We start from the raw sequence: 71,806 nt of genomic DNA on the forward strand, positions 1-71,806 counted from the left end.
ATAAGGGAAATGGTTAGGAAAAAAACTTAAAAGGAGCAGCTGCAAAAGTCTAGGCATGGGCATTGTTTAAAACTACTTTCTTGGAAGCTCAGACCAGATGTATGCCATGCATTAGAAAAGGTGGAAGTAAGGCTTATTGACTACCGGCATGGTTAAAAGGTGAGGTGAGAGAGACAGGCTACCATAGCTAAAAGAATATATTTCTCTCAGATAATAGAAGTAATAGGGGGCACTCCATGAAGTTAGCAAGTAGCTCATTTAAAATAAATCAAAGAAAATTCTTTTTCATCCAGTGCATAGTTAATCTCTTGATTTCATTGCCAGAGGATGTGGTTAAAGAAGTTAGTGTAAGTTCCTAGAGGAAACTCCATAAACTGCTATTAATCGATAAGGAATACTAGCTTGAGAACTATTTAATGGTTGGGTACTTATTTTATTTATTTATTTATAATTTTTTATATACCGAATTTTTCATGCAAACATATCAAACTGGTTTACAGTAGATAAATATTCATTTAATAATATTTGCATTTCCAAAAGGAAATGGAAATAAATACATGGTTTCATAATATAATTAAATAGACAAATACTAATTAGCATAGTAAACTAATTGTTAAAGTTTGTTATTAGAGAGACAGGATAGTGAGTACAGAGATAATAAATTTAAAAGTATACATTACCTTGATATATGTCCAGTATTCATAAAACATTAATTTAATAGCTCTTGGAGGCTTGTTTGAAAAGCCAGGTTTTGATGCCCTTTTTAAATAATTTGATGTCGGGTTACAATCGTAGTTCTTTTGGTTATAGAGTTCCATAGTTGGGGCCCAGCAATAGAAATGGCTCTATCTCTGACACCATTTAGATGGGCAATTTTAGGGGAAGGAATGGGTAACATTCCTGTACCTGTTGATCTAGTATTTCTTGAGGGAGTATGGAAATTAAGGGGAGATGTTAGCCATTCAATTTTGTCATTGTATAGCGTTTTATGTTGGGCCCTGAATTTAAGAGCCAGCCAGTGAAGGATTATATGATCTGATCGTCTGGATCCTGTCAGAAGTCTGGCTGCTGAGTTCTGCAGGAGTTGCAATGGTCTTGTTGTGTTTGTTGGGATAAATACAGGGAATTTCTAAGGATCGATGGACAGACTACATGGGCTATACAGTCTTTCTATGTCATGTTTCTATGCTTCTAGGAATTACTAAAGGAATAGAGAAAAAACAGAGAATATCATAATGTAGATCAAAAAGATCTACTCTGGCTCCCCGTAGAAAAAAGAATAGAATACAAAACACTATCAATAATACACAACTCAATTCACCACAATGCCTACGATTGCCTCAAATCCCTAATTCAAATTTACCACAGTCAATGCAACACAAGATCAACCAATAAAGCATGACTAGAAATACCACCAGTCAATACAGCCAAACTACCACTAGAAAAAGAGCCTTCTCAATAGCCAGACCTCACCTCTGGAACACCCTACCTTCCAGTCTCAGACTTCAAAGCAATACCAAACTGTTAAAAAAACTGCTCAAAACCTGGCTCTTCAAACAAGCATACAAAGATGGGATTGGATAAACCAACAAATATGACAACCCCCAGCAGTCCCACCCCCCCCCCCCCTGCTCTTCCCACCATAATTCCCCCTCTTTACACAAATCCCCTCCCACCCCTTTACCCTACCCAAACACTCTTTTCTTCACCTCTAGAATATCCTACAACTTAGTACCCCCTCCGAACAACATACTATATGATGATTTTAGCATCCTTTTTTACAAACTATTGTATCAGTATATTGCTCCTTAATAAGATATTTATCCCAAGTTCTTATGTTAATCCATGTTTAAGTTGTTCCTCTGAATTTATTGTATTTCTTTGTTATAATTGTGAGCCTGTTGAAGTTGCTCTGCAGAATTTAATGTATTTCGTTGTTAAAAATGTAAACTGGAGTGAAGGCCATCACCAATACTTCGGTATATAAAAGCTTATTAATAAATAAAAAATAAATAATGCCTCTGTATTGCTCCTCATCTTGAGTGTTGTGTGCAGTTCTGGTCACCACATCTCAAGAAAGATATAGCAGAATTAAAAAAGGTACGAGAAGGGTGACCAAGATGATAAAGGGGATGGAACAATTCCCCTATGAGGAAAGAATGAAGAGACCTGGAGAAGAGACAGATGAGGGGAAATATGACAGACATCTATAAAATAACGAGTGAAATGGAACAAGTAAACGTTAATCAGTTGTTTACTGTTTCAAAGAGTACAAAGACTAGGGGACATATAATGAAGTTTCTAAGTGAATAATTTAAAACTAATATTCCAAGCCACAAGAGGCAACCATATATCTGACACTTTCCAATCTGATACAGGGGTCCCTCAAGGCTCAGCCCTCCCAGCAACACTATTCAATATTTACATGCTCCTACTGTGTAAATTACTGACAAATCTAGGAATAACTTTCTTCTTGTATGCTGACGACTTACAGGTTTACATCCTACTCTTCAGATCATTTGAAAACACAACTTCGATATTCTCTACTTATATAAAAGAAATACAACTGTTGCACTGGAGGTGCACTTGTTGCACTTGGTCTGGTGCAGGATTGGTACGGCCCTCTGGTCGGACCCAGAGAGTGCCTGCCACCAGGGGGCGGAGCACACAAGGAAACAGAGGCTAGCTGGTGCTTCACCAATAACAGTCTGGGGTTTACACAGGTTGAGCCCTTGGGTACCCGGACCGCCTGGACTTAGGTGGGCCTCTGGTAGTCTCCCGGAGAGGTAGTGGAGGGGTGTGCCCATCACGAGCAAAGGTGCGTGGCTGATGCAGAATGGATGGACTAGACCCGAACTGGAAGCTCCGGAGACTTCAGGGAGGTAACAGTTCAGGAAGGTTCTCCAGGCGAGTCAGGCAGCGCCTGTGGGTCTAGTCGAGTGGAAGCTGCGATTGGTTTCCAAGGAGGTTGGTCTAATGGTCACAGGCCAGAAGAGAGTGTCCGAATGAAGCACAAGGGTCAGAGCCATAGTATCAGTGCAGGAGAAGTCAGCCAAAGCAAGGGTTAATACCAGAGTCAGTCCGAGCGTAGTCAAAGGCTAGCGAGGGTCAGTTCCAGGCAGCAGACAAGACAGTGGTCAGGCAGGCAGTGGTCACGTTCCAGGCGGCAGGGAAGAGAATGGTCAGGCAGGCAGTGGTCCGTTTCGGGTGGCAGACAGAAGAATGGTCAGGCAGGCAATGGTCAGTTCCGGGCAGCAGATAGAAGAATGGTCAGGCAGGCAGAGGTCAGTACCAGAGGTCAGTCCGAAGAGGTACTACCTGAGAAGGACACAGGAATACAAGGAGCCACTGGGAACAGAAAGACACTGGAACACGGAGATGCTGGAACAAGGAGATACTGGAACACACGGAGGCAAACTATCACACCAATGGTGTCGACCCGACGCAATGCTCGGTGGAGATCCTGCCGGACCAAGACTCCAGCCTTCGCGGAAGGAGCCAATGGGCGGAATGGTACTCCGGAAATGGACGGCCAGGGTCGAGATCCGGGGCGAGCATTCTTCAGGCAGGGATGGAACAACCCGATTCTAAGGCAGGGATTAGGGGTTTGAGCCCTGCCTTATATACAGGGCTCCGGTGATGTCATCAGGTCGTGCCTTCCTCAGGTTTCCCACGCTACTCCCTTTAAAAGTAAGCATGTCGGCCGCGCGTGCGCGCGCGCCTAAGGGCAGGGCCAAGCCGCCGAAGATGCGGAGCCCCAATGGGAGCTCCGCTGCGAGGCCTGCAGGGAAGATGACACTGAGGGAAGCCGTGTTGAGTGACAGGGACACCGGGGGTTGGCCGTATTCAGGCCAGTGCTTGTGGAGGGCAGTGCGAGGTGAGCAGGCCTGGTTGCGGTACCCAAGCAGCCGGGATGCACAACAACAACATAAACTATCGCAACTTAAACTGACATTAAACCCTAAAAAGACTAAATCATTTGGCTGAGTAGAAACTCATCAACGGTTAAACCACCTACCCTTGACCTGGGTAGATAGATGTGAACCTTACAATGAAAATGCACATCAATAAATTAATCAAGACACTTAAAACCACAACTATTACAAAATGCTGCAGCAAGACTATTATTAGGATCTAGGAAATATGATCACATTACTCTCTCTCTGATATCACTACATTGGTTACCAGTACAAGTCAGAATCTACTGTAAAGTATTATGATAATATTCAACATCATCCACTCCAATAAGACCGGATTATTAAGAGTGACTCTACAACCTTATAGTCCACAGCGAACATTAAGATCTCAAAATAAAGGACTATTGTCTGTTCCCAAAATACAGTGCACACAACTGAAGCAAATAAGAGATCGAGTGTTCTCAATAGCGGGTCCAAAGCTTTGGAATTCTATGCCCAAGACATATTTTTCCAGATAGAGATTTAAACGTGAACTAAAAACATGGCTATTCAAAAACGCATATAATTTAACTTAAAACTTGAGAATATACAAAACCACAAAAATAAGAAGGGCAAAAATAATAATGGAATCATAAAGAATAAATCAAATGAGAATGCAAGATTCTCAAAACAACTCCCTAAGACGTGAAAAATATAATTTTCTTAGCATCCAGCCAGATGAATCCAGAACAAGTGAGTAAGGCACCCCCACCAGCGGACGGAGTTGGAGCAAGCTGACGTCACTGTACATATACCCCTGCAGTGACCTCAGCCCACCAGTATTCTCCATCTCCAGCAGATGGTGGACGTGATTTCCCCACTGGGGATTGCTTCAATTTTAAGAAGGAGAATTACAGAAGAAAATTACCGCCTCACTTTCCTGCGTGATAAAAAATTGGTTCCTTCCCCAGTTGAGAATTCCTGAGGTGATTTCCGTGGTCCCTCAGAGGTGTGCCTCAATGTGGCCTTAGCTGCTTGAGCAGCTGAAAGGCAGTGGATGCTGGAAGCCGAGTACGGCAGTGATGGCAAATGCCCTCTCCCCCCGACAGCTGGAGACCATCTCTGTGCTCAGCCAGGTAAGGCTGAGCTCAGGTAAGTTTTAAAATATAGAGACAGCGGGAGATTTTTACTTCAGGGCTTCCTCCTCCCTCCTGTCTCCGTGTTCAGTGCACCGTTCCGACGTTCGTCCCGCTCTGTGGGAGGTCGAGGGATGTAGGCAGCCTTACGGGTTGAGCAGACTATCTAGGCTAGGCCCCACTCCGAGGCTTTTGCTGCATGTTGTACGGTAGACTGCTTTTTGCGCGCTTTTTTAGGTGCCCTCTACAGGCTTGACTGTTCTGCGTGTGCATCTCACTGTGCATCCTTTTGTGCGCCCAATTTTTTTAGCACACAATAAAATCTTATCCTTTGGGCGCCCACATCAAGCGCTGTATGCTTATGTCAATGCACTTCTATTCACTTATTTTTTTGTGCGCCTTCCTGTTGGCCACCTGGGTGAGCGCCTAGGTATGCGCACAAAATATTGACCTCATAACTAATTGAGCACCTAATTAAGCACCCAGGTGGGTGCACTTCTCTATTGGACGCATATCTGTTTTTGAGCACCTACTTAAGTGCCTGATAAAGTATCTATTTAAAAAAACAAAAACAAAAAACTACTAGATGCATGCCTCTGGCCGCCACTAAGCGCCCTGTCGGCTATTATGGCCCCTGTGTTTAAGAAGCCTAAGCACCTCTCTCTTTGCACTGCTTGTCATATTTGGGCATCTCAGCCAGGAGTGCCCGCTGAATTGTGCCAGTGCTGTTTGGAGGCCCAAGGTGACTTGTCTTCCTCTTATTTTGCTAAGCCTGGTTCTTCCCAGCCCTGAAGTGGGTCTGGGTAAAGATGTCTCAGTTGTGGTGCCTGAATTTGGACCTCCCCTACCTGGCTCCTCATTGGGGATGGTAGCTCAGTTGATATTCCTCAACTACCTCCCGATCTGGATGTTTCTACTTTTTTCTTGGATAGAATTTTTCCAGGGGTTACAATCTTTTCTTCAGGCGCAGTCTTTTGTCCCATGCTCCTGGGGCAGAAGCGCAGGTGAGACCCTCGCCTGGAACTTCGGTTCCACACCGGAGTAACCCCCGGGCAACAGCGACTCCTATGGCTGGTGATCTGGAAGGCACAGATGATGACGCTGATCCTGGCTCTTTTAAGGATGGGGAAATCCCCCCTGGCTTGGAACCGTATAAAACTATGTTACGTTTCTTTCACAGAGATGAGCTGCCAGCCTTGATTTCCCAGACCTTGACTATGTTTGGAGTTCTTGGGGCTGATCCTGTTTCTGAGTTGAAAAGAAATTCTATTATGGTCTTCTTGCATAAAGCCTCTTATTTGTTCCCTGTGTTGGAGGCCATTCAAGAATTGATTGATCTTGAGTGGGGCGCCTCAGAGACTAATCTCAAAGGTGGTCAGATTTTGGAAGGCCTCTACCCTCTGGTCCCGGTGGTGAGAGAGTGCTTACGTTTTCTGAAGGTAGATGCACTGGTGTGTGCGGTCTCCCACCGGACCACTATTCCCACAGAAGGAGGAGTGGCCTTGAAGGATGCTCATGATAGAAAGGTTGAGGCTATCCTCAAGCAGGTGTTGGAAGCAGTAGCAATGAGCTTACAGATCGCTTCTTCTTGTTCCTTGGTGGCTCACTCTTGTTTGCTTCTCTCCCAGGAGGTTGATGACTCGGGGGTAAATTCCATGGCACTTTTGGAACCAGCCGCCGCCTTCTTGGCCGATGCGGGCTGTGATTTGGTCTGCACTTTAGCCAGAGGGGTGGCTTCAATAATGACGGCCAGACACCAATTATGGTTGAGAAATTGGTCGGCTGATGTGACCTCCAAGGCTAACCTCACCAAGTTGCCCTTTATCGGCTCGCTTTTATTTGGGAGCGAGTTGGAGAAACTGGCCAGTAAATGGGGTGAATCTCCCATTTCTTGTTTGCCGGAGGATAAGTAGCAGTCACAGTGCTCCTTTACTGTGAGGGGTTGTGCTAGAGGATCCAGGCGTTTTCGGCCCTGTAGAGGAGTGACTTATCAGAGGACTTGGCCCTTTGGTAGGTCTCAGTTCTTTCGTCCCTGACAGCCCAGACGAGGTGCAGTCTCTGGTGATGGAACCTCCCGACCCTCCCAATGAAGGTTTGCTGACCCATCCCCGGGAATAAGTTAGGGGGTCGTCTCTCTCTCTTTTATCAGAGGTGGGTCAAAATTACGTCGGATCAGTGGGTCCTGGAGGTGATAATAGAGATCGATATGCGAAGGAGTTTAACCGTATTCCCCGGGACATGTTCATGGCGTCTCCCTGCCACTCTCTTCAGAAGAAGCAGGCAGTGGAAAGTAAGTTAACAAGACTCTTCAGTCTGAGGGCTGTGGTTCCAGTACCTGCGTCTCAAGAAAATATGGGCCGATATTCCATTTATTTCATTGTGCCAAAGAAGGAAGGCTCCTGTCATCACATCCTGGACCTCAAAAGCATCAACCGTCATCTATGAGTGAAGCATTTTTGCATGGCAACATTGCATTTGGTAATAATGGCTGTGCAGTCAGGGGAGTTCCTGACCTCCTTGGATATGTCCGAGGCATATCCTCACATTCCCATCCGACTAGAGCATCAGCGCTTTCTGCGGTTCGCAGTGTGGGGTCACCACTTTCAGTTTCGGGCACCGTATGGCCACCACTTCCAGGACCTTCTCCAAGGTTATGTTGGTAGTTGTGGCAGCATTGAGAAAGGATGGCATCCTGGTGCACCTGTATTTGGACAACTGGCTGATTCGCACCAAGTCACTGGAAGAGAGCCACCTGGTCACTCGCAAGGTGATTTCCCTGTTGTGAGAGCTCGCCTGGGTGGTGAATCTAGCCAAAAGCAGTCTTCAGCCTTCTCAGTCACTGGATTACCTGGGAGTTTGATTCGACATGCAGCAGGGCAAGGTCTTCCTACCGGAAGCTTGCATTCTGAAGTTGCTAGCTCAAGTCCGTCTGTTGTTGAACACTCTGCGCCCTACTGTATGGTCTTACCTGCAAGTTCTTGGCTTGATGGCAGTGGCCTTGGAAGTGGTGTCATGAGCGAGGGCACATATGTGTCCTCTTCAGCACTCCCTGCTATCTCAGTGGAATCCGCAGTCTCAGGACTATTCGATTCGGCTCCACCTACCAATGGGGAGGTATCCTCCCAACTGCATTGGTGGTTGCAGGTGGATCATCTACGGAAGGAAGTGTCCCTGTCCCCTCCAGATTGGATGTAAGTCTCTGAGGTTGGGGAGCTCACTGTCAGGAACTGATGGCATAAGGGTGTTGGAGTGCAGGAGAGTCTCTCTGGAACATCAATCGACTGGAAGCCAGGACTGTCCGGTTGGCATGTTTGCAGTTCGGCGACAGGCTACAAGGTCAGTCAGTTTGCATAATATTGGACAATGCAAGGACCGTAGCTTACATCAATCGGCAGGGAGGTACTAAGAGCCAACAAGTGTCAATGGAAATAGATCATCTTATGGAATAGGCAGAGGAGCATCTCCAGATGATCTCAGCCTCGCACATTGCAGGCAAAGACAATGCAAGAGCAGACTTTCTCAGCAGAGAAAGTCTAGACTCAGGAGAGCATTGGGGTAACTTCCTTGATGCGGTGGTTACTACTCTTAACCAAAAAGCCTGATAACCAATGAGAGCATGAGGGTAACTTGCTTGATGCAGCGGTTACTACCCTTAACCAAAATGCCTGATACTACACTTCTGATGCAACTCCAACATTGCTCTCTGCTTCAATGGCAGAGGGGGAAAGGAGATTGGACTTAAACAGTAACCAACAAGAGCCCTGACCTTGGCGGACTGAGTAACTGATAAGTATGGGAAACTGATAACTATGAGAGCTTGCTGGGCAGACAGGATGGGCCATAAGATCCTTTTATGCCATCAGTTCTGTTTCTATGAGAGTGGGCATTGTCAGATGAGGCATTATAACTGATTTGGGATTGCTGGGGTCTCCTGTTCCTGGATCTGTTGGCAACTCTGCACAACCACGTTCCACAATTCTTTCAGCCGCCGAAGGGATATGAAATTATTGGGCATTGATGCCCTAGTGCAGGAGTGGCTGGAAGACAAGTTGCTGGATGTCTTTCCTCCTTAGCCCATATTGGGCAGATTGATTCGCAGGATCGAACTCTACAGGGGGATGGTGCTCTTGGTCACTCCAGATTGGCCCAGGAAACTGTGGTATGCAGATCTGCAGAGGCTCCTGGTGGATTCGCCTCTTCGACTTCCAGTGCACAGGAACCTGTTGCAGCAGGGTCCTGTCCTTCACAAAGATCCGATTAAATTTTGTGTTATGGTTTGGCCCTTGAAAGGGCTCACTTGCTGAAATGTGGATATTCTGCCGCAGTGATTTCCAGCTTGCTAAGAGCTAGTAAGTTCTCCCCTTCTTTGGCTTACGTGTGAGTTTGGAGGGTGTTTGAGGCCTGGTGTGCAGATCGAGGTGCTCTTCCCTCCTTTGTCAAGATTCCACCTATTTTGGAATTTTTGCAGGATAGTTTGAACAAAGGCTTGGCTCTTAATTCCTAGAAGGTACAAATAATGGCTCTCGCCTGTTTCAGGGCTCAGGTACAGGTGAATCCTTGTCGGCTCACCTTGATGTGGCCTGTTTTTTCTGAAAGGAGTGAAACATCCTCGTCCTCCTTTGCAGATTCCGATGCCCCTATGGAGTCTTAATTTGGTCTTGGATTTTTTGGCAGGCCCCATGTTTAGACCTCTGCATACGCTGTCCTTGCAGTTGCTGACCTTGAAGATGGCGTTCCTTGTGGCAATTTGCTCAGCCCGTAGGGTCTCAGAATTGCAGGCTTTGTCTTGCCGGGAGCCTTTTCTCCAAGTGACTCCAAGAGCAGTACAGCTGCATACTATTCCTTCCTTTTTACCGAAGGTAGTCTGAGTTTACTTGAATCAGACCATCTCCCTGCTATCTCTGGATAAAGAAAGAGTCGCAGAGGAATATCGTCTGTTGCGACCCTTGGATGTCAAGAGACATATTGTCTGGTATCTGAAGGTTACTGAACTTTTGCGGAAGACATGGTGGTACTAGAAAGGGAGAGCCAGCCTCGCGGGCTACTTCAGCTCGCTGGATTAAGGAGGTAGTCATGGCTGCATACATGGATGGTGGGAAGCCATTACCTAGTCAGATTCGGGCTCATCCCACTAGGGCTCAGGCAGTGTTATGAGTGGAAGTTAGATTTCTGTCTCCCGATGACAATTGCCGAGCTGTGACGTGGTCTTCCTTACACACCTTTTCCAGCTATTATCGCCTGGATGTTCAGGCCCGAGAGAACGAGGCCTTTGCGCGTGCGGTTTTGTCTGGACTACGGGCAGTCTCCCACCCTATTAGGGAGTAGCTTGGGTACATCCCACTTGTTCTGGATTCATCTGCCTGGATGCTAAGAAATGAGAAATTACTACTTACCTGATAACTTCCTTTTCTTTAGGACAGTCAGATAAATCCAGCCTCCCTTTCTTGGCTGCCATGTGGTTGAATTTTGTGTATCCTGTGTGCCTACATGTTACAGGGATTACGGGTAAGCGTTACTCCAGTCCCTAGACTAGTGTTACTATGTTCTTATCGGAGCTCAGTGTTGCCTGTTGGCCAAATATTGACAAGGTTAATTGTTTTTAATCAAGTTTTTTGCTAGTCTGTCCACATTTGCTTTTGAAGAGAATACTGGCAGGCTGATGACACTGCAGGGGTTTATATATACCGTTACATGTACTAAAAGGCAAACTATTTTAGATTCCAGTTAGGAACATTATATATAAAGTTTTTTTTTAGTGCCTTAGTAAAGAAAATGTGTGCTGAACTTCAGCACACATCTTTTACATGCATCATAATAAATCAACCTCTAAGTTTGTATCTGAAGCAATAGCAAGTGAAGTAACCTACCCAACATCAAACAGAGAATCGTCAGGATATGAAGAGTGGTTTTACTGGTTAGCCTGCTGCTCCTCTAGGCCGACCCCAAGTCCTTACCAAATACAGAATAAATGACCACAACTTAGAAACACAACTCTGCATATATAAACTGAATCCTTCTTTGCTCTGCTGTCCACTCCAGGCTCACCCCTCCACTCCTTCTCCCTGCAGCTGCCCGGGAAGAGAGGAGCTGGAGTAGGAAGCAGAGGGCTGTTCTCTGAGATTCAGGACATGGGGTAATAAAGTTATCAGGACAGCCCTGTGTGTCCCTGCAATGGGCCCGTTACAGTGCAGGATTAGGGCAGCTGCCCCATAGGAAAAAAGCACAGCAGCTCTGAGGGAGAGAGGTGTGCATGTGTGAAAGAGTTGGAGAGAGATGATGTGAGGAGGAGGGATGTTTGTGAGGAAGAGGAAGGGAGGGGTAGAAGGGAAGAGAATGATAAACACTGGACCATGAGACAGGATAAAGAGAAAGAAAAGTAAAAAGAAAAGAGATGATAGAATAGAAAAGAAATGGGACTTGGGAATGAGATCAGCAAGAGAAGAAAGGGGCAGCAGGATGAAAACATCTGGAAGAAAGCCTGAGAGAACAGAGGAGGAAGAGAAGGAAACAGAAATCAGAGGAAGAGGAAATGTAGAAACATGGAAAAAGGAGTAAATAGGAAAAGATGGAAAATTAAAATAAGGATAAAGAAAACCCCTGCAAAACTGAGGAGGGATCAGGATGAAGTAACAAGGAAGAATCACAAAAGAAGAACAGAAGGGGAATAAAGAGGAAAAGATAGAAAGCTTTGGAAGTATTTTAGTGTAAAATGCGATGTTACGTTCCAGGGGAAAGTGGCAGAGCAGGATTCCCAGGCAGTGGTGGTCTCAGGGTTATTCAAGCCCTGGGCAAAAGAGTTATTTGGAGACCCTGAGAGGTTTAATTTGAAGATCTATAGCCAAGTCAGACATTTTCAATTTCACTCTGCCCTCTCCATGAAACTGCAATGAAACTTGTATTGTGGAGTTTTTAAAATTATCTTTGGATCAATTAGCTAAATAATTGAGTGTTAAAATGCAAATAGAGCCATCTCCTTGCACAAACTTCACACGAAGGCAAACTTTTGGGGGTCTCCTAGAGTGTGAGGTCTCGGGCAGTCACCTGGTTTGCCACTGCTGGTGCTGAGGTTAGTAATCACTGTACAGGATGACAAGTGTTCTGCTTACTTCTCACTCTCGAGCCTGTGCTTAGAATATTTGATTCAGATTTCCTGTGTTTATGGTAATGTATTGTACACATGAGGTGGTAATCTGTGATTTTTTTCATTAGGTCAGTGATTACACCTCTGCTAACTGTATCACTCCTGGAGAAACTGGAGTCTTTATAGGATGTAATACATCATTTCTGTGGGTCCTTTAAAAGGTGTCTTAACAATAAGGACATTTATAATATCTAACATCTTTTAGGAAAATGGATTCTGGGATTAAATAAGCTGCACATATTTAAGCTTTATTTATGGGATGAATACCTCACATCTCCTTTAATGCACATTCAAATGTCCCATATATAGATATCAGGGAGAAGGTGCTTGTCAAATTTTTTTTATTACAAGGACAGGATTGGGAGGCAGTACAGCTAGTGCACCAGTATGAGATGCCATAGGCCAGGGGTGGCCAACTTCAGTCCTCAAGAACCACAAACAGGTCTGATTTTCAGGATATCCTCAATGAAAATGCCTGACATAGATATGTATACAATGGAGGCAGTGCATGCAAATCTATCTCATGCATATTCATTGTGGATACCCTGAAAACCAAGCCTATTTGTTGCTCCTGAGGACAGGAGGTGGCCACATCCACCCTATGCAAAACTTCAGTCATGCGTCCCCATTCAGTCCCAAAAGAATTCCTTTTTCTCTATCCCTCCCCCCCCCCCCCGCCCCCGCCAAACTCCTGGACTGTTCCATCTGCTCCCACAACTACAAGTGAGATTTTGAAAGCAAAGCCAGCAGTGCCAGTGCTGCTGTGAAACCAAAAGTGAAGCCAGCTGACGGTGCCACTGAAAGTTGCTGCTGTGAGAGACAGCCATCCAGCAGGAGATAGAAGAGATAAGAAGCATGCTCTCGCTGCTACAGCAAGACTCAAGCCCCAGTCGATGCCAGCCTGGTCCAGTCCTAATGCTGCTGCCCTAATCATTGTGGAGCTCAAGGCAGCTATCTAGTCTATCCTTGTGGAGGTTTAAGATGCCTTGCTCTGAAAATTTCCCCCCTAAAAATTGCTCCCCCTTGGCAGCTGTAAAGGGGGGGAAGTGGAGTAATGAGAGACTACGCAATAGGGGCTTGGAAGGCCAGCCATGGGGGAGGAGGGAATAAAAAATAATTATTGGCTGCAGGGGAAGTGGCAAGTAAATGTCATGCTGCTATTTTATTGAATGGTGCTGTAATTATCGAGTTACTATGTTAGGTTAGTGTACTTTTTAAGAGTATAATTTATTTGTCTTTTCAATACATGTTGCACTGCTTTTACAACTTGATAATTTTTAATTTCTTTATGCATAGTTTCTTTGGCATACCTATACCTTCTACAGACTGAGAGGAGGGGAGAGGGAAGGGAAGGGGCTTCCCTCCCCACCCCCATCTCACTTGCAAAAATCATGCACCCACATTGTTGCCAGATTTTGGCTATTTCACACCCAGCTGGCCTATTTCTTTTCCGGTTCCGCAGGAAAACGTTTTTGTGCGAGCTCGTTTAGTTTGGGGCTGGGCGTTTGACAGTCTGGCGGCCCTTTTTCTGGCTGGTACTTTTCTTTTTTGCTGCAGGCAGCCCAGCCTGCCAGCAGTCGCAGAATGATGACTCATCGGCAACAACAGCCAATCAGAGGCGGCAGGGCAGCAGAAGGGGCGGTGTTTACAGGGCAGCGAAGGCGGAAGAGGAAGACGCATGCAGTTAGGTAGATCTCGAGCTCTTCCATTTACCGCGCTCATAACCAAGCAATTTGCTTTTCTTAACCAGGAATAAGCGGTTGCGGTGAAGCTCAGCCCCGGAGGGTAAGCGGTGCCTGTTCTCTTCCCGGTGTCCCTGTGACATTTTCTAGCAGAAGCAGCAGCGCTGAGTGTGAGGAGCTCCAGGCAGGGGGCTCTGCACAGGGAGCAGGGGAGGGAAAGCAAAGCGGGCTCAGGTCGCAGCATCCGACCTTATGAGCTGTTCCGATTGCTGCATTTTATTTTCACCTCGCGTTTGGTTTTCAGAAACTTGAGCATTAAGATTTAGGGGGTTCACAATTTTACCCAGAAAAAATCCCCAAGAGACCAGGTGACTCGAGTAGGAGCTATGTGACCCTCCCTATTGCCCGCTGCTGCCCGGTACAGGAGGGCGCTAACTCTCCAGATTCTCTTTTTCTCTCGTCCTCAGCCCGACCTGTCTCTGCTGATTGTCTCGAAGAGAAAGGGAAAGCCTAAAACTCTCCCGTCTCCCACGGATGGTCCTGCTGAACCGATGGATGGTTTTGCTGGTTCTGGGACTTCAGTGTTGGGATCCAGACCTGCCAAGGTACAGCGGTCCCAGTCTGTAGTGCAGACGCCTCGACCGGAGCAGCCCAGGAAGGATATGAAGATGGCATCGAGGGTTCTGCCTTCTCCAGAGCCAGACCCCTCCTTAGTGAAGTCTCTGGCTGAACCCCCGAGATCAGAAGAAGGTGCTGGTGCGGCTGGGTTGCCCGTCCCAGATCCCCTGCAGCCCAGAACTTTGGGCTTTTTGTGGATGGTCCTGCTGCGGCTGGACGTGACGATTACCAGCAAGTTGGAAAGGATTCAAGGTGAAATCTCTTCGCTGGAGCTCCGGTTAATAATACAGGAGAAGAAAATATCTGCCAATGCTAAACGGCTGGACATGCTGGAGAACAAGGTATGCAAAAATGATTTGTGAGTAAATTTCATAAGTTCAGGATAATGTTTCATTTAGAAGGGCAATTAAGAAGTTAGAAAATGTTGCCAAAAGAAAAAAAATTTAGAATTATCAACTTTCCCAAGGGTGATTTATATTTCACCAGGGGAAATAATTAATACTTATTTGGGGGAGACTTTGTAAACATCTAAGGAATCTTTTTCCTTTAACCACATTTTTTTCTAAAGAAAATTACATTTAAAAAGATCTGGCTCTTGTTGCTAATCCACAAATTTCAAGAAACAAGAAATTTAACCCAAAACCTAATGTTATATAAATTGGTGATTTTTTTGTCATCTTTTTCTCTCCCATTCCCCTGGCCCCTGCCAGCCTCTCCTCCTTTTGTGAAGTCACAGTGGAGGAAAAGGCCCATCTTCTCTCCTCCTCCTCCTCCTCCAAACTTACTTCTTGTTACTTTGACCCCACTTCCACTCGGCTCTTAAGCTCTATTTCTTCTTCAGATCTTCCTTCCATCTATCACATCCTCAGTCTCTCACCTTCCACTGCTGCCTTCAAACATGTTGAGATCACATTGCTTCTCAAAAAACCCCATACTGGACCTTAACTTTCCTGCCAGCTATTGGCCCCATCTCCTTCCTTCCTTTCAAATTACTTGTACGTGCTCTTTACGGACACTTTCTTGACTTTCATCTCAAGCCATTCTCAATCCACTCCAGTCTGGTTTTTGTCCTTTACATTCCCCAGAAACAGCTCCTGCCAAAGTCTCCAAGGACCTGTTCATGGCTAAACCCAAAGGCCTTCCCTCAGTCCTTATCCTCCTTGATCTGTCTCCTGCTCTGACTCTGTTGATCACAATCTCCTCCTTGATGCTCTGTCCTCACTGGGATTTCAGGACTCCATCCTGCCTTGGTTCTCTTCTTACCTCTCTCATTGCATGATTAATGTGTCTTCTGCTGGATCCTCCTTGACTGCCATCCCTCTATCTCTTGGTGCGCCTCAGGCGCTCTGACCTAGGCCCTCTTCTCTCTACATACTAATTCCCTTGGTGCTAAGATCCTATCTAGTTTGGATTATTGCAACTTACTGTATGTGAAATTCCCTGCCAACATATTTTGACTACAAATACTGCAAAACTCTGCACACATCTTATTTCTAGACAGGGCAGATGTGATCCCATCACCCTTCTTCTGATAAAGTAACACTGCCTTCTTGTTGTCTGGAGGATTCAGTCTAATATTGCGCTATTAGTGCACAGTTTGCTTCAAAGTGTCTTATTGCCAATGTGTGTATGTATATCAGCAGGGCCGTACTTTGAAGTCCTCACAGAGAGGTTTACTGTATATTTCCTCGGTGTGCTGTGTAAGGCTGGCTTCATGAGCGCACCTTTTCCTGTGGTAGGTCCAACCTTTTGGAACTCTCTATTGTTTCATTGTCGTCTTTCTGTACCAATGACTTTAAGAAGCTGTTAAAAACTTATTTGTTTGAGTTGGCTTTTATGGCGGCGTATCTGAGGCAGAATTTTGGACAGGCTGGTTACAACCTTTTGGCTCTTCTATATTGTTTGTGCTATTCTTATGAATGTTTTTTTTATTATAGAAACTGCTCAGGGTGGTGAATGGGCAGTATAGAAGAACTTTTACATAAATACACAAACTTCATAGAAACACGATTGCAGAAAAAGACCGTATGCCTATCTAGTCTGCCCATCCACCCAAATAAGTGAGCTTTACAATTCCCATCACTCCCTTGGAGATCCTCTGTGTTTATCCCACTGTTACCCGTTCACGGCGGCAGGTCCGGGCTTCCGTTCGGCAGCGCAGCATGGCAGGTTCTGTCGGCGGCAAGACGCGCCAACTTTCAGCGCTCCCAAGCTCCGCCCCCTCTCGGACGTGTTGCCGGCAAGACCGGAGGTTCCTGCATTTGCGCGGGAACGCATGAAGATTTAAACCCCTGAGCCCAGCACAGAGTTGCCTCAGCTACAGGCTTGCTGGTGCTCCCTCTACGTTTCTTTGTTTTCCTTGTTGTTGCTGATCTTGGACTGCTTTGGATTACTCTGCCTGCTGCCTGCCTCGACCCCAGACAGGATTCTGACTCTGCTACCTGCTCCCTGCCCTCCTTGGATTACTTATTGTTTGCCTTCCTGCCTGCCACGACCCTGGTTTGGATATAGGACTCCCTTTGCCTTCCTGCCTGCCACGACCCCCGGATTGAACATTGGACTCTCTTTGCCTGCTGCCTGCCTCGACCCCCGGATTGAACATTGGACGCTGTTTGATGGCTGCCTGTTGCAGTCGCGGAGTGGCTTTGGATGTTCTCGGCCGGTTATCAGCTGATACACCGAGTTAAGGTAAGAACATAACATGCCATACTGGGTCAGACCAAGGGTCCATCAAGCCCAGCATCCTGTTTCCAACAGTGGCCAATCCAGGCCCCACCACCCTAATCCCACAGATGTCTGGGCTCCTCCTAATTGCTTCTGTAAAGAGTTGCATCATAAGCATGAATAATACAGGCAATAGAGGGCAGCTCTGTCAGGTTCCCCTCTCCAACCGAAAGCTTTCAGAGCAACTGCCATTGAGTTTTCTTCAAGCATTTGCAGTGTCATAAAGTTTCTCAATCCAACCGAGAAATTGGGTCCTAAGCCTACTTTTCACAAGACACCAAACAAGAAATCCCAATGGACCCTTTCAAATGCCTTCTCTCCAGGCTGCGCATTGTAAGTTTAAAACTCACCGTACATATCTGAAGTCCTCCTTCCTGGAATAATCCCTGTTTGATCCTTGTGCACTAAAGAGGGTGCTATCTTGGCTAACAACTCGGCCAAGAGCTTTGCTAAAATCGTCATTGATTGCTGTCCCGAAGACTCTGCTCCCGGTGCATGCAGCTTACTTCAGGTCGGGCCCTGAAGTAAGTAATAAAACCAAAAAAAGAATAGGTAGGGTTTAGGGGGTGGAGAGGGGAAGGAAGGCTGGGGGGGGGGGGGGGGGGGGGGGAGTAGGGAAGTTCCCTCCCAATCCGCTCCTTAATTGGGGCGGACTGGGAGGGAACTGGGGAAGGCCCGAATGCATCGCCGCACGGAGGTTGCATAATTTCTCCCCCATGCACGACTTTCAGATTTTATAACGTGCTTGTACCGGCCACTGGAGGATATCTTATTAGTGAGTACAAAAGGTCACCTAACCTGTGCTAAATTTTTGCGAAGATTGATGCATATCCCTCAGGAACATACACTTCTCTCTATTTATTATAATAAATGGTCGACTTTGGCCTACATTTCAGCTGACAATCCAGGAATTTCAATCTTGTTGCTTGTGCATAGCCAAAAATAACAGAAAATGTTCTCTTACGAGAGACTCAGTTCAAATTTCTGCATCAGTATTACATACACCCAGACAAGGCTTTACAGAGTTAAGTTCTGTGACTTTTCAAGCTGCAGGAAATGCGGATGGGCTAATGGGGATTTACATTCCTAGCTTCTGGACTTGCCCCGAGATACAGGCCTTTTGGACACAAGTATGCTCCGACGTGAATGTTTTACTTTGCTGAGTCTGGTTGGGTTCTTTTCTGCTCTACCTAGTTCTGTCTCTCTTGAATGATGATCATTCGTAGATAAGGTTGCCTTGTTGGCAAAGACGGCTACATTATCGATCTGGGTGGGGGAGGATACGCCATCCTTCACGTTTTGGAAAAATAAGATGTCCAAACTGCTTACCTTTTGAAACCATGACTGCCGAATCCATAACTTGACTCCAAAACGGAGTATCACTTTAAAATCTGGCAGGAATACTTTGATTCTCTTTTGCCTCTCATCAGAAATATGAAGAATATGATTGATCAGATACACAATATTAGGAAGGAAAAATACCCAGACGCCTCTGCTGTACTGTGGCCTGTCAGAGGTGAATGAACTCTGAGTGCCTTTCTGAGCATGACTTGCAGAATGTCCCTGAGATAGACCTACTGGCACCAACAAGAGAGGCCTATTCAATGGCAACATTTACTTCATAATACAAGGAAACTTGGTTCGTATGAAACCAGGATGCAAGCTTTTGTCTTACAAATGCATATCTCAACGGACAGGAGCCAGGTGAAAAGATTCTTCTTTTAAAGTTACAGTTTTAATTAAGTCCTGGCTCCAGAAAACGGAATTCATGCTGAGCTTCCTATTCAGGCCAGAGACTTGCGATTTGTTTACACAACAAAGAATATCAAGAGAAGAACAGAAGAACAGAGTGCATCAAAGCCGTGTTGATAAAGGAACTTTTATGGTGGAAGGGTGGTTTCAGGGAAGACAAGTAAATAGTATGGTTTTTACAAATGATTGGAGGATGTCCTCACAAGCATTTCCTATTCATGATAGATTGTCATGACAACAGCATCATGTGTTTTTGTAAATGAGGTTGTGGGCAGTTACATGATTCTGGAAACTTCGGTAGTGCTGTATTTTGATTATATAAGTCAGGGCATGTCATATATTCATTGAGATGCCAGTTATTACAGATAGAGGGCATATAGCATCTCCCAGGAACACTTGTCTTTGACTCTTCTTTACAAAGCCAAAATAAATTAAATTTTAAACCTCTTGCTGAGTTGAAGTGTTCTTGTTGCCCTGGCTTTGAGTCCAGAAATTATTAACAAATACAATCTTAAATCTTTGAGGGATGTTTTTGACTCTATCCCAGGAAGGTTTAATGGGTATGGACATATTGTTGACTATTGGTCTAGGATACCAGGGTAATTTGGGAGTTTCCTATAATTTTCTCAAATTGACTTGGTAACTCTTAAGTAGTTTTATTTTAGTGTTTGCTTCTCTCCATTAACTTTCTTTTCTTTGCAGGGCTTAATAGTAAAATGCTTATCTCTTTGAAATATTTTTAGTTGAATGCCTGGGAGAGGGGAGGGAGGGAAGGAAGGAAGGGAGTTACTTATTCCACATCAAAGAAACTTATTCAGTTTAATGTGTTAATCTCATAGCCTTTGACTGTTCACTTGGTTTAAGAAATGTGATTTGTTTCTGTATTTTGGTACTGTTTTATATATTGAATGATGAAACTGGTCTCTCTGATGGAAAATCAATAAACGAAGTATCTTTATAGCAAATATAGTCGGGTATCGTCTTATGTCCCCCTCCGTTGCCCCTTGATCCTTAGAATGTAATTCTTGATACAATTCCTGAAACCGCTGCAAATCTGAAAAGTCCCATTCAACAAATCCTCAGACTGAAACTTAATTTGAGTGAGGAGACTTTGCACCTTCCTGGCCCTTAATTTATAAACCAGTAATCAGGATGCTTTGTTGCCATGCTTGTGATACACCTGGCGAACCAAACGCTCCGTTTTCATCCACTACCAACAACTTCTAACTGCTTCAGTACGGTTCCAGAGCCACCATTTTGATGTTGATCCTCTAGGCTCCTAATAAGGTGTCTCAAATCCTCTTGCTTCTTTCTCCCTCTTCTTTTTTTTCTTATATGTTGCCTCTGCTTATCTATTTACCCCCAGCTACTACATTCAAGCAGTCCCAGACTATTGAGAGTTTATCTCCCCATTGTCATTGATAATCATGTATTTCTTGTTCTATAGTTTGAACCAATCTTTCATCCCACTCTTTCCTCTGAATAAATTGTTGAAAGCCAGCAGTCACCATCCACGCTGGAGCATGATCTGTCCAGACCATAGCTTCAATATCTGCTCACTTAACTTGAGGCGTCATGTCGGTCTTAGGGTAGGTAGGGTGTGAGAGAGAATTAGAAAGCATATCCTCCTCAAGTTGGATGAAATGAATCAAGCAGGTTTTGCAGTTTGGCCCTCTGTTATCAGTCCCCTCGAGGAATTCTCCAGCGCTGGCTTTAAGGATAAGTTAAAATCACCACCAAAGTCAATCGGCCCCTTGGCAAATGACAGCTGCACTGCTAGATCATCACAACATTTCCCTGGTGCACATTAGGAGCATAAATGTTTGCAGTTGTAATAACCGCCCCTTCACATTCACACAGAAACTCCAGGACACAAGCTTTAAGATTTTTGTGAAAGATGATTCCCTCTACATGTACTTCTGAGACAGTTAGAAGCTAGAAGAATCTGGGGGGACTCCCTGTGTTTGAACACCACCTCATCCTTCTTTTGCAAATGTGTCTCTTCAAACAAGAAAATATTTGCGTTCAATCTAATAATCTCTTTTTACAACAGTTGTCTTTTTAACTGGGCTATTTAAACCTCGAACATTCAATGATATCTTTTGTACTGCCATTTGATCATATTATACTACCATGCATAGTCCCTTTTTCTTGGACTATACCCTTCTCCACCATCTACTACTATACCATCCATACCCTCACCTCAACCCCCTAAAATCCCTGGTCCCCATCCACCCTCCTAAGCAGCATTCCTACAGAGGAACAATCCCACCGACTGGATGCACTGCTGACATGCAAAATCAATATACACAAGCATCCTAAACACTTACATTCAACAATCCCCCCATATCCAACCCTTACCTGTTAACATTCATTCCTCCATCCCACCAGGGACACAACCCATACACCAGCAACAACAACAAAAAAAGTCCTCCGTTCACTTATTTAACAGGATCCTGGTTCTTTGCGTAATAGACCGTCAGGATCCTAAACTTGCAGAGATCTTCTTCGAGACCTTGCTGCAGCATCTTTTCACTGTCTAGAATGCTTTCGATTTTTCTGCCCGTCGCTCGTTGCCATCAGGAAAAATCGTGCTAGGGGCCACGGGGTTGATGGCCATCTTCTCCTGCTCACCCTCCACGGAGTCAGCAGCCATCAAACCCGCTCTGCGCAATGCAGTCCTAGCCACGTCTTGAGTTTAATGTCGGCGGCACAAATTTCGAAGAACAAACCAAACTGAAAAAGCCCTTTGTAGTGCACATTCTCGTTACGAAGCTTAGTTGTGATTTCTCGAGTTCTCGTCTTCATCTGATAGGTCATTAAACATCTCAAGCTTACAGCCTTCTGGCCTTCCTAAGTGAATACTGCCTGCGACCTTGCTCTGGCCAGAATATTTTCCTTGGAAGGAAATTCTCGAAAACATAGCACAATGTCCTGGGCATGTTTTACCTTGGAGCGCCCAGCGCTCTGTGCTCTCTCTCTTGAGAGCAATAGGTGGCAATTCTCTGTGTCTGCATCTGTGTTCCCCCAACAGCGCTTTGCTAATCTTCATCGCTGCCGTGCAATCCTTCTAGCCGGGCTGTTTCTGATAGGCCCTGGAGGCAAAGATTGTGTCTTAACCTATTTTCAGGTTTCTCTAATAAGTTTGCTGTGAGAGATTCATATGTAGAAATGGATTTTTCCATCTCCGCCAGCTGCGTCTCCATGTTCCTCTACTCTCTGCTCCACTTGGTCAGTCTTCCCATCAGATTCCACCAGTTCTCCTTTCAGGCCAGAGATTGTCGCTAAGATTTCACTCTTGACCAATATTGATTTACATTTCAGATCACAAAATCATCTCTTCAGCTCCGAGCGCCTTTATAGCCTTCACCTCAGCAAAAGCCCTGCCTCCCTCCACGCTGTCCGCCTCCAACTTGGATGAGGCCTGCTTGGGCCACTTTGGGCTTTTGCTGTTTACCTCCAAAAAAAAAAAAAAAAAGGATTTTCATTTCTGCACTTTCACCACATGATCATTGTGATTGCTGACAGAGCGCATATTTATTTATTTATCAGATTTTTATAGTCTGCTTTTCAGCACTTCAAAGTGGATTACATTCAGGTACTGTAGGTACTTCCCTGTCCCCAGAGGGCTTACAATCTAATTTTGTGCCTGAGGTAATAGAGGATAAAGTGACTTGCCCAAGGTCACAAGGAGCGGCAGGAGGATTTGACCCCTGGTTCAAAGGGAGCTGCTCTAACCACTAGGCTGTTCCTTCACCTAAAAAGAGTATGCTTGAAATTATGCCAAAAGCATATATTTATGCTATCTTAGGGCCACTTGATTAGAGCCCAGACCTCGGGCGGCCATCTTTATTGGTGATGTCACTTCACCTAAACTGAATGCATTTGTAGGGGAGGGAGAGAAACTTGAACTGTAGGTGGAAGTGGACAGAGAGCCAATGTAGTGACCTAAGAGGGGTTACATGATCATAGCGAGGTTAAAGACAGAGAGGTCATGCAGCTGAATGTTGAAGAGATTGCAGGGGAGAAAAACGATTCAGCGGGAGGTCAGCAAAGAGCAAGTTACAGAAGTCTAAGCAGGAGGAGATAAGAGAGGGGAGGAGTATTTTGGTTCAGAGAGGAAGGGATAGATTTTAGCAGTGTTATAGAGGAGGAAGTGACTCACTTTAGCAATGTTTTGGATGTGCAGGAGGAGGGAGAGGCATCAAAGATGACCCAAGGTTAGGGGCTGAGCAAACAGGAGGATGAGAGCACAGTGAGCCCTCCTGATGTGACAGAATCAGATGTTCCTGATGTTCTGGATAATGTTCTGTTAGATCTTGGGTTTTATTATTCACTGATTTATCCAGGCAGAGACGATTGATATTCTGGGTCTCTGGGATTAGACTTGCAAACCCCGAAGTCCAGAAAGGAAACTGAGTCCAGGAGAACAAGTCTGGCAGTTCCTGGGGATGAGGGGTCCTGGTGTCCTCTCTTCCATGACAAAATGTTATGGGATTAAAGCCAGCTGAGCCCCTCCACGTGTCCCTGAGCGTTTCTGGTTTGTGTTTCAGGTCCCAGTAACCTTTGAGGACATCGCTGTCTCTTTCTCCCAGGAGGAGTGGGGGTATTTAGATGAAGGACAGAAGGAGCTTTACAGGGAGGTGATGAAGGAGAATTATGAGACCCTGAGCTCTGTAGGTAAGGATTGCATTGTTTGCAGTTTTAGTAGACACAGCGAATGATTTAGTAGAAGTCATTTTTTCCTGGGTCAGTGCCACACCAGAAATGTGCAAGCAGGCCTGGCTTTATCAATAGGTGCACGAGGCCTGTGCCTAGGGTGACAAAAACCTGGGGGCAGCAGATCTGATACTTCCAGCTGTGAGGAATCTCGCTTAGCAGAGAATTGCCCTCTGCTTCCTGCTCCGTCCCCTCCCCATCCAAGCAATCTGCAGAAAATAGGAGGGGGAGGGGGATGGAGCAGACCCCTCTGCTCCTTAATCCAGCTTCTCCCCTCCTGTCATTCAGGGATCAGGAAGGGGCGGGTTAAGGCTAGGGCACAGGTAAGAGCCACTCTGCACCCTAATCCCACCTCTCCCCTCATTTCCCCTCCCCTCCTGTGTAAGGATCAGGAAGGGAGCGATTGAGGTTGCAGTAGACACAGCAAGTGGAACAGAACAGGAGTGAACCCCATGAGAAGAAGTTGGGAGCTTTTCACTGATGCTATAAGAAGGAACCAGCCTGGTGTGTACCCAGATCCCTCGGTCACCTGCGGCAGGGGGTATCTCCTTCACTCCCTTCTCATTCTATTTCTCCCCCTCCCCAATCCCCAAAATCTCCTCGCTGTTTCTAATATTTGAAATCCCTTTTCCTCAGCCGATGATAACAAAATTAAATTCTACAGACTCAAGCAAGGTTGGAAATGTATTTATTTGTATAATGTAATAAAGAAGATGACATTGTTTGCAGTGAGCTTCAGCATTTTGTGCTGCAGAATTTACCCCTCGCTGCTGCAGGAAACCCTGGGGCTGTCCCTAAGACCTTCTGTGCCCTGTTGTCTGACCTCATGGGGGTGAGGGAATGACTGCACCAAGAGTGGTAAGGGATAGCAAAAAACTAAACCCATCCCTGCTTTCCAGCATAATCCCGGCCTGTCCCAGCCCTGAGCACCTTCTTAAGATGGGAGCAGGGTTATTAGGACCATTGGGCCATCGTTCTCATCTTCCTGGTTTCATCCCCTATAAATCAGCCACTGACCCTTCCTAACCTCCCTCCCATCCACCTCCTCCCAACCACAAAAAACAGGAGCAAATTAGTGTGGAAAAAAATGTCGTGTTTTTTTTTTTAACTGGTTTTCCTCCATTTTTGTTGGTTTATAATCAACAGTGATACATTTCCAGGGAAAATAAAATAAAAACTGAAAATAAAGGTCCCTAGAAATGGTCTGTAATCTCCAGGGCCTTATGGAGACTCCATTACAGGAGAGGTGACCTGAAGCAGAAGCAAACATGAGGGGCTCTCCGGGGAATCGCTGACTCCGGCTCCTGCCTTGTTCTGCCTCTGAGATTTATTGGATCTTTTCACTTCCGACCTGTTCCTGCCTGTGAGTCTGAGCTTTTATCCCAGTCTTGTGTCAAGAGTGGAGATGTATTTGGGAAGAGTCACAGTTAGAAATTTCAGTCCTGGCTGATCTAATCTTCAAACCCTCCAGCACCTTCGGGTTGTGAAGCTCATGGCTTAAAGCCACAAGCCCATGAACCACAAAGAATCTCTGCTTAGATATTGCCTGCCCTTGGACTGAGTCATCCGAACTACAAAGCTGAGAGGATTCCTTCAGGGCTTGTTCCTATCCTGAGAGAAGAATAAGGACCCCATGAGACCTGAGCAATGGGATTAGACTCTGATGGATTTATCATACCTGGAGTATCTCCACATAAGGAGTCAATTTTATTTTGGTAGAATAAGTCCTGGTGCTCCAGTTTCACGAGGTGCTCCCTTGCCAAAACCAAGTGACGTCACTGAGACAGAGCCTCAGGCCACCTGGCACTGGCTGAGCCCACTTCTTAGCTTCTGCCCTTGGCTCCAGTGTCTAACTCCAGTTCTGCACTCCTATGGTCAACAGTTTGATTTAGTTAATTTGATTAATTGCGTTTCTAATATAGAGAATCAAAGTAATGTACAATAAAAAATCAAATCGCTAATCACTTTGAAAATGGAGTTCTGGAGATATGAGATGGCTATGCACTGGAGTTTCACAGTGTTCCTTGGGACATGTTCATGGTGTCCCCCTGCAACTCTCCGCAGAACACAGGTAATGGAGTGTATGTCGTCAAAACTCCTCAGCCAACAGGCTGTAGTTCCAGTTTCCATGTCTCAAGAAAATACAGACTGATATTCTAAGGGGCTCTTAGGGACGATAAGGCCATTGCAAAAAGACTAAATGAATTCTTTGCTTCTGTGTTTACTGATGAGGATGTTGGGGAGATACCAGTTCCGGAGATGGTTTTCAGGGGTGATGAGTCAGACGAACTGAACGAAATCACTTTGAACCTGGAAGATGTAGTAGGCCAGATTGACGAATTAAAGAGTAGCAAATCACCTGGACCGGATGGTATGCATCCTAGGGTACTGAAGGAACTAAAAAATGAAATGTCTGATCTATTAGTTAAAATTTGAAACTTATCATTAAAATCATCCATTGTACCTGAAGACTGGTGGGTGGCCAATGTAACCCCAATATTTAAAAAAGGCTCCAGGGGCGATCCGGGGAACTATAGACCAGTGAGCCTGACTTCAGTGCCAGGAAAAATAGTGGAAACTATTCTCAAGATCAAAATCGTAGAGCATATAGAAAGACATGGTTTAATGGAACACAGTCAACATGGATTTACCCAAGGGAAATCTTGCCTAACAAATCTGCTTCATTTTTTTTGAAGGGGTTAATAAACATGTAGATATAGGGAAAGCGGTAGATGTAGTGTATTTGGATTATCAGAAGGCGTTTGACAAAGTTCCTCATGAGAGGCTTCTAGGAAAAGTAAAAAGTCATGGGATAGGAGGCGATGTCCTTTCGTGGATTACAAACTGGTTAAAAGACAGGAAACAGAGAGTAGGATTAAATGGTCAATTTTCTCAGTGGAAAAGGGTAAACAGTGGAGTGCCTCAGGGATCTGTACTTGGACCGGTACTTTTCTATAATATATATATATACAAGCCGTTAAGCCCGTCACAACGGGCTACATTACATTTTTGTTTTCGGTCCATTTTCAAAAACAGCACCCTCCTACACTTTTTCTCCCTCATTCCCCCTTCCCCCTCAGTCACTCACCCCCTTCCCACCCCTCAGTCTTACTCACTCTCTGTCTCCCACTGCCTCCTTCCCCTCACTCTCACCTCCCTCCCCTTCCCTCAGTCACTCCCACCTCTCTCCCCTTCCCTCAGTCACTCCCCACCCTGTCTCAATCCCATCTCCCTCAGCCCTCCTCCACTCCCTTTTTCTCTGCTCCACAACTTCTTACCCTTCCACTTACTCACATCCCTGTCTCTCACCTCTCCCTCATTCTCACTCTTCCCCACCCCCTACCTCCCTCCCACTCAGTCACTCAGTCCCTCCCTCCCTCCCTCTCTCTCTCTCTCCTCCCTCCCTCGCTACTGGCTGCCGCCGCTGCCCCCCGACACTGCCGCCGCCGCCCCCCGACACCGCCGCTGCCGCTGCCCCCCAACACCGCCGCCATTTATTTATTTTTTGACGCTGGCTAAGACCGACGTCCTTGCCCGCACATGCGCAGTAGAGCTGTGCTCTACTGCGCATTTGCGGGCCGTCGGTCATGGCCCATTTATAAGATGTGTGTGTGTGTATGTGTGTATATATATATATATATATATATATATATATATATATATATATATATATATATATATATATATATATATATATATATATATATATATATATACACGGGTGAGGTTATCAGATTTGCGGATGAATCAAAATTATTCAGAGTAGTTAAATAACAAGCTGATTGTGATACATTACAGGAGGACCTTGAAAGACTGGAAGATTGGGCATCCAAATGGCAGATGAAATTTAATGTGGACAAGTGCAAGGTGTTGCATATAAAGAAAAATAACCCTTGCTGTAGTTACACAATGTTAGGTTCCATATTAGGAGCTACCACCCAGGAAAAAGATCTAGGCATCATATTGGATAATACTTTAAAATCGTCGGCTCAGTGTGCTGCAGCAGTCAAAAAAGCAAACAGAATATTAGGAATTATTAGGAAGGGAATAGTTAATAAAACGGAAAATGTCATAATGCCTCTATCGCTCCATGATGAGACTACACCTTGAACACTGTGTACAATTCTGGTCGCCACATCTCAAAAAAGATATAGTTGCGATGGAGAAGGTACAGATAAGGGCAACCAAAATGATAAAGGGGAAGGAACAGCTCCCCTATGAGGAAAGGTTGACGAGGTTAGGGCTGTTCAGCTTGGAGAAGAGACGGCTGAGGGGGGATATGATAGGTCTTTAAGATCATGAGAGGTCTTGAATGAGTAGATGTGAATCGGTTATTTACACTTTCGAATAATAGAAGGACTAGGGGGCATTCCATGAAGTTAGCAAGTAGCACATTTAAGACTAATCGGAGAAAATTCTTTTTCACTCAACGCACAATAAAGCTCTGGAATTTGTTGCCAGAGGATGTGGTTAGTGCAGTTAGTGTAGCTGGGTTCAAAAAAGGTTTGGATAAGTTCTTGGAGGAGAAGTCCATTAACGGCTATTAATCAAGTTTACTTAGGGAATAGCCACTGCTATTATTTGCATCCGTAGCATGGGATCTTCTTAGTGTTTGGGTAATTGCCAGGTTCTTGTGGCCTGGTTTGGCCTCTGTTGGAAACAGGATGCTGGGCTTGATGGACCCTTAGTCTGACCCAGCATGGCAATTTCTTATGTTCTTATGTTCTTATTTTGTTGTGCTCAAGAAGGAGGGCTCCTTTCGTCCCATCCTGGATCTCAAGAGTGACTCATTTTCGCATGGCAACCTTGCGCTCAGTGATAATGGCAGTGCAGTCGGGGGAGTTCCTGATGTCCCTGGATTTGTCCGAGGCATACCTACATATTCCTATCAGACTAGAGCATCAAAGAATTCTGCATTTCGCGGTTTTGCTGCATCGGTTTTGAGTGCTTCCTTTTGGTTTGGCCACCGCACCCAGAACCTTTTCCATGGTTATGGTAGTGGGTGGTGGCGGAGTTGAAAAGATGGGATCCTGGTACATCCATACTTGGACAACTGGCTGATTTGGGCCAAGAGTCTGGAGGAGAACCTCAGTCTCACGCAAGGTGATCTCCTTGTTGCAGGAGGTAGGTTGGGTCATGAACTTGGCCAAGAGCAATCTCTGGCCATGTGTCACTAGAGTATCTCTGTGTTTGGTTTGACACAGAACAGGGCAGGATGTTCCTGCCAGAGGGCCTTATTCAGAAGCTGCTAGCGCAGGTGCATCTATTGGCGAACACAATATGCCTGACAGTGTGGTCCTATCTACAGGTGCTTGGATTGATGGCGGTGACCCTGGAGATGGTGCCGTGGGCGAGGCCACGTATGTGTCCTCTTCAGCACACTCTGAAGTCAAGGCCACGTATGTGTCCTCTTCAGCGCCCACAGACTCAAGACTATTCAATTCAGCTCCACCTGCCAATGGAGCTTTGCACTCATCTGCAGTGGTGGTTAAAAGCGGATCATCTAAGGAAGGATGTTTCCCTAAGGTCACTGGACTAGCTAGTACTCACGACAGATGTGAGCCTCCAAGGCTTAGGAGCTCGCTGTCAGGAGCTGACAGCGCAGGAGAGCTGGAGTGCAGAAGAATCTCTGGAACATTAATTGGCTGGAAGCCCGTGCACTCCGGCTAGCATGCTCGCGTTTCAGTGACAGATTGCAGGGTTGAGCGGTCTGGATAATGTTAGACAATCTATGACAGTGACTTACATCAGTCGGCAGGGAGGAACCAAGAGCCAGCAAGTATCGCAGGAAATAGCCCAACTTTTGGAATGGGCAGAACTGCACCTACAGAGGATCTCAGCTCACACATTGCAGGAAAAGACAATGTCTTCCTCAGCAGACAGTTTGGATTCAGAAGAATGGGAATTGCCAAATGTGTTTCAGCTAATAGTGAAATCGCTGGGGCCTTCTGTTTCTGGATCTGCTGGCAACTTCTCACAATTCGAAGGTTCCTCACTTTGGTGGCAGGAGAGATCCATAGTCCTTGGGCATGGGTGCCCTTGTAAAGGAGTGGCCGGAGGGCAAACTGCTGTATGCTTTTCCCTCGTGGCCCATGTTGGGCAGGATGATTCGAAACATCAAGTATCTCAAGGGGTTTGTGTTGGTGGCATCAGATTGGCCCAGGAGACTGTGATATACAGAGTTGTGAAGGCTCCTGGTGGACTCTCCTCTCCAGTTTCTGGCGCTCAGGGATCTGCTATGGCAGGGGCCTGTTCTTCACGAAGATCCAACTCTATTTTGTTCTCCGGTATCGCCCTTGAGAGGGCTTGGTTGCTGAAGCATGGATATTCTACTGCGGTGATTGCCACCTTGCTACGAGCGAGAAAGTTCTCCACTTCCCTAGCCTTATGTGTGAGTTTGGCGAGTATTTGAGACTTAGTGTGAAGATCGAGGGGTTCTCCCTCATTCAGTTAAGATTCCATTCATTTAGGAGTTTTTGCACAAGTGGCAGCTCTTGCCTGTTTGAGGTCAGGTGAATGATGGACCCTTGTTAACTCATCCAGATGTGGCCTGTTTCTTGAAAGCAGTGAAGCATCTTTGTCCTCCCTTGCAGTTACCTATACCCTTGTGGAATCTTAATCTAGTTTTGGATTTTTTAGTGGGTCCCACATTTCGACCGATGCATAGCCTTTCCTTGAGGTTACTGCCCTTAAAAACACTGTTTCCTGAGGCAATTTGTTCTACTCATTGAGTATCTGAACTATAGGCCTTGTCTTGCCAGGAGTCGTTTGTTCGAGTGACCCCAGGGACGATATAGCTGCATACTGTTCCTCCCTTTGTACCAAAAGTGGTCTCTGACTTTCATTTCAATCACTCTATTTCGCTGCCGTCTCTGGATAGGGCAAGAGATGTGGAGGAATATCTCCTGTTATGGCCCTTGGATGTCAAAAGGCATGTCTTGCGGTATTTGGAGGTTTTGGAACCTCTTAGAAAGATGGACTGAATGTTTGTTCTCCACGGTGGGAGTAAACGGGGTAAGCTGGCGTCACAAGCTACAATGGCAGGCTGGATTAAGGAGGTAGTCACGGTCACGTATGTGGATGCTGAGCAGCCGTTGCCTAGTCAGGTTAGGTCTCATTCCACTAGGGCTCAGGCAGTGTCATGGGCAGAAGTTAGATTGCTGTCTCCCGTCGACATTTGCTGAGCTGCGCCATGGTCCTCCTTACACACTTTTTTTTCCAGGCATTATTAGTTTCATGTGAAGGCCTGGGAGGGGTGCAGCTTTCGCACGTGCGGTTTTGACTGGACTGCGGGCAGCCTCCCGCCCTGTTCGGGAGTAGCTTTGGTACATCCCACTGGTTTTGGATTTGGCTGTCTGTACGCTAAGAAAGGAGAAAGTACTGCTTACCTGATAATTTCCTTTTCCTTACTACAGACAGGTGGATCCAACTTCCCACCCTTGGCTGCCCAGATGGTTGTGCTATGGTTCTTCTGGGTGGCTGCATGTTCCAGGGAGTACCGGTAAGTGTCAATCCATTTGCTAGATTATTGTTATTCTTTGTCTGAGCTCAGTGTTTTGTTTTCTTTTTGGCTGAGTGCTGGAATGGTTATCTGCTAATAATTGAGTTTTGCTCGTTTTGTCCACAGTTGCTTTTGCAGAGAATCCTGGCAGGCATGGGTCACTGCAGGAGTTATATATACTGTGGCGTCAGCTTTACTCTGTCTCCATCTGCTGGTAGAGGTGCATAACCCACTGGTTTTGGATCCACCTATCCTTATTAAAGAAAAAGAAGTTATGAGGTGTAAGTAGTACTTTCTCCATACCAGTCCAATTCCTCATTCAGTCCAAAAAGGGCTACTGTATTCAGCATGTAAATCCAGTATTGCTCTCAGAAATTCAAAGTGCCTCACTATCTCCTCCTCTTGTTGATGGCATGACTTACTCCAATATGCTCCATCTATGGTTGAAAAATTGTGTTGCTGATCCAAGCAGTGTTGTACAACTGGGGCCGAAGGTCTTTCTCTGCAAACGCAACTACGGTGTTCGATTAGTCGAGTACGCACCGCACACTTAATTTGGCCCACATACAATTTTAAGCAGGGATATCCATGCATATATCACAAGAGTAGATGAGCAGTTGGTTTTAGATTTTCTGTTAATGCTAATCTGATTCACATGGTGAATCCATACTGCCCTGGCACACATGCCGAAATCATGAAATGAACAACTTTATCTCTGATATTTGACCTTCGGAAATAAGCTGCTATTGGCTTGGAGACAGCGTTATCCCAAATCGCATGCTTATACCTTTTATTGTTCTTTAGGCTTTCCATCGTCATTGCAAGTAACTCCGAGAGTTTGTTCTCAATGGCGGTTGTTACTGGTTGGTAAAAGCTCTTATTTTCTTCTTTCCCATCTTTTTCACAACACAGCTTTCCCAGTTGGCCCTCGCTCTCCAGTTTCTACTAATTGGCCGGCTTCCGGTATCTCTCTCGCATTGAGCATCTGTTTGTACAGGGGAAGGTTTTGCCTATTGACACTTTGAAAGAGCGATATGGATTGAGAAATGTGGACTTCTTGGCTTACGCGCAATTTAAACATTTTTTTTTTTTTTTTTTAAATCTTTGATGCGAGCAAGATACTCTTTGCCGGACCAAATCACTATTTGAAACCTTCTGCCAACGAGCAGATAACATGCGTGGCCTAATTTCTAAGGTATGCAGCATTTTTAATGGGCGCTTATCTGGACCTTCTAAACACTTAGGGGTAGATTTTAAAAAAGGGCGCCCTCGCGTACTTTTGTAGGCGCATCAGGCGCAAACAAAAGTACGCTGGATTTTAGTAGATACGCGCGTAGCCGCGCATATCTGCTAAAATCCCGGATCGGCGCGCACAAGGCTGCCGATTTCGTGTAGCCGGCACGCGCCGAGCCGCGCAGCCTACCTCCGTTCCCTCCGAGGCCGCTCCGAAATCGGAGCGGCCTCGGAGGGAATTCGCTTTCGCCCTCCCCTCACCTTCCCCTCCCTTCCTCTACCTAACCCACTCCCCCGGCCCTGTCTAAACCCCCCCCCCTACCTTTGTCGGGGGATTTACGCCTCCCAGAGGGAGAAGTAAATCCCCGCTCTTCCTCCGATGCTATGATGTGTAATAAGCAGCAATTTCTGTTTTTGCTTATGAATATTATTCCTGTTCTGCTCTGGGGGGAGGGGGGGGATTGGTTGATTGCCCTTTTTTTCGTTTAAAATGATGATGGGTGTATCTGTGTTTATGTACTATGTTTTTTTTGTTTTTCTCCTGTATTGCCCAATAAACATTTTCAATTTAAAAATAAAAACCCTCCCTGCAGATTCCACTGTTTAAAGGGATTTTGGATGCATGATCCTTGTTCGGCCTGCTGAAAAAAGCATCCTCGCAGTGCCAGAACACACAAACGTTTGCCTGCATTTAGCAGAGGGGCTCCTGAGAGCAGGGTTAGGGCGGGGATTGCAGCATCGACCGTGGATTTCTGTCTCTTGAAAAGGATGCACGGTGTGCGCACGTGAGAAAAGGGAGGCGCGAGTGTCTGCGGGTGCTTTTTTCCCCGGCTACCCCCCAGTCCTTTCACTTTGACAATTTGGAAGAAGTCGTTGGTAAAAAGCACACAGGGACGTTGCAGCAATGTGGCCAGTTTGAGGATGAGCCCCCCCCCCCCCCCCTCTCTCCCTCCATGTTTAGCAAACACAACCCGGAGACCCCACAAATCTCAGGAAAACTTAAGTAAACTTCCAGTGTGAGTTTTTAGATCATGAAATACATCCTTAGTAATAAAATTATTTAAATTGTAGGCATTCCACTTACAAGAGAGCTATTCTAAACAAATCATGAGCCTCATTTAAACATTGACCACATGGCAGGCAGGCAGTTTAGTAGAAGCCCATTGGTGCAGCGCAAGCACTGTTTTACCCTGGAAATGGGTTGAAAAATTCCCCTTCCTAGGACCAAAAATAGAGGATGCAGTGCATGAGCTTTTGACACCCACCCAGGCCCCTTCTTCGGATGAGCTGCAGAACTGAATGCATCCTTCCCTGAGCCTCACAGTCACCTCTGAAGGAGGGACCTGTGCGATCTCCAAAGTTCCTGCATTACAACAGCTTTATTGCTGCAATCTACACAGTATGGTGAAGAGAACCCATTGACTTTCTTAACTTTTCTAAACATTTCTATAAAGACAGAATTCTCTAATATCAGAAATCATATGTGGTCATTGTGTGATCCTCTGATCGTAGGTGATTGATAACTTTCCATTCCATTGTCACTGAAACATGATTAACTCCTTTTTATATCCAGCAGACAATGAGATCGTACAGGAAGAGAAGAGGGAGGAGAATCGAGAAGAACACCCTATAGTACTGGCAATTACACCAAGACAATCAGGAAATGTCTCTGAAAATCTTTCCCACAGGACTGAGAGGGGAGAAATGAGCCAAAGTCAGCAGGAATCTGAGAAGAAGCAGCGAGACCCTACAGGAGACTCTGTGGATGGAGTCACTGCATGTGAGAGAAGTGACAGGGAGCTCACAGACATCCCTGAGCACCAGAGAGACCTGAGAGCAGAGAGACCCTTCCAGAATAATAAGAGTGATCAAATGACTTCTGACCTCACCCAGAGAGAGGAGGAAGGGAAAAAATCCTTTCACTGTGACATCTGTGGGAAAACTTTTGATAGGAAATGTCATTTTGTATTGCACCAGAAAACCCACACAGGAGCGAGACCTTTTCCATGCTCTCAGTGTGGAAAATGTTTCAAACAGAAGTTAACCCTGAAATCTCACCAAAGAATCCACATTCAAGAGAACACTTTCACTTGTATTGAATGTAAGAAAATCTTTTCTTGCAGGAAATCTTTAGAAAAACATCTTGGGGTACACACAGATAAAAGATGCTTTAATTGTCCTGAAGATGGGAAAGCATACAACTGTAAGTTCTCTTTATTAAATCAACAGAAAATGGAGACAGAAGAGAGAAAATTTTCAGGTTCTGAAAGTGGAGAAAACATCATTCAAAAGCAAGAGCTCATAATAAACCAAACACAGAGAGAAGAGAAATTATTTATGTGTGCTGATGGTGACAAAAACTTCAATGAGGGAGAAAATTTCACAGGACAACTAAAATTTCAACAAGCAGAGAAACCAATTAAAAACTTATGTGAAGGGAAAGCTTTTTCAGGAGATGAAGAAAAACATGCTGGTGAGAGACCATTGTCTTGTATTCAGTCTAAAAAATGCTTCAGTAGGAAGGTGGACAACTCACAACAGAAGAAAATCCTGAAAAAAGAAAGTAAATTTATATGTACTGAGTGTGAGAAAAGTTTCAGTCGGAATGAAAGCCTCAAACGTCACCAGAGAATCCACACTGGCGTGAAGCCATTTGGCTGTAGTGAATGTGGTAAAAGCTTCCGTTGGAAAGCAAGTCTCAAATGCCACCAAAGAATCCACACTGGAGCGAAACCATTTACATGTAGTGAATGTGGTAAAAGCTTCAGCCAGAAGATTACTCTCATATGTCACCAAAGAAGCCATACCGGAGTGAAACCATTTACATGTAGTGAGTGTGGTAAAGAATTTAGTCAGAAGCCATCACTCATATTGCATCAGAGAATTCACACTGGATTAAAGCCATATCCATGTACTTTGTGTGGTAAAGGTTTCAGAACAAAGAGAGACCTCACACACCACCAGAGAAACCACACCGTAGTCAAACCATTTCTATGTATTGAGTGTGATAAAAACTTTAGGAGAAAGAAAGATCTCAAAGCACACCAGATAATTCACACTGGAGTGAAACCATTTATATGTAGTGAGTGTGGTAAAAAATTCAATCGGAAGGGGCACCTCAAATGCCACCAGATAATCCACACTGGAGAAAAACCATTTATATGCATTCAGTGTGGTAAAAGCTTCAATCAGAAGGCATCTCTCTTAAGGCATCGTCGAATCCACAGTGAAGTGAAACCAAATCCATGTACTGTGTGTGGTAATAGCTTCAGAACAAAGGAGGACCTTGCAATACACCATAGAAGCCTCCTAGGAAAAAAATGCAGTTTGCACGCTCATATATAGTTTTGGAATAGCAAGGAATCAACAATCTCCTAGAAAAACTTTACTTCTCTACTACAACTCAAAGCTTTCCCCTCCTTCACCCCACCTAAGCCAGGCAGTTAGCATAAACCTATGTTGTGCACATCAAAAAGAGAGAAAAATTAAATAATTATATGATTTAAATTCTTGCCTTGTGTGGTAACCATCTAGTACCATATTCTTCTTTGGAGCCCTCTCTCAACAGGCCATCTTTTTCATAAGTAACAAGTTGTAAATCCCATTTCTACATTGGATTACAGAAGGGGCATCTGCTGAACACCCACAATTCCAAATGGTCCTCTTTGCAAGAAGAGATACTTTCAATTTAAAAAAAAGCTTCTTGAGTTTATTTCCAGGGGGAATGAAAGACAAATCCCCCAAATAAGCCAATCTCCACCTAAACCCTATCTTCAAGGAGACAACCTTGTCCACAAAACCAGAAACCATAAGGAAATGACCCATGGTGCCAGTCTCCGTGTTACACTTAATGCATATCTTCAAGTGTACTATGTTATCTCGACAAGCTTTGTCTTTGCAAAAAATAAAATCTAATCAGACTTGTACTGTGTATCTCTCTTAATTCAGTTTTGCTTGTAAGACTATTAATCTGAGTGAATCAACTAATACATTTGGGCTAGGAACTAGGGAGTGCAGAGTTTAAATCCATTGCCGCTCCTTGTGACCCTTTATCTGCTGTTGCCTTGGGTATAAACAGATTTTAAGTCCGGTGGAGATAGGGAAATACCTATAGTACCTAAATGTAATCCACTTTGAAGTGCCAAAAAGTAGAATATGCAAAAAGAACAAATACTTCAGAGACCCAATAGGTAGAGCCTCTGATTTGTCCACATTACATTTTAGACCAGCTAACTGTCCGTAGAAGGTGACATCCTGTAAAACTAATTTTAAAGACACCCTGTGATTGGTGACATATCAAAGCATTGGTGAAAGCTGCTAGCTTAAATTGATGACTGCCAATAGGAACTCCCACTATTTTCTCTTGCTCTTATTCAGGAAGGGCTATAATGAAAATAAAAAGAACAAAGAAGAAAGGGGACACATTGGCTCGTACCTCTCTGTAAAAGAAGGTTCTCAGAAACAGTATCGTTCACCAGAATCGCAGCCTTGGGGCTTTTATAAATGACCTGTAGGAATTCCAAGAATCTACCATAAAACCAAAATTTCCTCAAAACTGCGACTAGAAAAGACCAGTTCATCCACTTAAAGGCCTTTTCTGCATCTAAAAATGACTGAAAAAAAGAGAGCCCTATTTATGCCAAGTAGAATGTTTAATGGAAGCTATGTTACTACGAACATTCATCACAGCGTGTCTGTCTTTAACAAACCCCACCTGATCTAGGGCTTCCAAAGTCGTTAATATCCTGGAACGATGATCTGCAAGAATTTTTGATGTTATTTTAACATCACAGTTTAACAAGGATAGGGGTCTATAAGAACCAGGAACCATCGTGACTTGGGTAAAACAGTATTGTTAGCTCTCTAAGCAAATTCACCGTGTTCTAATAAGGAATCAAATACTGAAACCAAAGGAGATTAAACCTGTTCTCGTAAAAAGTGAATAAAATTAATTTGAGAACCCGTCGGGGCCCAGAGCCATATTGAAGAGGGGATCCTAAATCGACACTACCTATCTCAGCCAGTTTGAAGGGTTCATTCACGAATTGCACTTGTTCAAGGGTCAGCTTAGGTAAAGAAGCTAATCAGATGTACGCAGTAGCAGCTTCTGTGCCTGAGGGATCTTCCTTATGTAAGGTGGAATAAAAATCATGAACCTGTTTACACTTAGTGGTATTAGAATTCACGGTCTGCCCATCTTGATTTTTCATAGCTGCAGTCTTATCTTGTTCCTGCCCATGATCTGATCATAATTTGCCTACATCATTTTTTTGATGTATTAAAGAGGCAATTCTGTGGCCAAAAATTGGGAACCTCTTCAATGGTGAAGGGTCTTTCTCATACCTGAATTTATCAATGTGTAGTTGCCTTTCCAAACTTTCATAATTTCCTTAGCCAAGGCCCTTTTCTTTCGAAATGTGTAAACTAATAGGACAGCCTTAGTGCTTTCTCAAAATCATTTAAGAATTACGTTTCTGCATAATCTTTTTCCATTTTTGTGGGACAAAGTCAGGGCATTTCTTATCATAACTGTCCTGGGAATCTCCAGCTCCAGCCATGACCCACATTTGAGAATCCTTCTAGAGCTACGGAGCCAGGAGCCTGATCAGATATTTCTAAGGAACCTGTATCCTCCCTGTCACTTTAGAGAAATGCTGTCTAACCTCGGTTGGGTGTTTATGTGCCCTAGAGAGATGGGAATAGTTTATTTTATTCATTTAGATTTATATTCTGCTTTTTGCACTTTTTTTCAGCGCTTCAGAGCAGATTACATCAGGTACTGTAGGTATTTCCCTATCCCCAGAGGACTCAATCTAAATCTGTACCTGAGGCAATGGAAGGGTAAAGTGACTTGCCCGAGGTCCCAAGGAGCGACAGCAGGACTGGTTCTAACCACTGGGGCTGCTCCTCCACGCCTAGGTGAAGACACCTCCCCGCATCGATGAGGTCGAGAAGCTTGCATGAGAATGGGAATACCCCTGGATGGAGTTAAAGAATGAGCTCTCTGCGAGGGAAGCCTCTCCATTTGAAAATCAAACATGCAATTAAAATCCCCACTTAATGATCAGGGTAAATGTATGTATTTATTTTATTTAATAAGCTTTACATACCGTTGTTACGTTACTAACCATCACGTCGGTTTACAAATAAGGCGCACAAAAATAGCAACAAATATCTAAAAATATTACTAACAGTTTAAAAAGCGCCAGTCAATTAAAATTCGGTAACAAAAAGCAGTCTCAATTATCAAGATTTTAAATGCATGTGAAACAGCTAATGGCTGAATTTGTTTAAAATATTTACCAGTTTTGTAAAATAACCCATTACTTAAGTGTGTGGTGCATAACAAAAAGAGGCTTCCAAAAAAGCAGACCTTCCTCCATAATGTATCTCCCCTCTGGGGCCTGAATACGATGCAGCTCGTCGCGAAAGAGCTTTGCTTAACACGGAGGCCCATCCCAGCCCGTGTGCACCCTCGGGAGGCAGGAAACCACCTCTCCCACCCACGCTCTGGGATTCGGGGGGGTTCTTCCTCCCTCGGGTGGGACTCTTGTACGACTGCTGCGTTGTTGCAACATTATTCAGAGCCTGCATCCTTTTTGACAACAGAATTGATGCTACAGCCATTCCAACTACTGAGTAATTTGTGAGCCATGCTCAAAAGTAAACGAGCACATTCCTCTTTGCGAGGGGAAAATTATAGCTTTAAAGGAACTAAGGACTCCCCCCCAGACTACACCCCCCACCCCCATCTCATCCTTGAGAAAACACAGGTCACCATCCCCCCTATAAACTGCACAGAGCTGGACTTATTAACTTCCTCCCCTGTGCCCAACTCCCATCCCATGACAAACCTTCCACTATAGCCCCCAAAATCCATACAACCCCCCCTCCCCCAAGAAACCAGAAATCCACCTAAACAGTTAGGGGACGTCATCACCAATTGAGTGGGGGGTCTCCTCTCTCCCAGAGGTAAACGTATTAAATCCCAAATATCAAAACCTACATTGGACGGAGTCTTAAGCATGTCACGCTGTAAAGCCAAGATGTAGCAGACTCGCGTACCTAAACGTAAGAAAACGGTGACCACATCTCCTATCTAATCCCCTTAAAATGTTAAAGAAACATTCTTCAGCAATTCCTCACAACATGATCCATGAAAGCTGGCATCCTACTCGGTGACGGTTAAGAGCTACAGGGCCCAGACTTAAAAAGGATTAGAGGCGAATTTTAGAAGCCTGACGCGCGCATCCATTGGGGGGGGGGGGGGATGTGGTTGTAAGTCGGGCTCACGCGCTCCGACCGCATTATATAGAGCCGCCCAGACAGGCACATAAAACGCCACCGCGCGCGCAGCTGGAAAGTTTTGAAGAAAGGGGGGTGGAGTGTGGTCTGCGCCGGGCATGAACACGAGATGTGCGCGTAAATGGCGAGGCGGCCTGCCACGTAACGTCTGCTGTGCGAGTTACAAATAAAACTAGGCAGATCTGCAGGGTCTTAAGGGTCGGGGCTGACGGGGGGGTGGAGGCTATTTAAATAGTGGGGCTTGGAGTTCTTATCTTTTAACTGAGCAGAATGGAGATGAACTGGTAAAACTGGGAATGGCACGGGCGCACACCCCTTTAAAAAATCCCCCAGTTCACGCTGGAGAAGCTGAAGCTGCGTGCACGTGCGGGTGCCCACTTAAAATTTAGCACGTGTGCGAGGGGCCGGGCTTTTTTATAACGTGAACGTGTGTGTGTGCGCATGTTATAAAATGGCTGCGTCCTTGGGCGCGGGCCAACGTATCCGCACAAATGTGCGCATGTGCGCTGGTTTGGAAGTTACCATCTAAGGAGTCTATTTTAAGACCCGCGTGCGTCCATGTGCATGCGGTTCCCGGCGCCCGCACAGGGGCGTGCCAATTTTATAACATGCACATGTGCGCTGGATTTTAACATGCGCCTTCGACTCGCCCTTGCCTGGGGGGAGGGGTGATTTTATAACCTATGCGTGGCGATGTGATTGGTTGGTCCCCAGTTCCCTACACCCCCTACCTGGCCTTCCTACATTTTCCCCTCTCCTCCCTAACTTTTCTAGCCTTTTTTGTCTTTTTACTTACGTGCTCTAATGAGCAGACATAGGTTCCGCTTGCTGGCCGGCTGCCGGCGCGCGCTTCCCCAAGACATTGCTTAATGGCTGCAGGCCCGCCCCTTTTCCCTGGGCCGGCACTTCTGTGCGTACCAGGGTTTACGTGCGTGGCTGGGCCCGTTGTAAAATGCGTGCGGCACCTAAACCCCATAACTTGCATGAGTAGCCCTCTTAAAATGTGGGCTTCAGTGTATTGCTTATAAATGCACCTGTACCTAGCTGTGTTCCACTGAATTTTAATCACCCAGTAGCGCTGTTCCCTAATTTATTTTTTTTTTTTAATGCATTGACTCAATGAGATTACTTGTCTTGTGTCAATGCCATTCCAAATGGTTGTGGCCATAGTATCAGGGCTATCTGCTGGCATTTGTAAAAAGGCCGAAGGGAAATCTTAATTCCTCCACTCCACAGCACTGCGATAAGGCCTCAGCCAGCATGGCAGGTTTAGTAGACCACTGTTAGTGTAACGCACCCAGATGAAGCCGACCCTGCAGCATTTCAGCATAATTTCAGCCGTGGCAGGGGTGTCCGCTTCTAAACTGCAAACAGATCAGGAAAACATCCTTCACGATGAAGGTCAGGGGACACACCCATGTAAATCAACCTTTAAAAGCCTGACAAACTGAATTTGGACAAACGTCTCACTCTGTGTTCATCAAGAAAACGGCCGTCACACAAGTCGTCATTGCCCCTTCAATTTAAATACATGAGGACCAATCAGAATACGCCAATCCTAAGGGTTATAAAAATTCCCCCCTCCCTTTTAATCTTGTCAACAAATGACTCAAGAAAGATATTGAATGCTCTGTTTTTGATTTAAAGAAATTGTCACCCTCCATGCGCCGGGTGCCCTACTGAGGGAACCACTGACTCTGGCAATAGGCGTTAGAAGTTAAGGAAAGACTTGGACGAAGGGCTGTGAATCCTCAAGGACTGGAGGCCATGCAGAGAACCTACCACAAACTGGAAGACATAGCATCACATGAAAAGCTGCAAAAAAGTATCCGATGCTAATTTAGGATCTGTTTCTGGAGAAATAAAACAAGAAAGAAAAGAATTGCAGAGCACTTCATATCGAGCAATTTTTTTCTTTAAAAAAAAATAAAAAATCTATGATTGTAAAACATGTTATAAATTGGTTTAACTCTGCTTCCATCACCATCCCTAGATAGGAGCATCCTGGGGAGCGAGAAGGCATGAACAATTGAAGCTTTGGGGGCCTCCATGCTACCACCGTAGCCTTCCCCAATATCTAACATCACTTCCTGCTCCTCAGGAGCACTGTGGGTCAGGAGCCCATGCACAGAGAGATCTGCACCAGCTCAGAATATACAGTGACCTGACCTCTTTGCACCCTCAAATACCCTTCTTCAACCTCAGGGGCTCCCCCAACCAATATTATCTCTAATATGCACAGCTGTACAGGATTCCTCATGGAGCTGCACCCCAGCCTGCACATGACCCAGTGGAAGATATGAAAGAGAATCGGGAGCCGGTGCTATCACTCCTCAGGGTCCTCATTTGCTGGCCCTAATAGCCAGTGCAAAACTCTTGTGGTCAGGCCATCCTGTATGTGGATATTGTGATGCATGAGATCAACATACAGGAAGTACCAGCCCCATGAGGAGGAGCGGTGAAATGAGCTTCCATCGCTGAGCTTGTTTCACCACTGCTATCTATACTAGTATAGCACCCCCTAGATGCAATTGGTGGAAATGGTGACACTCTCCCGCTATGGTAGCTCAAGGTTCCAAGTGCTACTTGGGTAGGTAGATGGTACTGGAGTTTAGTTGTAACTAAAGGGGGTTCCATACATTGCCCTCTTCCTGATTGGGTAATTTAAAATGATTGGGTAATTTCACCCAGCCAGAAGTACTCCTGGACTTTGGGACGAAAAGCAGGGAGTAAAAAAAGTTTGTCTGCAGGAAAGAATTAGTTGAAAACAGCAAACTCTTTATTGTATAACAATTATTAATAAAACAAATTAATCAGTTGGCAATGATATTAAAATCAGGTTCAACAGTGTAAATTAGAAACAAAATAACTGCAAGGGAGTCAGTTGGGTGACCAAGGAGTAAAAGGCACTTAGGACAAAACCTTAGCAGCAAAATTAAATGAATTCTTCAGTCTTTACAAAGGAGGATGATGGGGAAATTCCCACACCTGAACCATTTCTTCTAGGTAATGACTCAGAAATTGAATTATAGAAGTGCTAAAGCAAATTGATGAATAGTAGCAAATCACTGGAACCTGATGGTCTTCACCCCAGAGTTCTAAGGAACTTGCATATTATTTCAAACCTACTGCTTGTAATCTGTAGACTACCATTCAAATATGCCTCTATATCTGAGGACTAGAGGGCAGCAAATGTAATACCATTTTTCAGAAAGGACTCCAGAGGAAACCCAAACAACTAGTGAGCCTGATATTGGTGCCAGCTAAAATTCCGGAAGCTCTAATTAAGAACAAAATTACTGGTCAGATGGATAAACATGGTTTAATGGGGAAGAGACCGCATGAATTTCTTTCAAGGTGTAAACGAGCACTGGGCTAAAGGAGAGCCGATCAGTACAGTGTATTTGGATTGCCAGAGGCATTTGACAAAGTCCCTCATGAGAGACTCCTGTGTACACTAAACAGCCATGGGACGGGAGCCATTGTCTCAATGTGCATTTGTAACTGGTTAAAAGACAGGAAACCAAGAGTAAGACTTAATGGTCCGGTTTTCCCAGAGGAGAAAGGTGAAAAATTGAGTGCCCCAAGGATCCGTTCTGGGGCCAGTGCTGCTCAACTTTATTAATTTTGAGATAGATTTTAAAAGCCTTGGGCGCACAAAAACAGCCCCATCCATGTGTAAGTGGGCCACATGGGCGCTATGCAAATTTTAAATAGCCGGGAAGGGCGCCTGTCCAGAAAAAGGCAGAAAGGGGGCAGGGCATGGGCATTCCAGAGGTGGGGTCGGCACTGACGCGCATAGCTCCTAATTTTCCTCAGCTGGCATGGGTATGTTATGCGTGCCACTTTGCTACAGCTCTTCGTTAGGTGCAGGAGTCCAGTGAACATTGGGGAGAGACAGAGGCTCTTTATAAGGCTCAGTCTGATACTCTGTATATTGACCATTACAAGGGGGCACTTGGATTCAGGGTGAGTTTTCAGGAGGTGGGTTGGGGTTAGTGGAGGTGGTGTTGCAGACACATGTGGAGGTATTCATCAAAAAAGGGACTTCACTAAAGAATTTTAGACCTTATAAGATCTAAAAGGTTTCAATGATGTACGAACTTTGAATCTTTTCCAATGGAAACAGTAGAACTAGGGGGTCATGAAATGAAACTCCAGGGAGGAAAGACTCAGAACCAACGTCAGGAAATATTTCTTCACGGAGAGGGTGATGGATGCCTGGCATGCCCTTCCGGAGGAGGCAGGGCTGGTGTGACCATTAGGCGGTTGCCTAGAGCACTGGAAGTGGGCAGGACGGCATTTTTTAAATGGCAGGAGTTGGAGGGCTGGTGCGGCGGCATTGTGGAAGAGGGAGAGATCACTTGTATGGGGGGAGCAATGGGTGTGCATTGCTTGCGATTCAGTAGGTTTTTGGGTGGGAGGGAGAGATATCACATGTTGCGGTAATGTTGTCACTGCCTAGGGCAGCTGGCCACTCTTACACCAGCACTGGGAGAAGGTGATAAAAGATGAAAAGGGTGAAAGAAAGCAAAGGGGCATGGGATAAACACTGTGGATCCCTAAAGGGTAGAGGATGGGATTGAAGAAAAGAGGTAACTTAATGGTGCGGCAGTTCCTACCCTTAGATAAGCCTTGATACTGTTGATGCAATTCCATCATTGCTCTCTGCTTTCATGGCAATGGATAAGGGAAATTGGATTCAAACAGCATCTGAGGCTCTGACTTTATGGTCGGGGAAACTGATAAGCACTGGGGGTATCCTGCACAGAGCAGCAGATACTGGCGTAAGCTTGCTGGGCGGATCATTTGGTCCTTTTCTGCCGTCATTTCAATATTATGTTTTTCTCTGTTATATTACTTTCTGAACTCTTAAAGCACTCTCCGTCCTGAACTCACCCAATCATCAAACCTTTTCCATTGGAAAGAAATCAGTAGAACTAAGGGTCATGAAATGAAACTCCAGGGAGGATGACTCAAACTATTTCTTCACGGAGAGGGTGATGGATGCCTGGAATGCCCTTCTGGAGGAGGCGGTGAAGACAAAGACAGCGAAAGAATTCAAAGGGACAGGATGGAAATGAAGAAAAGAGTGCATGGGGGTAACTTGCTGGTGCGGGCGTCACTACCCTTAACCAATAAACCTCCATACGGTTAATGCAACTCCAACATTGCTCTCTGCTTTAACAGCAGTGGGAAAAAGGGGAATTGGATTCAGACAGCATCCAAAATGGGCCCCAACTTTTACGGTTTGGGCAACAAATAAGCCTGGGGGTAACTTGCTGATGTGGTTTTTACTATCCTTAACCAATAAGCCCGATGCTTTTGATGCAGTTCCAACATTGCTCTCTGCTTCCATGGCAAGGGTAAAGGAAAATTGGATTGAAATAGCAACTGAAGGTCCTGAATTTTACGGTCTGGGAAACTGAGAAGCACGGGGGTAACCTGCACAGCGCGGCAGATACTGGCTGGGCAGACTGGGTGGCTCATTTGGTCCTTTTCCGCCATCATTTCTATGTAACCTCTTAATGCTTCCAATTTTCAGCTTCCATCATCAGAAGTTTCCAATTTCTAGTACTTTAAGAAGAGAAACGATGATAAGAGTGAAAAGAGAAAATGGAAAAGAGGAACATTTTAAAGCAATTGGTCTGGTCTCTAGTCGAAGTATTTCCTCAAACCCAGTCCAGTTGCAGCCTTGTCTCTCTCGTGCAATACAACACATGGATATGGATAGTTACACTATAATATGAGACAGGTAAAAGTAAGGTATTTTTATTGGGGTTTTTTTCTTCAAAACATCCCCACTTCTCTGCAAGCTTTTCCCAAATCAATACCTCCCTTGGAACAAGCAAACAAATATGATTTTTTCCCCAAACAACATTCCCAAAACAGAATAGCAAAGTAAATCAACAAATCCTTTAGCAGTGATTTTGCTACTCAGTTGAGAAACCTTTTAAGTGGGTACATGGCAATAAGTCCTATTAATAAGGTTAGTATTGACCAATCCAGTGGTTTTAAATGTAAATAACAATAACTCTGGTCTCCTTTGTGCAAGATCTTGGATTGTTCTTCATACCCACAGATGTTCAGTGGTCACCTTTATTCAGGACAGAGCAGAAGAGAACAAACCAAGCAGTGCACAATCACGATGTTGGACGGGAATTCGATTTTGATTCCCAGTCCTTAAAGCAGGAATGTGCAAAAATCAGAAACTGTGATTAAACATTAGTCTGAGGTAGACTGTTCTATAGCAGCAAATAGCACTGCTTCTTCGCCTCCAGTGTTGGGCTTGCTAGTAGATGCCCCAGGAGGCATGGGGATGGTCTCCCTGTATGGCTTTCAGGCAAGCTTGTAATGACATTACGTATCACATCCTGTCCAGTGATTGGTTAGCCCTGGTACTGGCATTCATGATGGCATCCAATTCCTTAATCTCCCCTGGCACATAGGGGAAAATAGTGGCCATATAATCTCCAGCTACGTCTGGATCCAGTAACCCTGAAAAGATGGCAATCCACAGGCAGAGCAATCCTTATCTGAGGAGAATTACTGAGATGGTAGAACCAAAGAAGTCTGATCCCAACAGAACAGCCTCACTGGTGTTGGGTAAGGTACGTTTTCCTGGTTATTCGAGTGGCCATGGGATCCAGAGTGGTACTGAAGATAGTCATTGTCATGATAACCATGGTTGAGGACACCCCTAGCCCCCATGAGGGAACAAGCCAAAGCTTAGGGGCTGCTACAGAAAAGAAGGAACCTGTGCACTTACAGATGAGGAAGCTGTGGTCGGGCCTGGGAGATGTCAGTCGTTGTGCCCTCCCCATTCTTTTCACAGCTGGGATACAACACAAGTACTCGTACCTGACCTGTGCATGTCTGTTGTGGATCTCTGGGCTAAAGAAGTGGCCGAGAGTGATCCTACTGTTGATACAGAAAAGACATACCCCCTGCATCATGGGCCGTCATAGAGATCAAGCTGCAGTGATGTGGAGGTTGGTGTTCAAGGGATGTTTCCGCCTGATTCTGATGAGAAGCTGAGCAGTGTGGTTAGCGATAATGTTGAAAATGAACAAGTAGTACCCAATATTGATGCGGAGTTTCCCACTTGGGCTGGATAGTTGAAGCTTGGCTATGAGCATGGCGTGCCAGTGAAGCACTGGGAATGTGAGTCCTGCCAGCACTACAAGGATCCAATCCCTGTAAAAAAAAGACCTGCTCTGCCTGTGGGTCGCCCACAGGATTCCTCCCTGTATCCAGTTCCTTGAACTGCTCCAGTTATGCAGATTAAAGTTAGTTTAATCTTCAGTTACTTCCTAATTTCCTTCTAATTGGCTTTCCACTGGAGGTGGTTAGAGTATACAGTCCCAATATTGAATCAGAAGTCCGTCCCAGATTTAATACTCTTCTAGAAATCCTTTTAGCTCTTTATGCAGCACCTGAAGGCTACTTCACTCTCCTTATTATTTATTTAGATTTTTATATTCTGCTTTTCATACTTTTTTCAGCACTTCAAAGCGGATTACATCCAGGTACTGTATTTCTAAGTTTGTACACCTGAGGCAATGGAGGGTAAAGTGACTTGCCCAAGGTCACAAGGAGCGATAGCGGGACTAGAACCCTAGTCTCCTGGTTCGTAGGCCACTGCTCTCACCACTAGGCCTCTCCTCCACTTTTAACTCCTTTGTCAGCACCTGGTGTGCCCTTCTCACCCCTTTATATGTTGTCATGCATTTCCCCACTCCTTAGGCAGTGCCAGGTGGGCACTTCTCATACTCTTGATTGGCTTCCCTTAGTAGCAACAAAGTTCTTATTACCTTTCTGTTGTATCTTCCTTGTTTCTCCTATCAGTGCACTCTAATGGGATCTCTTTCTTATGTTCAAACTGTTTGAGTAAGTGATACATGGAATAAACTGCGTACAAAACAGTCACTGGAGAACAACTCATAAACTGTGACAGAAAACATCGTAAACAAAGACAGCAGCGTTGTGTCAACATGTAATCACATTTTATCCCAAGAGGATAAGCCCCTCCCCATCCCCTCCTGGGCACAGCAGCCAGCATTCTTAGAACATTGTTCCTTATTTATTTATTTATTTATTTATTTAAAAGTGTTTGTATACCGTCTTTACAAACAGTGTTTAATCAAAACGGTTTACATAACTAAATAAAAAACAAATGTAAATAAAGATTTAAATTTAAAAGAACATAAAGATTATCAAATTATAAAAGCTCAAAATTACAAAAATATATAATAAAAATAAAAATCTAAAACAATGAATAGCTTCCCCAGGTCCCAAATGCAAATTCAAACATGATGCCACGCTCCGTCCCCTACCTCATCCCTACCCTATTTCCTTCCCACAATACCGCTTCCCCCTCAACCCTTCCTGGGATCTCTTTCTTTAGATGGTCTTGGTTTCTCTTCTCTCTCTCTCTCTCTGAAGGAAATACTCTCTCTTCAATAGGTTTAGGATACTTACTGCAGGTACCTTGAGTTATCAGCTCCAAGTGGACAAAAATATTACTTGAAACCAAAGAAAGGGGAAAACTTAAGCAAGAAGGGTGGAAAAAACTTCCATGCTCCCAACTGAGGAGATAGTTCAACACAATTAATGCAAAAATATTGTTTCTCTGCAGCAGGTTACTGTCACTGTGTATGCTTGTTAGGAGCCATAGCACAAGCAGGGCTTCCTTACCCTACATCCAGCCTGTTAACAAGGACAATGGGCTTTCATAGGGAATCCTCAAATATTGGCTTAAGAGTCCAAAACAAATTTAAATTCAGGTAGATGGAGTCAACTGGTGGTTGACCCCTAAATGGGAACTTCCTTTCCCCTTTTCCATAACTTAGGAGGAAAAATTAGAAGGCACAGAGCAGAGAGATCCTGCTTCCCTGAATGCTGAACCAAAAATCTACAAGGATGGCAGGGTCTCTGGGCTGATAAACAGCTAGCACACACCATTTGCATGTTCCCACATGGGGGAGCAAATCCCTAACCTCTCACACTTATTTAGGCAAGGGACCTCCCCAGTAAGTTAGTATGCTCCTTATAGTTAGTGAAACCAAAGGTTCCCTACACATACAATATGAGGCAGTGCATGGCAATCTATCTCATGTATGTGACTGATTTATTTTCCACTGTTCAGGCACTTCAGTTACATGTAGGGGCTAGGTATTTCCCTGTCACCTGAGGGCTCCCACCCTAAGTTTTTGTACCTGACGCAATGGAAGGTGAAGTGACTTGCTCAAGGTCACATGGCACAGCAGCGGGATTTCAACACTGGTTTGTAGCCCACCTCTCTAAACTCTAGACTACTCCACTCCATAAGTGATGCCATACCCAGAAAATCTCTCACCTAAATTGCTCCCCCTTGGCAACTCTATGCAGGGGGAGTGGAGGAATGAGAGAATGGGCTGGGGGGAGGGACACCCATGGAGAGGTTAGGGGGTCCAGAATAAAGAGTAAATAGTGGTTACAGTGGAAGGAGCAAGTAAATATGCTGCTATATTGTTTAGTTACAATACACAATATGGTGATGCAATCATTTTTTTTTTTAGTTACTATGTTAAAGTAATGTATTATTCAAGTCTATATTTTTCTATTTTGCCTTTCTAGATTTCTCCAAGTATAGTTTGTTCCAATACATTTTGCATTGCTTGTATAACATGATAATTTCAAATTTCTTTATGCATATTTTCTTTGGCATAAGAATTCCTATTACAGACTGAGGGGAGGGTTCTCTCTCCCGCTCACTTGCAAAAGTTATGCTCCCACAATAGTGGACACATTGATGCCAGATCAGACTGTTTCATACCCAGCGGGCTACTTTTTTTCCACGTTGTAGAGAAAAGATTTTTTTTTTAAATTAACGTAAATTGAGTTAATTGTGAACGGGCGGCCCTCTTCGGTGCTTGCATCATTTCTCTTTGTAGCAGCAGCCCGGCCTGCAGTCGCAGAGTGATGACTCTCATGGGTAGCGGCAGCCCGGCCTGCAATCGCAGAATGATGACTCAGAGCAGGGGGGCAGCTCGGCCTGCAGACGCAGAGTGATGACTCAGAGCAGGGGGCAGACCGGCCTGCAGTCGGAGAGTGATGACTCATGGGCAGCGGCAGCCCGGCCTGCAGTCGCACAGTGATGACTCAGAGCAGGGGGCATCCCGGCCTGCAGACGCACAGTGATGACTCAGAGCAGGGGCAGCCCGGCCTGCAGTCGGAGAGTGATGACTCAGAGCAGGGGACAGCCCGGCATGCAGTCGGAGAGTGATGACTCAGAGCAGGGGCAGCCCGGCATGCAGTCGGAGAGTGATGACTCAGAGCAGGGGCAGCCCGGCATGCAGTCGCAGAGTGATGACTCAGAGCAGGGACAGCCCGGCATGCAGTCGGAGAGTGATGACTCAGAGCAGGGGACAGCCCGGCCTGCAGACGCAGAGTGATGACTCAGAGCAGGGGGCAGCCCGGCCTGCAGTCGGAGAGTGATGACTCATGGGCAGCGGCAGCCCGGCCTGCAGTCGCACAGTGATGACTCAGAGCAGGGGCAGCCAATCAGAGGCGCAGGAGCAGCAGGTCAGTAGAAAGGAACAACGGCTGAAGCTTACGGAAGGCGAAAGAGGCTTTTCACGCTGCTCATAGTCAAACGCTTAACAAGAATTGAGAGAGTGAAAGATAGCGCAGCCCCGGAGGGTAAGCGGTGCCTTTCCAGCCTGTTCTCTTCCTCGTGTCCCTGTGACATTTTCTAGCAGAAGCAGCAGCGCTGAGTGTGAGGAGCTCCAGGCAGGGGGCTCTGCACAGGGAGCAGGGGAGGGAAAGCAAAGCGGGGCCAGGTCTTTAAATCCCTGAATGCAAACATCCTTATGAGCTGCTCTGACGGCTGCCTTTTATTTTCTTCCCCACAAATTTAGGGGATTGCTGTGAGGCTAAAAGACTGTAACTGTGCAGTCAGGGCATGCATCAAGACTACTATATTTGTACATATTCTGAAGGGGATATGGAGAAACTTACTGCGTTCCCTCTTTTTTGGAGATTGTTAGGGGTAAATGTTCTTGTAATAGTTATGCAGTTGCTTTTCCTACTGCCTACCATGTTACCATTGATACTGTCTTACTCTGGTCTTCTTCCTCACCAGCTCTTATCAGTCCCTGTCTCTGATGCGGACTACATCAAATTAAAAGAGAAAGTCTAAATCTCGCCAGTCTCTTACAGATGTTCTCAGACTGATGGATGGTTTTGTTGGTTCTGGGACTTCAGTGCTGGGATCCAGACCTGCCACAGTGGAGCGCTCACAGTCTGTACCTCGGACACCTCACTCAGAGCAGCCCAGGAAGATTATGAAGCCCCCAAGATCAGAGAAGGGTGCAGGGCTGGCTCTGGATCCCCTGCAGCCCAGGACCTTGGGCTCTCTGTGGATGGTTCTGGTGCGGCTGGAAGCCACAATGAGCAGCAAGTTGGAAAGGATTCAAGGGGAAATCTCCTCGCTGGAGCTGCGCTCAGGGACCCAGGAGAAGGAAATCTCTGCTCAGGCGAAGCGGCTGCAGGCGCTGGAGAACAAGGTGGGACGTTTACTCACAAATTATTTATATATATATATATTTTTATTTTTTTTTGTTTTGTTTGTTTGTTTTTAATTGGGTTTTACAAGAGGTACATAAAAAAAACAACCCAGAAGATAAAATGGTATTATAGATCAGAGTTGTATAGCACAACAGGTCTACAAACCATGAACTGCACATCGAGACCTCTTCATTATCGTCCCTTACATCCCACCTTCTAGTATCCCAAAACCACTCTTTTACCCTCCCTCCCACCCAATAGAGGAGTTAAATGATGGAAAGGTAAGATATTAGCATATGACACAAAAGAGAATAAAAGAGGGCAGAAATGCTCCAGATATTGGAGAGGATAAAGAGAAAAATTTTAAAGGCAATGCCTATATATACATTGGTTGTAAGTTACATGTAAACCGACACGATGTGCAAACGGTTGTCGGTATATAAAACCGTTTAAATAAATAAATAAAACCCCTCCAGCCATTCATGAAAACAACTCTCAATCATAGGGATGTTATGGTTTCTTTTACACCTGAGGAAGGTTTATAATATATGGTTGCCATATTTAAAAAAACTGCTTCACACTTGGTGGCTGGCAAGGATTTGGCCAAGAGGTGTTCAAATGTCAACAACCTGATCGTTCTAGCTTCCCAATGCTTCAGACATGGAGTTTCTTTTTTCTAGCCATACTGCCAAAATAGCTTTCTTGGCTATCAGGCTTGCTTTTATCTAGAAATAACGTTTGACTTTTATGAACAGTATATGGTTCTGTATCTTGCAGCCCAAATAACCAAGTTCTGGGGTGATCTGTGGATCTGTGAAAGAGATCCCTCAAAGAAAGGAACAATGAGTTCTCACCACCTTCCAAAAGGAGGCAATGTTGGGACAGGTCCAGAAGCTGTGTAAGAAATTTGCTAGAGGGAGCGTCACATTTCGCACAGTTTGATGTGGCACATAGTCGGGCTTGCTATGCTCTCTTCCATGAGTTAAATAATTGTCATGGGAATTTAAATTGTAATTCTCACAATTCTACGTTTTCAGTGCTCCTAGTTACATGTTGGAAACAATGCTGCAGATCCGCGCCTGTTAATGGAAAAGCCAAACCCTGTGACTAATGTCTCAGGAGGTCTGAGAAGTCGCCCTTCTCCTCAAAGGTCCTGAGCACTTTTAAGAATGTAGCACTCGAGAACTGTCTCTTGTCTAGGCCCCCCAAAAAGCTCTTCTAACTTCGACCAGTGGTCCAATGGAAAATCATTGAGACCTGTAGTGAAGAGATAATGCCTCACCTGGAGACAGGCAAAAAAATCAGAACGTGAAAGGTTAAGTTTCACTTGCAGTTCTGAGAAACTATGTAGAGTATTAGAATTTGGAGGAAACATATGATGATAGAAATGCGTTTTATTCCTTTCTTGGACCATTCTGTAAAAACCCTGGTGTCCACTCCAGGTGTGAATTGAGGATTGCCACGGATAGATATCCTTGGGAAACTCTCTCGTCTTTTGGCTAAGGGCTTACAAAGATGTCGCCATGCCTGCCTACAAGAGCTGAGAACAAGATACTGCTGGAAATCGAAGGGAACGTGACCAACGTCGACCTGTAATAAAGGTCGACGTTGGTCACGTTCAATGCTGTTACAAATGTTACTAATGTTACAAATGCTGTTAATGCTTGTTTAATGTTTTATCAGTTTGTTCACTTTTCTTCTTTGCTTCGCTATTGTTCTCCCCTGCCAAGTTCCCATGCCTTGTTATAATGTAATTTCTTATCTGCTGTTAATATGTGAACCGGTGTGATGTCCCCACTAACGCCGGTATATAAAAGTTTTAAAATAAATACATAAAGAAGATCAGGGCCAATTCCCCAAACCACCTTTGTAAATCACGTACTGGGGAAAAATTAGAGGTGCCTAGGAACCGGTCTCTAACATGTCTTGACATGCAGACAAACGTTTTATATCTTCAGAGATCCGGGCGGTTCAGCCCCCCTCCCCCACCGCTGAGGGAAACACTTCTGCAGATGAGTCAGAGATAGCCTAGCCCTTCCCCCATTCCAGATAATCTGCCGTATGGCTTTATTAATTTCCAGTACGTCCGTTCTTTTCAGCCAGATGGGCAACATCTGTAAAAGGTATATTTATTTATTTATTTATGCAATTTTTTTATATATCGAAACGGTTTACATAATACAAGATTTTAAGAAAACAGAAATAAATACAATAAAAAAACTTCAATTAAAAATAAAATATTTAAAAATGACTTAAAAACTAAAATAGCAGTAGTATAGTTAAGAGATAAAAATTGTCTGGGAAAGAGCTGCAAACTTAAATAACATCCTGAGTCTTAGATCTGTATGCTTGCAGAAAGCACCACGTTTTTAGATCTTTCTTAAATTTCTTGTGGTATAGCCATTTAGAGATTTCCATCATCTTTATTAGTTGGATCTTCCCACTGACAGAGGAGCGGAAGATAAGAACAATGATTCAAGTGCTTTTTCATATTCTGAAGGAACGGAACTACGTTGGCTCTGTATAGCTGGGCCAAGACTGCCAGTATTTTGACTCCTAGATATTTCATATCTATGATTTACTACCTCTGCCTACATTAGGCTCTGTATCATGTACTTTTATGTACTTTTATGTTATTAACCCCATATATTTATTTCCAAGTTACTTCTACCTGTTCCTTGTAAGACATTTACTTGTCACTGTTATTATTCAGAATGTAAACCGAATTGATCAGTAATTCTGTTATTGGAAAGTCGGTATAGAAAAGTTCTAAATAAATAAATAAATATCTCTATTAACCTACCGGAGGGGGAATTGAGACCCCCAATTAACCTTAAGATGACCCCAAATGTTCATAGCTTCGGACTTGTCCCTATAATTTTGAGACCTGAAAATTGTCCAAAAAAAACCTTCTTTGGCAGAGGTTTAAATGGGTTCGTGGGAAAAATTAAGACATCGTCTGCGAAAGCAGCTATCTTAAAAGAGGTACTCACAATTTTTAGGCCTACAATTTCTCGCCGACCAGCGCGACCGACGAACGGACCGAGCACTCTCCACGATCCCGCAGGCGCTGGGAGAAGGGCCCGCGCAGCCGGCGCAGGACCCATCGGGGTAAGGCCTTAACTTCTCGCCCTACCACCGACGGCACCGCACCGGCCACGAGGCTTTAATCTACGCGCTCTATTCGGAATTACTTACCTCCAGCCGGCCTCCCCTTGCCGCATCGAATCGCCACGAGTCGAGTCGCACGGCCGATGACGTCACAGAAGAGCGACTAAGGTGGCAGTCAATCTATAAAACTTAAAGCTAGCTAGGCGTCACGCGCCGAGCATCACGCGCCGAGCGTCACGCGCCGAAGGAGCGCGACAAAGGGGCCTGCCCCTTTGTTTCGCCCCTTCGGCTCGATCCTCGCTTCCCCGAGCAGCTTCATAACATTACAGCACCAGAGCTCTTCCAGCGTCCATACAGCTCACGCTCTCCCAGCTCTTACCTAGCAAGTACCATCCTGCGCCCAGCCTGCGCCATCTTCAGCAAGCTTTCAAAATACGTAAGTGACTATAGCTGGAAGACCCATACCCACGAAAGTGACTCCAGCCTATGACTACAGCCTCAATAATACAATAGTAACAAACAGTAAAAGTGCTGAACCCCTACGATACTTACTGCCTGCATTAAAGCCACTACCCGTTATAGCCACCGTAGTATCCAGTCCAGCCACTCCAGCATCCAGCTTTCAGTCCAGCCACTCCAGCATCCAGCTTTCAGTCCAGCCACTCCAGCATCCAGCTTCCAGTCCAGCCACTCCAGCATCCAGTCCAGCCACTCCAGCATCCAGCTTCCAGTCCAGCCACTCCAGCTTCCAGCTTCCAGTCCAGCCACTCCAGCTTCCAGCATCCAGTCCAGCCACTCCAGCTTCCAGCATCCAGTCCAGCCACTCCAGCATCCAGCTTCCACTCCAGCTTCCAGCATCCAGTCCAGCCACTCCAGCTTCCAGCATCCAGTCCAGCCACTCCAGCATCCAGCTTCCAGTCCAGCCACTCCAGCTTCCAGCATCCAGTCCAGCCACTCCAGCTTCCAGTCCAGCAAACTAAGAAGAATGTCTCCATCCTTTCCAATCCCAATCCTCCCTCACAGTCCACCTTCCAAAGGACATTCAACTCGACACGCCCACTACCAGAACCTTAAATCCATCTCTCCAATCATGATCACTCCCATTACCCAAATGCTAGGCCTCACACTATTTACGTTAACACTATTCAATGCACAATCCCTAACTAAAAAATCAGTAATACTAAATGACTATCTCATCGATGTGAAACCGGACATATGCGCAATTACTGAGACATGGCTCAAACCTTCAGACACTGCAATAATTAACCAACTACCCACAGAGACATACAACTTCTTCTCCATCCCACGTCAGGGAAAAAAAAAAGGAGGAGGAATCCTCCTAGCTACAAAAAAGGTCCTCAGATTCACTCAACACTCCTCCAATACCGACTCGAAACTCGAATTTGGCTTCTTCACATCAGACAAACTCCAAATTTTACTTCTCTACGCTCCTCCAGGTTTACTGGAAACAGACGCATCTCCCCTGGTCGAACTAACTACATCCCTTATCAATCTAGACGCCCCAGCGATAATCTTAGGTGACTTCAACCTGCACATCGACAACTCCAAATTATCACCAAACTGCGAAGCCTTACTCACAGCATACTCCGCTTTAGGTTTCACTCAACTAGTTAACAAACCCACACACAAAGCTGGACACACGTTAGACCTTATCTTCATCAATACAGCAATCAAACTGGCCCAACACCCAACCTGCACGAAGGTACCATGGTCAGATCACTCCCTCATAACTTCCTCATTCTCAATAAAAGATACCAGTCCAACTTGCATACCCTCACATTGCTTTACTTACAGGAAAACATGCACCACAGAAGATCTTAGCAATCACTTATTATCACATCTCACCCAAGTAGACTTCACCAACCCGAATTCAGCGCTTCGATCTTGGAACAACATCACGGAATTGATAGCCAACAAGCTATGCCCCCTAACAACAAAAAAACCTCACCCCAACTTGTCCAAAAGACAACCATGGTTTACTCTAGAGCTAAGAAAGCTTAAATTATTGCTAAGACAATATGAGGCTAAATGGCGTAAAAACCCATGCACCATCACTCTATCCACCTATAAATCTACTCTTCACCAATACAAATCCAATACATTAAGATCCAAAAGGAACTACTACGCATCCAAGATCCACCACCTAATCTTCGACGCTAAAGCCCTCTTTAGCTACGTCTCCAACCTCACTCAAATAAACTCATCAGAAATCGCTCTCAACCAAGCCAAATCCAAAGCGGAAGAACTAGCGCTATTTTTCAATAACAAAATCAGCAAACTTCTAACTCAGCTGCCCTCTAACACCGCATCTACTTCTATACCACCTCAGACTACCTTCAAAAATTCCCGCTTAGAAGAACTGGAACTAACCTCTTCCATCGAGATCCAAGGTATTCTACGGAAAATGAAACCATCTTCTCACCCTTCGGACCACATCCCCTCGAAATTGCTTCTATCAATTCCCGACTCCATCTCCAAATCCCTGTCAGACATCATAAATTGCTCAATAACACAAGGTTCTTACCCAGATGACCTAAAATTGGCCTCTCTTAAACCATTACTGAAGAAACCTAATCTAGATCCTAATGACCCTAACAACTACAGACCTATCACCAACCTCCCCTTCATAGCTAAGATTATGGAGAAACTGGTGAACACCCGACTCTCAAACTACATTGAAGAAAACAACCTCCTATTCCCATCACAATACGGTTTCCGCAAAACACTAAGCACGGAGTCCCTCCTCATTTCCTTAACGGATCACCTCATCCTGGGCCTCGATAAAGGGCAAGCCTTCTTACTGATCCTACTGGACCTTTCTTCAGCCTTTGACACCGTCAATCATGCCTTACTCATTAACCAGTTAGCCTCCATAGGCATCTCAGGCACAGCACTATCTTGGTTCATATCATTTCTCAGCAATAGAGGATACAAGGTCAAGATACAGAACAAAGAATCCTCTCAACATCCGTCGTCAGTAGAAGTCCCACAGGGGTCCTCCCTGTCTCCTACTTTATTTAACATTTACCTTATACCATTATGCCAACTTCTCACCGACCTCAACCTCAAACACTACCTTTACGCGGACGATATCCAGGTCCTGATACCCATTAAGGATTCCTTCGCAAAAACTCTGGCTTACTGGGATACATGCCTTCAAAAAATTAAACTCCTCCTCACCAGCCTAAATTTGGTATTAAACTCCGGCAAAACTGAACTCCTGCTCATCGCCTCAGAAAATAACACCATCACCTCTGCACAACAAGCCACGCCAACAATCACACAAGTGAGAGACCTAGGAGTCCTAATTGATAATCGCCTGAATTTCAAAGCCACTATTAACAAAACCACCAAAGACTGTTTCTACAAACTACAAGTGCTGAAAAGAATTAGACCTCTTTTCCATGCCCAAGATTTTAGAACCATTCTACAAGCAATTATTTTCTCAAAATTAGACTATTGTAACACCATCCTACTCGGCCTTCCCGCCTCATACACTAAACCGCTCCAGATGGTGCAAAATGCAGCTGCACGAATTCTGACAAATACCAGGAGAAGGGACCACATAACCCCCATACTAAAGAGCCTCCATTGGCTACCCATACACTTTAGAATAATGTACAAGGCCATTCTCACCACATACAAAATCACCCACCAACTGGCTCCCATCGACCTACAGATCCCCCTCCGACTACACAATTCATCAAGACCGACTAGAGATGCATACAAGGGATCGCTACAGGTACCACCGTCCAAATCTACCAGACACTGCACACTAAGAGACCGGGCTTTCTCTACAGCCATCCCACCGTTATGGAACTCCATCCCCTCAAATCTCAGAACAGAACCTTGCATCTCAACCTTCAAAAAAAGACTAAAGACCTGGACATTCTTACAAGCCTTCCCGGACGCCAACATAGTCAACTAATCTCCAACTACACCTTGGTTATCCATTCTATTGTTTTACATATTTAAATTAATAACCTATCCTTTCTCTTCCTTCTCACCCAAGTTCTTATCACCCTGTTATATGTAACTGCCTTTTCAGCACCTTTGTTATAGTTATGTTTACTATGCACCCCTGTTTTATGTGAACCAGCATGATGTGACTGCTGTCTCGAATGCCGGTATATAAAAATTTGAAATAAATAAATAAATAAATCAGCATCTTCATCAGTTTTCCGTAGTAATGGGGCTATTGATAGCAAATATAACCGAGGGGACAAGGGGCATCAATGTCAGACTCCTCTTCATACAGCTAAGGCTGAAGTTACCCTCATTAGCAAGCATATGGGAACTCAGATCTACCTTATAAATGGGCTCTGACCGATGGCCCGCAAATGCGCAGTAGAGAGCAGCTCTACCGCGCATGCGCAGGCGAGCACGTCTGTCAGAGTGGAGCGTGCCCGAAAAAAAAAAAAAGGCGCTGGGAGGAGCAGGAGCAGCAGCGGCGCGTGTGAGGGAGGGAGGGACACCCCCCCTCCCCCCTGAAATCTTCCGTCTCCCGGTTGTGGATGAGCTGAAAGGGGAGGGGATTGAGAGAGGGGGAGTGAGTGAGGGGAGGGGGGAAGGTGAGAGGGAGGGAGACTAGAGGGGGGAGGGAGTGGGAAGGAAATGGACTGAAAAATTTTTTTTTAAATGTACGTTACGGGCTTTAAATGTTGTTACGGGCTTAACGGCTAGTTATTATATAAAAGGGAAATGCTCTTGACAGTGTCTCCCCGGATCCCACATCGTTGGAGATCAGAAAAATGTAAGGCCAAGAGACTTGGTCGAAAGCTTTTTTTTCCCGAGTCAAAACACTCACTGCAGTAGACTGAATGGAATATTGTTTGCCGTAATCAATTTAACTATACGAGTACCAGCCGAACGGTTCTTTTACAAATCCCACCTGACTAAGAGGAATGATAGGTGGAGAGACCACACTTAATCTGTCGGCAAGAATTTTCGTGTACATTTTTAAATCGCAGTTTAACAGGGAGCTTGATCTATAGGAAGAAGATTGTGTGTGCGGGGTCTTTCCCAGGTTTTGCCAATACTGTTATATAAGCCTTATTGAAGTCTCTCGGGGAAAGCGTTTTTTTTTCCAGAGCTTCCATATAGAAAAGTCTGAGGGGCCCAATGATCTGAGTTTGTACAATTTTATAATAGTCCTATGAGAACCCATCGGGGCTTTTCCTTGTTTACTCGTTTGGATAGCATTTAAGATCTCAAAAGATTGGAGGGATCTACTTAAATAAGCCAATTGTTGTTGTTCCGTAACTTGTGGAATTGTCACATCCTGAAAAAAAAGGATTCCTCCTCAGCTTATCCCCCCTGGTTCAGTCTTCTGAGTAAAGCGTTTCATGGAAGCGTCTCAGAGTCTCTCAGGTATCCGGTTGATGCCCCGACGAGTTCTCCGTTTATCTATGTAAGTTTTATCCGGTGGAACCCTTACTGCATTGGCCCAAAGTCTACCTGCTTTGTTCCCATATTTGAAAAATGTGATGCGCAGAATATCTGAGCCTCCTATGAGCTCTTTGGCCTGTAAACTAGCAAGAGTGGCAGTGTATTCCAATTTGGGTTTTCCTCAGAAGGATGCCAAATCATCATTTTTTTTTTCTTTCGCCGGTTTCAGCTGGGATTCTGAATGGAGGCTCGCTCCCTTTAGCCGCTTTATTCCTACTTTTCAAGTAGGAAATTATTTCTCCCCTTAGCGCAGCCTTGCTAGTTTCCCAGAAGAGGCTCGGGGGAGTCGAAGTGTGCTGAGAATTGTGGGATGCAAATTGAGCCCATTTAGACTGTAAAAAGGCCGGAAAATCCTTCTCTTGCCTCAGAAAGGATGGAAATCTCCATAAAAGTCTCCCACCCTTTAAAAAAAAATCTTTGAGTCCGCCATTGATCCAGCTAAGGGCGTGGTCCGAGACACCAGCAGCACTAATTCGGGGAAATAAGTCCTGGGAGCCTAGAATGTAGTCAGTCCTTGATATTAAGTATTATGGGCTCTGGGTAGACCCTGCAAAGATCCAAAGATTGCAAATTAGTGCAGAAGCAGCTACGCCCTTCTGATGGTCTGTGCTCTGATTCTGTTGAGCTGAGGACCTATCAATCCCTGGGTCGTGTGAGCTATTATAAATTTTCTTTTCATTTCACCCCACACACTTTTTGTTTCTGGTCTATATCTTACACCGATATAAATCGATGTTCCATGCCCTCTTTCTAGATTAACCCATGGCGTCTGCACAAAAGGCGTGCCCAAAGTGAACACACAACGCGTGCGCAGTGCCAACACCCTGCGCACACCGGCGTCCTGTAGAGGGCAGTAAAGCGCGCACAGGAGCACGCGAAAAACGCCGGTGGCGGCCTACCTTGCGGCGCGCAGGCAAGAAGCCGAACTGCGGGGCCTAGCCCACCGGGGCCGCTCAATCCGTCAGTGTGTGCGTAGTTCCCCCAACCCCAACAGGAGCGGGAACGAATGTCGGGACGGCGCATCAAGCACGGAGACCCCTCTAACCTGTCTCTGTTTCTGATGGTAAAATCTTTCTCTTTTTTTTTTTTTTTTAAATTTACCTGAGCTCAGCACTTACCGGCTGACTTCAGAGATGGTCTCTGGCTGCAGGGGGGAGAGGGCACCTGCTGTCACCACCGTGCTCGGTCTCCTGCACTCGCTGCCTTTAATCTGTACAATCAGCTAAGTCCATTCCGGGAAACCCAGTTACCAGACCAAGGCCCACAGTGGAGGGACCACGGAAATCACCTCAGGAATTCTCAACTGCGGGAGGGACGATTTGGTAACACCGCAGGAGAGCGGGGTTTTTCTTTATTCAATTTAAAATTCTCCTTCCAAAGCCTGAAGCAATCCCCTTAGGGAGATGCACATCCACCATCTGCTGGAGACGGAGAATACTAGCAAGCTGGGGTCATTGCAGGGTTATATATATTGTGACGTCAGTTTGCGGCATCTCCATCTGCTGGCAGGGGAGCATAAACCCACTGGTCCTGAGTCCATCTGTCCACACACTAGGAAATATGAGATTAAAGCCAGCTGAGTACCCCCACCTGTCCCTGAGTGTTTCTGGTTTGTGTTTCAGGTGCCGGTGACGTTTGAGGACATCGCTGTCTCTTTCTCCCAGGAGGAGTGGGGGTATTTAGACGAAGGACAGAAGGAGCTTTACAGGGAGGTGATGAAGGAGAATTATGAGACCCTGATATCTATTGGTAAGGATTGCATTATCTCTGTTATTAGTACACACACTCCATTCCTTTTAAGGTGCTGGGTCTGCCACTTCTCTTTGGGCGCTATACTGTTGAGACCTTTTGTTGCTTTTTTTGGGAAACAAAATTATACGAATATCAGAAAAGATTACAGGATCTGGATTCAAGAGCTTTGTAGGCATTTCCCTGGAGATCGGGGTCTCCCAAATAGACATGGAAGCATTGGTATTCAGCATCGGAAGACTCTGAGGGGTAAATAACTTGGTGGTTGTTTTTGACATGCCAGCAGAGCAACCGCGTGGAGAGACTAAGATTGCACCGGTCAGTCTGTGCAGGAGGAAGTTGGCCTTGTACATAGCCTGTTCCCTCAGCATCATAAAGCTAGGAAAAGCTCTGTGCTTATGTAAAGAATGTGGCCCGGAGGCAGATGCCTGTGTAGGTTTTGAAGGTTTTTCTCCTATAAAGCCAGACTAGTTAAGTAGAAAATCATTACTGCACTGTGATGTTACATTGATTATACTTGTAAATTTATTCAAGGTTGCTGTCATGCCAGAATATGCTGAAATGCTAGAATATATGCTAAAAATATGTCAAAGTTCACACTTTTATATTACAAGAATTCCAGTCCTTTTAACATGAGAGAAAATTATAATACCAAACAATTAGGAAAATGTTATGCAAACAAACTAGCTCATTGGTGTGTAAATTGGAGGTGTGACCTATTTAATCTATTGGGTTTTCAGTGCTCTCTGAAACTGCTTTTGAATTGCCTTGCTGGTAATCTTACACTCTCCTGGGATATCCCATACTTTATCTAAATAAACCTCTATCTTTTAGCTGCACATTTTGTAGCCTGCAACCCCTACTGTGATTTTGTTTCAGTGGGGGTTTCCTGGTCAGCAGCTCAGGTGGGAGGGATCCATGGATGAGGCCTCTCTCTCTCCACGGGAGGGGACTTGGTGGCCATGTTAGGGCAGAGGGCCCCTGATAAGCCCCACATGACCACTTTCATGATCCCCGCAGAAAACTCTAGAACAGATGGTTTCACTCCCTCCTTCTGATTGGGCAGTGCCTCTTGCCCCTTTGTCTTCTAACTCCTGGGAGGAGTATTTTTAAGGGTCTGCAGACCTTTGCCTTCTACTCCTGCAATTTCCTTGCATCCCTGGAAGGGAAATGGAGGATCCATCAGGGGACGGAGAGGGTGAGGAAATCCTTGTCCTTAAGGGGATTGCTTGGATAATCTCCAGATTTTTCTTTCCTATTGATGATGACAGTGCCATGGAGGGAGATGTCGTTCCCCCCCCCCCCCCCCCTTCAGGGGAAGCCCACAGGTGGATTCTGCGGCTTATTTGTTTATTTTATTTTAAAAAATTGTTATCCGCCCTTCCATGGTTCAGGACGGGATACAAAAAACCACTCATATAAAATGAAAACACATATAAGATCATTGGTATAGCATTAAAATATACATCTTCATAGACATACGGTTTCGTAAGTGATCTTTTATAAGTGAGCTGAAAGAGGTGGGTCTTCACGGTCTTTTTCAACAGCTTTGCATCCCCTTTATAGATCTCAGTTCAGCCGGTAAAGAGTTCCATAGAGTGGGGCCTACGATGGAGAACGTACATTCATCTCGCCCAGATGCATGTATTTATTAGATAGAACATCAAGGAGGCCCTGATTTGAGGAATGTATAGATCTTTAACGTAGCAGTGATCTAGGGGGGAGGGGATATTGTTAAGCAGGTTGTACCTGATTGTTAAGCAGGTTGTACCTGATTGTTAAGCAGGTTGTACCTGATAGTTAAGCAAGTTTGTACCTTGTCTGGTATGAGATGGGAAGCCAGTGTAGAGAGAATAATACAGGGGTGATGTGATCTTGCATTGGTGTAGTGCCAGTGAGGAGACGAGCAGCGGCGTTTTTGCATTATCTGTAATGGGCACATAATGTAAGCAGGAAGTTCAACATGGAGTGAATTACAGTAGCCCATGCCAGAAAAGAGTGAAAATCCAGGAGATCCAATATTGGTATGAAATGGCGGAATAAGTGGAGTCTCTAAAAAAAAAAAAAAAGAGGATTGGGTTCTAGCTTTAATGTGAGTGAGTATGGACAAAGAGGGGATCAATAAGAATCCCCAGATTGTGCAGCGTAATTTGTGACGGGAATGGAGTGACCATTGAATGGGAATTTATCTGGAAGATTTAGAGGAGGATAGCGAGATAAGATCATAAGTTCAGAGTTACCAATAGTGAGAGAGAGAGCTTGTTTTGATGAAGCCATTTGTGTATAGAGGAAAGAAAGAGGGAAATAAATAGAAATTCTCCATAGGGATGAATTTCCATCCCTGATCTCAGTCTTTTCACACATTGCAGCTAGATGAGGTTACCATAGAACATAAGAAATTGCCATGCTGGGTCAGACCAAGGGTCCATCAAGCCCAGCATCCTGTTTCCAACAGTGGCCAAACCAGGCCACAAGAACCTGGCAATTACCCAAACACTAAGAAGATCCCATGCTACTGATGCAATTAATAGCCGTGGCTATTTTCTAAGTCAACTTGATTAATAGCCGTTAATGGACTTTTCCAAGAACTTATCCAAACCTATTTTTGAACCCAGCTACACTAAGGGGTAGATTTTCAGAGCCCTGCTCGCCTAAATCCGCCCAAAACCGGGCGGATTTACGCGAGCAGGGCCCTGCGCGCCGGTGAGCCTATTTTACATAGGCTCACCGGCGCGCGCACAACCCCGGGACTCGCGTAAGTCCCGGGGTTTTCGGAGTGGGCGTGTCGGGAGGCGGGGCCGGATTGCGCGGCGTTTCGGGGGCGTGCCGGCAGCGTTTTGGGGGCGGGTACGGGGGCATGGCTACGCCCCGGGGCGGTCCGGGGGCGTGGCCTCGCCCTCCGTACCCGCCCCCAGGTCGCGGCCCGGCGCGCAGGGGTCCCGCTCGCGCGCGGGGATTTACGCCTCCCTCTGGGAGGCGTAAATCCCCCGACAAAGGTAGGATCGGGGTTTAGACAGGGCCGGGCGGGTGGGTTAGGTAGGGGAAGGGAGGGGAAGGTGAGGGGAGGGCAAAGGAAAGTTCCCTTCTAGGCCGCTCCGATTTCGGAGCGGCCTAGGAGGGAACGGGGGTAGGCTGCGCGGCTCGGCGCGCGCAGGCTATACGAAATCGATAGCCTTGCGCGCGCCGATCCAGGATTTTAGCCGATACGCGCGACTATGCGCGTATCTACTAAAATCCAGCGTACTTTTGTTTGCGCCTGGAGCGCAAACAAAAGTAGGCTGTTCGCGCTCGTTTGAAAATCTACCCCTAACTGCACTAACCACATCCTCTGGCAACAAATTCCAGAGCTTTATTGTGCGTTGAGTGAAAAAGAATGTTCTCCGATTAGTCTTAAATGTGCTACTTGCTAACTTCATGGAATGCCCCCGAGTCCTTCTATTATTCGAAAGTGTAAATAACCGATTCATATCTACTCGTTCAAGACCTCTCATGATCTTAAAGACCTCTATCATATCCCTCCTCAGCTGTCTCTTCTCCAAGCTGAACAGCCCTAACTGCGTCAGTCTTTCCTCATAGAGGAGCTGTCCCATCCCCTTTATCATTTTGGTCGCCCTTCTCTGTACCTTCTCCATTGCAACTATATCTTTTTTGAGATGTGGCGACCAGAATTGTACACAGAATTCAAGGTGCGGTCTCACCATGGAGCGATATAGAGGCATTATAACATTTTCCGTTTTATTCACCGTTCTCTTTCTAATAATTCCTAATATTCTGTTTGCTTTTTTGACTGCTGCAGCACACTGAGCCAACGATTTTAAAGTATTATCCACTGATGCCTAGATCTTTTTCCTGGGTGGTAGCTCCTAATATGGAACCTAACATCGTGTAACTACAGCAAGGGTTATTTTTCCCTATATGCAACACCTTTCACTTGTCCACATTAAACTTCATCTTCCATTTGGATGCCCAATCTTTCAGTCTTGCAAGGTCCTCCTGTAACATATCACAGTCCGCTTGTGATTTAACTACTCTGAATAATTTTGTATCGTCCACAAATTTGATATCCTCACTCATCATATTCCTTTCCAGATCATTTATATATATATATATATATATATATATATATATATATTGAAAAGCACCGGTCCAAGTAACAATTCATTGTAAATCTCAAACATCCATTTTTGGAAATTCCTCCATTCTACAGGTTTATACACTTTGTTAAAGTTTCTATCTTGTCTTCTTCTTGCTCCTAGTTGTACGTCTCCTTGTTTATTGTAACTGCATCTATATTATTTATAGTTCATATTATTTCGTTCTCTGTTCCGGTTATCACCCATTGTTTATTGTAAACCGGCTTGATGTGATATTATCACGAATGCTGGTATAGAAAAAATTAAAATAAATAAATAAATAAATAAATACAGATCCCTGAAGGCACTCCACTGATTACCCTTTTCCATTGAGAAAATTGACCATTTAACCCTACTCTCTGTTTCCTGTCTTTTAACCAGTTTGTAATCCTCGAAAGGACATCGCCTCCTATCCCATGACTTTTTAGTTTTCTTAGAAGCCTCTCATGAGAGATTTTGTCAAACGCCTTCTGAAAATCCAAATACACTACATCTACCGGTTCACCTTTATCCACATGTTTATTAACTCCTTCAAAAAAATGAAGCAGATTTGTTAGGCAAGACTTCCCTTGGGTAAAACTATGTTGACTGTGTTCCATTAAATCATGTCTTTCTATATGCTCTACGATTTTGATCTTGAGAATAGTTTCCACTATTTTTTCCTGGCACTGAAGTCAGGCTCACTGGTCTATAGTTACCTGGATTGCCCCTGGAGCCTTTTTTAAATATTGGGGTTACATTGGTGACCCTCCAGTCTTCAGGTACAATGGATGATGTTAATGATAGGTAATGGATGATGTTAATGATAGGTTATAAATTTTAACTAATAGATCTGAAATTTCTTTTTTTTTAGTTTCTTCAGTACCCTAGGATGCATACCATAATTAGCTGGTTTTTCCTTTTCCTTTTTCCTTCTCACTCCAAGTTCTATTTTTCCTTGTTACATGTAACTGCTTTTTCCACACTATTGTTCAAGTTTAAGGTTATTTTGCACTCCTGTTTCATGTGAACCAGCATGATGGGACTATTGTCTTGAATGTTGGTATATAAAAAAACTTAAATAAATAAATAAATAAATACCATCCGGTCCAGGTGATTTGCTACTCTTTAATTTGTCAATCTGGCCTACTACATCTTCCAGGTTCACAGTGATTTTGTTCAGTTCGTCTAACTCATCACCCCTGAAAACCATCTCTGGAACTGGTATCTCCCCAACATCCTCATTCGTAAACATGGAAGCAAAGAATTAATTTACTCTTTCTGCAATGGCCTTATCTTCCCCAAGAGCTCCTTTAACCTCTCAGTCATCTAATGGTTCAACCGACTCCCTCACAGGTTTCTTGCTTTGGATATATTTTAAAAAGTTTTTATTATGAATTTTTGCCTCTATGGCCAACTTCATTTCAAATTCTCTCTTCGCCTGTCTTATCAATGTTTTACACTTAACTTGACAATACTTATGTTTTATCCTATTTTCTTCAGATGGATGCTTCTTCCAATTTTTGAAGGATGTTTTTTTGGCTAAAATAGCCTCTTTCACCTCACCTTTTAACCATGACGGTAATTGTTTTGCCTTCCTTCCACCTTTCTTAATGCGCGGAATACATATGGACTGCACCTCTAGGATTGTTTTTTTTTTTTTTTTAAATTTACGTTTTTATTGGTTTTCAACAGTAACATACAAACAACCGGCATAGTAAGACATACAGGATAGAAAAATCCAGACATAGCACAGCTGTCATACATGCGGATAAGTAATCAAACTAATGAAGAAGACACCCCTCCCCAAACCCTCCCCCCCCTCCCCCTTGTCAGAGTTAGGATTGTATTTTTAAACAATGTCCAAGCCTGTTGAACACTTTTAACCTTTGCAGCTGCACTTTTCAGTTTTTTTCTGACTATTTTCCTCATTTTATCAAAGTTTCCCGTTTGAAAGTTTAGTGTTAGAGCTGCAGATTTACTTATTGTCCCCCTAAAAAAAAAAAAAAAAGCAGAAGCCAATCCAAGATGGCTAGCAGCGATAAACACGAAGAGAAGGATCGGTAAAAAGGACTTTTATTGAATCTTGCCCAACTCTGGCCGAGTTTCGCTCTTTTAGGAGCTGCCTCAGGGGCTTATCAGCCATATCTGTTGGCTCTTCCACCAGCACACTATTTTTTTTAATGACTCATTACTATACTTCACGACGCATCGCAGTCCTGCTGCTGACAAACAAATATTAATATTGATGTTGAAATCATCGCTACACTAGTGCGGTTTCAAGCAATAAGCATATTTCTCATACATATTCCAAATGAATGAAAAGATTCGACATTCAATACCTTGCAAACTTAAAAAATAGTGTGCTCGTGGAAGAGCCAACAGATGTGGCTTATTGTCCCCCTTCCAGTTATTAGTTTAAATTTGATCATGTTATGATCACTGTTGCCAAGTGGCCCCACCACTGTTAACCTCTCTGTAGAGAGTTGGCTAAGGTGCTGAAAGGGGATCCCATCATAGTTAGTTTGAGAATGTCCTCTTAGTTTATTCCCTTGCATGAAGCAGTGCAGGAATTGATTGACCTGGAATGAAGGCACCCCTGAGGCTAATTTCAAAGGGGATCAATCCCTGGCAGGCATGTATCTGTTGGATCCTCAGGTGAAGGCACAATTTTGTTTTCCTGGTCTGCTTAGTGACTAAGAGAACCACCATTCCAGTGAAAGGGGGGTGCTGCGTTTAAGGATGCTGAGGTTAGGAGGATTGAGTCAAGCCTTTGAAGTGGTTGCCATGAATCTTCAGATCACAGCATGCTGTTGTATGGTGGCATGGTCAGGACTCCAACTAGCGAGGGGGCACAAGAGTAGTTGGGAGAATTTCCCATTCTTGGAGCTGAGGGCTGACTTTTTGGCAGATTCTGGATATAATCTGGCCCACTCCACGGCTAAAGGGGTGGCCTCCAGAGTAGTGGCCCATCAGCTTCTCATGTTATACAATTGGTCGGCAGACTCCACATCAAAGTCCAGTCTAACCAAGTTGACGTTCAAGGGATGGTGGTTGTTTGGAGACGATGTGGAGAAGATGGCCAAGGTTTGAAGGGACTCTAAGGTTCCCAGGCTGCCAGAGGATAGGGCCAGATCTTCCTTAACAACATAAGAACTTGCCATACTGGGTCAGATCAAGGGTGCATCAAGCCCAGTAGCCTGTTTCCAACAGTGGCCAATCCAGGTCACAAGCACCTGGCAAGATCCCAAACAGCAAATACTTCCTGTGCTACTATTCTGCAGTGACAAGTACGGGCTATTTCTTAAATCTACTTGGTTAATAGTTTGACTTGTCCTCCAGGAATTTGTCCAAACCTTTTCTTAAATTCTGGTATGCTAACTGCTTTAACCACATCCTCTGGCAATGAATTCCAGAGTTTAAATATGCATTGAATGAAAAAGAATGTTCTCTGATTTTAGACTGTGCTACTTATTTAATGCAGTGTTCCCCAGTCTTTGTATTTTTTTTTTTTTGAAAGAGTAAATAACAGATTCACATTTACCTGTTCTGTTCCACTCATGAATTTGTAGACCTCTATCATATCCCCCTCAGCCGTCTCTTTTCCTTCTGGGCTTATTCATCTTACAGTTGTCGGTGTGACTCCGGTAGATTTCAGCAGAGGCCACACACTTTTCCATGGTTCCAGTCTTTTTGAGCCAAGAAGTCTGGTAAGGATGATTCCTTGGGAGCCAGCTCCTCCAGATCAGCACAAAGAGTATTTAGGGGTCCAATCTCCAGTGCTGGAATAGGCGATTGTCTTTTTTGTGGTTTTATCAGAGGTGGGCCCAAATTATGATGGACTAATGGGTGCTTGAAATTTTCAAACATAGTTTATTATGTCCTAGAGTTTGAGAATCCAGTCTCTGATACTTTTATGGTTTCTCCGGGTCATTCTACAGAAAAGAGGGCTGTGGTGCAAACCACTCTTCAGCATCTTCTTGCTTCGAAAACTATAATCCCTTCTTCTGCCTTGGGCCTAACAGCATTTACAGGAAAGGAGGCTGCAGAAGGAAAGGGTCATGGGGTGAGGGTGAAAGAGGCTAGACTCGGGAGTAATCTTAGGAAATATTTCTTTACAGAGAGAGTAGTGGATGATTGGAAGGGCCTCCTAGTGGAGATGGAAATGGTATCTGAATTCACGGAAGCATGTGATCAGTTCAGGGGATCTCTGAGGGAGTGTTAGGAGTTATAAGGGCTACATTTAATTGAATGGATAGGCAGTCTAGATGGGCCATAGCATCTTTTTCTGCCATCATGTTTCTGTCTTTTGCTCTCTACTGTTGATTTTATATATTGGTCTGCCCAGCTCTAGCCTGCGAGCCTTGCAAGTGCTCCAAAATTCTCAAACCGTTTCGACATAAGAGGCCTACCTTGGGATCCTGGGACTCCGCTGCTGCATGAATTGCATTGGTTTGCTGCTGCAGCAAGGGATTACATTTAAAATGTGAAGTTTAATGCTCCATTATATTTGGCTGGGTTTTTGGATCACTATATCCCCTCCCATGACTTACATTCTCAGGGGAAGGGTTTATTATCTGTTCACCCCGCAAGGCTTGCATGCTTAAGGGCTACTAGAAATCGGGCCTTTTCTATAATTGGCCCGAACTTACGGAATGCACTGCCCGAGTCTTTGCAGTTTTTAGATGATTATTGTTCATTTCGTAAACAGTCAAAAGCCTTGCTGTCCCAGGAAGCATTTGGAGGGAGGATGGGTTAGGGATGTGAGATTTTTAAGCGACCTGGTTGTTTACAGTGGCCTGTGGGCTGCAGCCACCCCCCCAGGCTAGTGAAGAGACCCCTGCTACCTCTCTCAGCCAAAAAAACCCATACCCGCTACTTGTCTTGTGTACTAACTCCTCACTTCGATCTAATGCTCTCTTTCGGTGGTTTGAATTGTGTAGCATTCCTGCTCGCTCTTAGCCTTTTTGGTTTTGTTTGCTCTAACCTGCTTTCCTAAGTCTGTTCACTGCATACTGTGCACTGTAAATTGTAATCATATGTAACTTTCCTATGTTTGCTGTAAATCAGTTTCTTTAATGTTGCCTGTCGCACGCTTTGAGCTCTCACAGTGGAAGAGCGTGATTATAAATATATAAATGCTACTATTGTATAGATATTAAATGATTATTTTTTAATTTGTTATTGTAATCCACTTAGTACAGCAGGTCCACAATAAGCAGAAAATATGTGTTTTTAAATAATTGAATATTAGATACGCACAGAGGAGCCATACCTTTGGGGATCCTAAAGGAGGGACCTGTGGGATCTCCAAATTTTCTGCATTACAACAGCTTTATTGCTGCATCCTACACAGTAGGGTTAAGAGAACCAATTGATTTTCTTAACTTTTCTGAAGATTTCTATAAAGACACCACACAGGAGTTTTCAAAGGTATCTCATAAAGCTTCTGCTAAGTCACAGAATTGTCTAATATCAGAGATCCCATGCGGTCATTATGTGATCCTTCAAAAAGTCTGATCCCAGGTCATTGGTAGCTTTCCATTCTAATGTCACTAACACATGATTGATTAATTCTTTTTATCTCCAGCAGATAATGAGGTCATACAGGAAAAGAAGAGGGAGGAGAATCAAGAAGAACCCACTATAGTACTTGGACTTATACCAAGAAAATCAAGAAATGTCTGTGAGACTCTTTTCCAGAGGACTCAAGGGGGAGACACTAGTCAAAGTCAGCAGGAATTGGAGAAGAAGCAGCAAGACCCTGCAGGAAACTCACCGGATGGAATCGCTGCATGTGAGATAAGTGACAGGGAGTTCACAGACATTCCTGAGCACCAGAGACACCTGAGAGCAGAGAGACCCTTCCAAAGTAATAACAGTGATCAAATGGCTTCTGACTTCCCCCAGAGAGACCTGAGAACAAAGAGACCCTCCCAGAGCAATAACAGTGATCAAATGACTTCTGACCTCCAGCAGAGACACCTGAGAACAGAAAGACCCTTCCAGAGTAATAACAGTGATCAAAAGACTTCTGACATCCACCAGAGAGAGGAGAAAGAGAAGAAATCCTTTCACTGTGACACCTGTGGGAAAAACTTTGATAGG

General features: G+C 44.8%; 2 protein-coding genes across 6 annotated transcripts in view; both read left to right on the forward strand.

The window, feature by feature from the left end:
* The first annotated feature begins 13,693 nt into the window (after positions 1–13,693).
* Positions 13,694–36,355, forward strand: LOC115083717 (gastrula zinc finger protein XlCGF57.1-like). 4 transcript variants are annotated; one of them, XM_029587698.1, is made up of 5 exons: positions 13,694–13,958; positions 14,323–14,814; positions 31,084–31,169; positions 31,974–32,032; positions 33,976–36,355. In XM_029587698.1, the coding sequence occupies exons 2-5, from the start codon at positions 14,407–14,409 to the stop codon at positions 35,745–35,747; spliced, it is 2,325 nt and encodes a 774-aa protein (XP_029443558.1). In that variant the 5' UTR covers positions 13,694–13,958; positions 14,323–14,406; the 3' UTR covers positions 35,748–36,355. The 4 variants fall into 4 exon arrangements, with proteins under 4 accessions (XP_029443558.1, XP_029443559.1, XP_029443560.1 ...); XM_029587699.1 differs by having other exon boundaries at positions 13,694–13,861; XM_029587701.1 differs by lacking the exons at positions 13,694–13,958; positions 14,323–14,814 and adding an exon at positions 23,590–23,629.
* A 25,176-nt stretch (positions 36,356–61,531) lies between these two features.
* The window catches only part of LOC115083718 (zinc finger protein 501-like), a 14,661-nt gene continuing 4,386 nt past the window's right edge, over positions 61,532–71,806 (forward strand). The window contains exons 1-2 of one of the 2 annotated variants that reach the window (XM_029587703.1): positions 61,532–61,586; positions 71,289–71,806. The exon at positions 71,289–71,806 is cut by the window's right edge and continues 4,386 nt beyond it. In XM_029587703.1, coding sequence (XP_029443563.1) covers positions 61,553–61,586; positions 71,289–71,806 — 552 coding nt within the window. In that variant the 5' untranslated portion in view covers positions 61,532–61,552. The remainder of the gene's footprint in view (positions 61,587–71,288) is intronic. The other variant, XM_029587704.1, reaches the window with a different exon arrangement.

Source organism: Rhinatrema bivittatum, chromosome 2 (assembly GCF_901001135.1).
Source record: "Rhinatrema bivittatum chromosome 2, aRhiBiv1.1, whole genome shotgun sequence".
Classification (NCBI taxonomy): domain Eukaryota; kingdom Metazoa; phylum Chordata; class Amphibia; order Gymnophiona; family Rhinatrematidae; genus Rhinatrema; species Rhinatrema bivittatum.

Bases quoted from the DNA above. Each gene is read 5' to 3' on its own strand.
- LOC115083717 (XM_029587698.1), top strand. From the start codon at position 14,407: ATGGATGGTTTTGCTGGTTCTGGGACTTCAGTGTTGGGATCCAGACCT. The intron at 14,815-31,083 runs GTATGCAAAAAT...TCCTTACTACAG, and splicing joins TGGACATGCTGGAGAACAAG to ACAGGTGGATCCAACTTCCC. The intron at 32,033-33,975 runs GTTGGTAAAAGC...TTTTATATCCAG, and splicing joins CTCAATGGCGGTTGTTACTG to CAGACAATGAGATCGTACAG.